The sequence below is a fragment of the Coregonus lavaretus genome (assembly GCF_964263955.1).
Source record: "Coregonus lavaretus genome assembly, contig: HAP1_SCAFFOLD_1382, whole genome shotgun sequence".
Taxonomy (NCBI): Eukaryota; Metazoa; Chordata; class Actinopteri; order Salmoniformes; family Salmonidae; genus Coregonus; species Coregonus lavaretus.
The window spans coordinates 66,211-127,909 of NW_028162732.1; the positions used below are offsets into that span (position 1 = coordinate 66,211).

Genomic DNA, 61,699 nt, shown 5'->3' on the forward strand with positions numbered 1-61,699 from the left:
GGGGACCTCTCGCTCTCCATATTACACAGGAAGACGCTCGTGTGCTCTCGCGCATTATTGGCAAGTCATTACGTTTCTCTGGAAACCAAACCGGGAGGGAGCGGGCTCCCGGACGGTGATGCAAGCCGCCAGCAGAGCGCGTGCAGAATATATCCATGCACAGTGCAGTTTCTCTGATTGATTCAACCAAGATTATGTCATTACAACGTTTAAAACAAAAGTGAAATGCAATCTTGTTTAAAGAAGTGTGCTTTTGCATTTCATGTGTGTAAAGGGGAAGTAATTTATTGAGTTGATTAATAAAAATACAAAATGTTGAAAAAAATCTTGATTTGATATGCCCAGTTGTGTAAAAAAAAACAGTTAATAGATTATTTGGTATTTATTTTAGCTCATAATTTGACTATTGAGTCTTCCAAGAGTTAAAGACAAAAACACATATGTAAAAATATTATTTCATGTTTTTCTCTAATTTAAGTATCAATCAGCAATGTTTGAGAGCAGATTTGACTGTATACAATTACCCCACTCATTCTAACCCAAGAGTAGTTCCACATACATTTCTCCCTCACTGTGCCTATTCCTTAATCCATTTTGCAACACACACACACACACACACACACACACACACACACACACACACACACACACACACACACACACACACACACACACACAGAGGATGACATATAGGCCTAATTGGCAAGGCAATGACAGTGACACAAACAAACACGTCTATGTTTTATTCAGGCCTAATGTAAAGGCAGCGGGCACACTGTCAGATGTGTATAGGCTAATAGTGTGTGCAACCAACAAAAAACTTGGACCACACATGCATCATGCAATGCACCATGACATTTTCATATGCAAATAGCATTTGATTTCTATACCTACAGTGTCTTAGTGCTCAATGAATGACATTATATTCTTTGAGAGCAAAATTATGTCTAGGTTTTCTAAACATGGTTTTAAACTATAGGCCTTAGCTACATCTTTAGGCTATTTACAAACTCTTCAATGACAACAATAGCCTACACAAACAATGGAGTAATAGTCATACGTGTTTTTTTTAATGATAAGGTAGGCATAATTCATATTTTTAAATACCTCATGTTGGTATTTGGTGGATACAATGTTGCCAATCACAATTCACCATTTGTAAAAACCACCCATGGCAGTAGCTAGCGTTACAAAAGTTTCCAAAGCAAACACATTCGTTTTAAAAGGCCATGTGGAGTCAAAATGGCGCCACGCACACTGGCAACACTCTCTGAGCCAATCACATCCATCCTTTCTGCCCTGTCACGGGCCATTAGTGATTACGCACTTCCACTTCCCGACGGGCCGCTTCTTCTCGCTCGCGCCGTGTGTAGCCTTCGCTGAAGTGGAAAAAATACGGTGTCGAAACGGAATGTAAACACGACTAAAACATGACCTTTCGGCCAAGTGGGACCTAAAGCGTTGTCACAGTGGGTAGATGAGGATCTTCTGCAAAGGTTTAGGCTCATCTTTGTTGTCTTCGCATGTACACTTTCTCCGTAGATGGTCTCCGGCGAGCTGTGCCTGGCAGCGGACAACGACTTTTTGGCGAATAATATGAAGGAGATGATTGGAGGTTGCTGCGTGTGCTCAGACGAGAGAGGTTGGGCAGAAAATCCTCTCGTCTACTGTGACGGTCACGGCTGCAATGTTGCAGTCCATCAAGGTAAACACCGAATAAAGTCAAATGCATGTAACATGAAATTTGCTTGACTAACATCCGAGAACTAACGTTAGCGAGCTAGCTAACAACTCACTAAGGCTAGCTTTCGCTGATCGTCTGCCATGAAGCTGGCTAGCTATCAACGTTAGCTGGGGTGTATTCATTACGTCGATTCTGTTGCAAAACGTTTATTAAATGGACGCAAACGGAACGAAACCTGGAGTGACCTACATGCATTTGTCCAATAGAAACGCTCGTTTTCAATGTTTGCTTCCGTTTGGTTTTTAAACGGTAAACGGTTTCCGTGATGCCCATACCCTAGTTAGTTTAGCTATTAGCTAGCTAGATAGCGAACTATTCAGGTAGCCAGTAGCCAAGGTTATATTGCTAGTTAGGTAACGTTAGTTCTATTCAATCCACAGTTGTGCGTTCGTATAGTGGTAATGTTTATCATTGGGTAAGATAAAGTAGCTAACATGTTAGCTGATTTCTACGAATTGTATAGCCAGGATAACATTACAGCCAATCTTGACAACTACAGACATTTATTACTTTAGCCAACTCCATACCTACGCTACCTAGCTAGCCTTCCTATCTAGTAGGTATGGAGTTTGCTAAAGTAACTACAATTTCTGCAGTTGTCAACATTGGCAGTAATATTATCCTGGCTATACAATTCGTAGAATGTAGCTAACATGTTAGCTATATTGTCTTACCCAATAATACACATTACCACATTATATCCGTAATGATAGCCAACTACTAAATCATATTTGCCTATGTATTGCTAGATACGTTTTGTAAACAATAGTGCCACGCTGTTAGGGAACTAGCTAAGTTGTTATACAGAACGAACCAGGCTATGTAGCTAGCTTAAGATTGTTTGCAACACACTACACCCAAACAAGACAGATGTTTTCATAGATCCAAACAACAATGTCAACGGCACTCAGATTCTGTTGACTTAAGTCACGATCAGAACTAGGCTGACCGACTGGTATCCAGTCAATACTGTGATTTTGGCTTTGTGAGAGAGAGAAACTAGTGATCATTGTCATGCTTCGTGTCTTAGTTGTCATAATTCTGGTGATTTGAATATCTGCCCTCATACCCATATAACTAAACACAGCTATTTGTACATGCTTTAGACCCTTGTCTCCTGAGTGGCGCAGTGGTCTAAGGCACTGCATCGCAGTGCTAACTGTGCCACTAGAGATCCTGGTTCGAATCCAGGCTCTGTCGCAGCCGGCCGCGACCGGGAGACTCATGGGCGGCGCACAATTGGCCCAGCGTCGTCCAGGGTAGGGGAGGGAATGGCCGGCAGGGATGTAGCTCAGTTGATAGAGCATGGCGTTTGCAACGCCAGGGTTGTGGGTTCGTTTCCCATGGGGGGCCAGTATAAAAAATATATATATATGTATTCACTAACTGTAAGTCGCTCTGGATAAGAGCGTCTGCTAAATGACTAAAATGTAAAAAAATGTTATTAAATACACACTCATTTTATATGTGAATTAATTAGGTCTAAATGTAATCAGTAGCTAACCAACACACTGTGACACTGTTATAACGATCGCTGACCCCTCTGTCCACAACAATAGACAACGTTACCCTTTTTATTATCAGTGGATTATTTCTGTTGATTAGGGCTGTCCCCCCCCCAAAAAAAAAAATATTGGTCGACCGAGAGTCGTCCTGTTCTTTCGACCAATCGAAATGTTAAAACTTATTTTTCCATAAATAGACACACAACCGATGTGTTTGAATAAGATAAACTACATGTGTACTGAGCTTGTCTGACGCTTTAAGCACACTGTTTGATTAAGTAATTAAGACATACAAATGGCTCGAAAGAGCCTGATGGTCACACTGTGCTGAAAAAAATTGATAGCCAGTGCCTGTGTGACTGGCCCACGTTGTCTCTCTCTCCTCCCTACTGTAGCAAAAAGGTAGCACTGCAAGTGTTTATTGCTCTGTCCTGTCCGTGCTAAAGCGGCAAAATCATTTCAGCCATTTCGTTTCTTACTTGTTTCTGAGTGAAAAGTTCTGTTACTGAAATCCCTAATTTGTTTAGGAAAAACATTCACTCTTCCCTCAACCCTTGCTCTCTCTACATGAAACATGTAAGCATAGCATGCATGTGACCAATAGGGCCTGACCTATAGTCTATCATAATCACATCAATAAATTGGTTATAACAAACTCTGAACACAGTAACACGTGACAGCAAAATGGATGCGGAGGACATGAAAAAGAAACTCGAAACAGGCGAATGTTTACTGGTTGCTCAGGAGGGAAAGGGGAGTCAGATCTATGGAAGACATTTGAAATAATTGTGGAAACTACTAGAGATCAAGAAAAAGGAAGGTATAGGAGCAAGCGTTGCGTGAGTATTATGTGTGCCAAACAGTTGCTGTTAGTTTACAATATTATTACCTTTTCTGACCATTTGGAACAGTGTAAACAACACTAAATAAATAAGTGTAACTGAGAGTCTGATCTAACAAAATATATATAAAGCCTTTATTACAGCAGATTAAAAACAATTGCATGCATTCGTTTGCGGTTTATTGTTTAGGCTAATTATTTAAAGCTCCCGTTGTTATTTAATTGTAAAACTAAAATGCTTGATTACATTTCAAAGCATGAATGTCTTGTATGCTGTGTGATGGCACGAACGAATGAATCATTGATTGATACAGTAGCCTATATATTGAAATATAGGCCTAAGTAAGTTACAGTATTAAGACTAAACAGGACGCGCTCTAAGGCCTACAGCTCGATGGTGGTTATACAAGGCTGCTATACTAAGCCTACTAATGATAATGACATTACTTATTATAATGATGATCATAATAATAATAGTAATAATAACAATAAGAAGGAGATCAAGAAAAAGGAGGGTATAGGAGCGAGAGCTGCGTGTATATTATGTATGACAAACAGGTGCTGTTAGATTACAATATTATTTTCTGTCTGTTTGGGACAGTGTAAACAACAGTAAATCAGTTATAAGTTATACCAGTCTGTTCTAACAAAAACAATTTGTGTAGCCTTTTATTACAGCATAGCAAAGATTAAAAACAGCCCAATCTGTGAAAATGCTTTATCCAACATTTTGCCGTTGCATGAGGCTTGGTGCTCACGGAATCAGTATGCTATTAAACAAACACTCAAACAGGCAACAGAAGCAAGGTCTGTCTTATTTCTGTAGATATATATTGATGATTTATAAAGCCAGGCACATTTAACAGTTTGGCTATTGATTATAGACCTAATTAAGTTGGGGTTTCCTCTCTCCTCAATTTTCTTAGACAATTAGGCTAAGGCATGGACTGTTTCCTTGTCTTTGCTGCTGCTGCCTCTGCCGCATTGTTCTCAATCAAAATATGCTGGTTAATTTAGCTATAATGCACATAGCAACATAGGAAAAGGCACCAATTCTACGGCGCACTGAAGATTATGTTTCAGAACCGCGGACAGCGACCGTATCCAACGCGGGAGAAAGCGCATTTGTTATAAAATAATATTAGATTTATTAGTGTTGCAACATTATTTTTACACAATATAACCATATACAATTTCAGTATAACATGTCTTGGAGTAATAGACTGTGCCATCCCCGTGGCCTCTGCAATGGATCAGTCCACTCAGACAGGTGCGAATCAGACCGGTGTCTTGTGCACCATGAACAAAAATAGCAATTGCGACTGCTTGACTAAAGAAGTCTTGGTTGACCAACAGCCTATCGACCAAACAGTCGACTAAATTGGGTCAGCCCTACTGTTGATTTAAAGTGGATTACGTGGACTGAGATGTGAGATAATCCGAGAGGACAGCAAAGGTATCTGGAGTGCAGCATGTTCAGACTCTCATAACCAGCCTCCATGACCCAGAACTGTAGGCCTGCCTGTGTACAGGGTTTGAACACTACCTGAGGTCACTGGGTCAGTACAGTCACTGTGTCTGCACCTGGTATTACAGAGTTACAGTGCCTTTGGAAAGTATTCAGACCCCTTGACTTTTTATACATTTTGTTACGTTACAGCCTTATTCTAAAAGGAATTTAAAAAAAAATCCTCAACAATCTACACACAATACCCCATAATGACAAAGCGTAAACAGGTTTGTAGAAATACCTTATTTATCATAAGTATTCAGACCCTTTGCTATGAGACTCGAAATTGAGCTCAGGTGCATCCTGTTTCCATTGATCATCCTTGAGATGTTTCTACAACTTGATTGGAGTCCACCTGTGGTCAATTCAATTGATTGGACATAATTTGGAAAGGCCTACACCTGTATATAAGGTCCCACAGTTGGGAGTGCATGTCAGAGCAAAAACCCATCCATGAGGTCGAAGGAATTGTGTCGAGGCTCAGATCTGGGGAAGGTTACCAAAACATTTCTGCAGCATTGAAGGTCCCCAGGAACACAGTGGCCTCCATCATTCTTAAATGGAAGAAGTTTGGAACCCCCAAGACCCTTCCTAGAGCTGGCCGCCCGGCCAAACCGAGCAATCGGGGGAGAAGGGCCTTGGTCAGGGAGGTCACCAAGAATCCGATGGTCACTCTGACAGAGCTTTAGAATTCCTCTGTGGAGATGGGAGAAGGACAACCATCTCTGCAGCAGTCCACCATTCAGGCCTTTATGGTAGAGTGGCCAGAAGGAAGCCACTCCTCATTAAAGGCACATGACAGCCCGCTTGGAGTTTGCCAAAAGGCACCTAAAAGACTCTCAGATCATGAGAAACAAGATTCTCTGGTCTGATGAAACCAACATTGAACTCTTTGGCCTGAATGCCAAGCGTCACGTCTGGAGGAATCCTGGCACCATCCCTACGGTGAAGCATGGTGGTGGCAGCATCATGCTATGGGGATGTTTTTCAGCTTCAGGGACTGGGAGACTAGTCAGGATCGAGGCAAAGATGAACGGAGGAAAGTACAAAGAGATCATTGATGAAAACCTGCTCCAGAGCGCTCAGGACCTCAGGCTGGGGCGAAGGTTCACCTTCCAACAGGACAACGACCCTAAGCACACAGCCAAGACAACGCCGGAGTGGCTTCTGGACAAGTCTCTGAATGTCCTTGAGTAGCCCAGCCAGAGCCTGGACTTGAACCCGATTGAACATCTCTGGAGAGACCTGAAAATAGTTGTGCAGCAACGCTCCCCATCCAACCTGACCAAGCTTGAGAGGATCTGCAGAGAAGGATGGGAGAAACTCCCCAAATACAGGTGTGCCAAGCTTGTAGCGTCATACCCAACAAGACTCGAGGCTGTAATCGCTGCCAAAGGTGCTTCAACAAAGTACTGAGTAAAGGGTCTGAATACTTATGTAAATGGGATATTTGTATTTTTTATTTGTATAATACAGTTTAGAATAAGGCTGTAACCTAACTAACTGTGGAAAAAGTCAAGGGGTCTGAATACTTTCCGAAGGCACTGTTATATTACAGAACATTAGCTACAAACGTTTCCAATCCAACCATGAATGGTCCAGATCAGGCAACAACAGTCTGACCATGAGCTTGGTGTATAGGCCTACACCTGCTGCTTCACACACACACACACACACACACACACACACACACACAAAGCCTCACCCCCTGTCACTCAAGCAGAGCAGTTCCTCCTCCCCGCTATTAGATTCTCTAAGTTTGCTTGCTGTTCTGTCAGGTCAAATGCACTCATCTGATTGTTCCAAACAAGAACGATGCTGCTTTACATTTAGCTTCTTAATATAAATTGTTCTATTTTTATGATTCCAACCGTTCACCCAATTGTTTTGAGATATATCGCAAGTCAAATCGCAATATAAGGTTAAAAAAAATCACGTCACATTTTTTGGCCCATATTGTGCAGCCCTAGTGTGAGATATGAGGGTATTGTGGTTAATAACTCAGTGTTGTCCTCTCTGCAGCGTGCTATGGCATCGTGCAGGTGCCCACTGGACCCTGGTTCTGCAGGAAATGTGAATCTCAGGAGAGAGCAGCCAGAGTGGTGAGTCTGACCAATAGAATATCAACAATGCATTCTCAGCACTGTATTTTATGATAGAGCTTCCACTAGTATTTAGCTGGTACTTTCTAGGAAATTATGTGGTATAAATAGGTACTCTCTGGTACTTACTTCAAATAATTCAACACAATTGGCAACTACATGGTAGAGCTGGGACAATAAACCAAAAATTGTCACCGATCACTTATCGCAGGCGTTTTGCATATGTTGTTCATTACGATAAGTAGCCTATACTAGAGAAATGTGAGGTTTGAAATGAAATAACTTTGCTAATGTGGGTGATTGTTAGTGGGACAATTGATGGCTACAACTATTAGTAGTAGTTTAAAGGATAAAAAAAAAGAATTTTTTGCACATTAATGTTATAAACTTAAACCTATGCTATTTAGCATTATCACATTAATTTATGGTGATATGGAGTTTTGTCCATATCACCCAGCTTTACTACCTGGTAGTAAAGAGTACCATGTGGTGCTTGTATTAAAGAATCCAAAACAAACAAGTAGTACATTGGTTAATATTACAGTGACAGAGCCGGTCATGTCCGTGGAAGCAACAGACATGCCTAAGAAACACCCCAGAGTATTTCTCATAGGGGGAAAAACGGCATGTTTGTCTGTCCTTTCCTCATCATGGTTGTAGAAATGGTTAAACAGTGCTGTCATAGTCTCCTTTGATATTGTGTGGACGGAAACTGGCGGGAAAAGGAAGAGGAAAAACTCTCTCACACAGACACAGACACATGGGAAAGGGAAGCAGTCTTGGGCAGTAGATAGTGTGTTTGTACTGTAGGAGAAGCTGAGGCTTGATTTCAACTAGGCCCTCACTTCCGCATAGTAGTATGACAGAACCGAATGTGAAAGCTATGGGGTGGAACCCCCTTACACCTATTTGTTGGATCAGTTATTACCCAAAAGTGTGTGTGTGAGAGAGAGAAAGAAAGTAGGTAGGGTACATGCTTGCGTGTGTATCAATAGTATACAGTGGGGAGAACAAGTATTTGATACACTGCCGATTTTGCAGGTTTTCCTACTTAAAAAGCATGTAGAGGTCTGTAATTTTTGTCATAGGTACACTTCAACTGTGAGAGATGGAATTAAGTAATTAATTTGCATTTTATTGCATGACATAAGTATTTGATACATCAGAAAAGCAGAACTTAATATTTGGTACAGAAACCTTTGTTTGCAATTACAGAGATCATACGTTTCCTGTAGGACTTGACCAGGTTTGCACACACTGCAGCAGGGATTTTGGCCCACTCCTCCATACAGACCTTCTCCAGATCCTTCAGGTTTCGGGGCTGTCGCTGGGCAATACGGACTTTCAGCTCCCTCCAAAGATTTTCTATTGGGTTCAGGTCTGGAGACTGGCTAGGCCACTCCAGGATCTTGAGATGCTTCTTACGGAGCCACTCCTTAGTTGCCCTGGCTGTGTGTTTCGGGTCGTTGTCATGCTGGAAGACCCAGCCACGACCCATCTTCAATGCTCTTACTGAGGGAAGGAGGTTGTTGGCCAAGATCTCACGATACATGGCCCCATCCATCCTCCCCTCAATACGGTGCAGTCGTCCTGTCCCCCTTGCAGAAAAGCATCCCCAAAGAATGATGTTTCCACCTCCATGCTTCACGGTTGGGATGGTGTTCTTGGGGTTGTACTCATCCTTCTTTTTCCTCCAAACACGGCGAGTGGAGTTTAGACCAAAAAGCTCTATTTTTGTCTCATCAGACCACATGACCTTCTCCCATTCCTCCTCTGGATCATCCAGATGGTCATTGGCAAACTTCAGACGGGCCTGGACATGCACTGGCTTGAGCAGGGGGACCTTGTGTGCGCTGCAGGATTTTAATCCATGACGGCGTAGTGTGTTACTAATGGTTTTCTTTGAGACTGTGGTCCCAGCTCTCTTCAGGTCATTGACCAGGTCCTGCCATGTAGTTCTGGGCTGATCCCTCACCTTCCTCATGATCATTGATGCCCCATGAGGTGAGATCTTGCATGGAGCCCCAGACCGAGGGTGATTGACCGTCATCTTGAACTTCTTCAATTTTCTAATAATAGCGCCAACAGTTGTTGCCTTCTCACCAAGCTGCTTGCCTATTGTCCTGTAGCCCATCCCAGCCTTGTGCAGGTCTACAATTTTATCCCTGATGTCCTTACACAGCTCTCTGGTCTTGGCCATTGTGGAGAGGTTGGAGTCTGTTTGATTGAGTGTGTGGACAGGTGTCTTTTATACAGGTAAAGAGTTCAAACAGGTGCAGTTAATACAGGTAATGAGTGGAGAACAGGAGGGCTTCTTAAAGAAAAACTAACAGGTCTGTGAGAGCCGGAATTCTTACTGGTTGGTAGGTGATCAAATACTTATGTCATGCAATAAAATGCAAATGAATTACTTAAAAATCATACAATGTGATTTTCTGGATTTTTGAAAATTACAGACCTCTACATGCTTTGTAAGTAGGAAAACCTGCAAAATCGGCAGTGTATCAAATGCTTGTTCTCCCCACTGTATATCTCCATGGTAAAGAGTTTTGCTAATTGCCCGTGTCTCCCTCCCTCCTGTTTCTCTCTCTGCAGAGGTGTGAGCTGTGCCCCCACAAAGACGGCGCCCTCAAGAGGACCGATAACGGAGGTAAGAATCATCTATCTATCTGGGATATAGGTATATTGTGAGTAGGGATGTGACAAATTGGAAAATGTTCTTAAGGTTTAAACTGCCATTTTTATCGGTTTTCCTTTCGAAAAAGTAATACAATTCCATGTGAATTCGCAATGGTCTGGGTCTCACTGTGTGTCCCTTGAAGGATTTTTAAATATAATTTTGCATTGTAATTTCAGTGATATTGGAACGATAGTCCTTCACAGTATTACTTACCCGCCAGTGTTGTGATTGGCTGTGATATTCGCCTATTGATTTCTGCTGCTGGGCCGGCATCTGACTTTGTGGCTGTGTTATCTAGTGGGAATCGGGTCAAGCGGCCAATGTAGAAATTGCTCTGTCATTTCCTGGTTGCTACACTGTTCGCTCAATTTCAGTTTATGTGAGAAAACAAGCACATAATATTGTAGGCAATCATTGTACCATCAAAATTGCTGAAAACATTTTCAATAACAACATATATTATTTTTACGGCTTTTTGAAGCTGGTGGACCAAAACCGAAAGTAAAAGGCTCAAGTGCGAGTCTCCGCCATGTGCGAGTTTCTGCCATCAGCACAGTTGAAATTGCGATGGAAACCTTTTAACTTGTATTTTGTATTCGGTACGTGGGAATTGAACCGCAAAAGGTATTTTTATGTGCACCTCGTCATCACGCACAGCCGTTTATCCGCAAACAAGTCAATTTTCTCTGGTGGGAAAATGAGCATATTGTTTTTATGCAGGTTTTAGAATATTTGCATGAAAATCTGTTGGCAATAGGATGGAAACCTAGCTAGTGATGTTCTTTTTTCCCACAGTTGGGTTTAGTGCATGGTCTTGTCCACTCTGTTCGAATGAGTCCTGCGTGGCTTGTGGGCCTTGTAGAGGGGAACAGACATACATGTTCCTGAGAGTCTTATCTTTCATTGATGGGGTCATAATATTTTGTAGCTTAAACCGTTCAAAAGATAGAGCCACATTTGTAGGAAGAAAACAGAAACTGGTCTGTTTATTACAACCACATCTAGTGGCTACAGGAGGTTCCTGACGTAACCCCGGTTCTGTGAGCCAAGCCCAATTTTATTTTTTCGTCCAGAGTTTATCTCGCAACCCCATTTTCAAATCAGGCAACCCCACATGGGGTCGCAACCCCTAGTTTGTGAAACGCTGATATGGAGCCTCCTTGATTTGAGTACTCCCATCAACTATTGACACACACAGGCTGTTGGCCTCTAACAAGGTTCTGTGGTTAGCACATGCTTGTTTTGTCTCATTAATGGGATGTGTGCTCCTGTTGTGTGTGTTTATTAGGGGGCGAGCCAGGCTTGGGTTAACAGGGCTGTGAGGCAGCTCCTCTCTGGGTTCACCAGGAGGTCACAGCGAAGACTGTAAACATAGATGGAATGTACACTATATATACAAAAGTATGTGGACACCCCTTCAAATTAGTGAATTCAGCTATTTCAGCCACACCCGTTGCTGACAGGTATATCAAATCGAGCACACAGCCATGCAATCTCCATAGTCAAACATTGGCAGGAGAATGGCCTTACTGAAGAGCTCAGTGACTTTCAACATGGCACCGTCATAGGATGCCACCTTTCCAACAAGTCAGTTCATCAAATTTCTGCCCAGCTAGAGCTGCCCTTGTCAACTGTACGTGCTGTTATTGTGAAGTGGAAATGTCTAGGAGAAACAATGGCTCAGCTGCGAAGTGGTAGGCCACACAAGCTCACAGAACGGGACCACTGAGTGCTGAAGCGCACAGTACGTAAAAATCGTCTGTCCTCGGTTGCAACACTCACTACCAAGTTCCAAACTGCCTCTGGAAGCAACGTCAGCACAAAAACTGCTTGTCGGGAGCTTCATGAAATGGGTTTCCATGGCCGAGCAGCTGTAGACAAGCCTAAGATCATGCGCAATGCCAAGCGTCGGCTGGAGTGGTGTAAAGCGCGCCGCCGTTGGACTCTGGAGCAGTGGAAACGCGTTTTCTGGAGAGATGAATCACGCTTCACCATCTGGCAGTCCGACGGATGAATCTTGTTTAGCGGATGCCAGGAGAACGCTACCTGCTCCAATGCATAGTGCCAACTGTAAAGGTTGGTGAAGGAGGAATAATGGTTTGGGGCTGTTTTTCATGGTTCGGGCTAGGCCCCTTAGTTCCAGTGAAGGGAAATCTTAACGCTATAGCATACAATGACATTCTAGACAATTTAGTGCTTCCAACTTTGTGGCAACAGTTTGGGGAAGGTCCTTTCCTGTTTCAGCATGACAATGCCCCCATGCACAAAGCGAGGTCCATACAGAAATGGTTGGTCGAGATCAGTGTGGAAGAACTTGACTGGCCTGCACAGAGCCCTGACCTCAACCCCATCGAACACCTTTAGGATGAATTGGAACGCCGACTGCGAGACAGGCCTAATCGCCCAACATCAGTGCCCGACCTCACTAATGCTGTTGTGGCTGAATGGAAGCAAGTCCCCACAGCAATGTTCCAACATGTAGTGGAAAGCCTTCCAAGAAGTGTGGATGCTGTTATAGCAGCAAAGGGTGACCAACTCCATATGAATGCCCATGATTTTGGAATGAGATGTTTGACAAGCAGGTGTCCACATTATTCCATGATAAACAATTGCACACATTTAGCTCTATCATCTTTACAGCAAGTAACTGCTTTTCATGATCAGTAAACATGTATAATCATGTAATTTCAGATACGTGAAGGTACCTATCCATTTTGCATGTAGCTAGCTAGGCAAACAACATAATTTGCTTGCTTCATCAGAGATGAGACTTTTAGAAAGAGCTTGACATCGGCAAGTCCTCGTCCTGTTAAAGTTGTCAGTCGTACTACTGTCATCGCCACTATAGATCAAATCAAAATCAAATTTTATTTGTCACATGCGCCGAATTCAACAGGTGTAGACCTTACCGTGAAATGCTTACTTACAAGCCCTTAACCAACAATGCAGTTTTAAGAAAATAGTGTTAAGAAAATATTTACTAAATAAACGAAAGTAAAAAATATATAAGTAACACAAAATAACAATAATGAGGCTATATACAGGGGGTACCGGTACCGAGTCAATGTGCGGATGGCAAGCAAATCAAACAATAGTTTGTCCCATGAAAGTTAGCTTGTTAACTAGCCACATTGACGGGATCTGTTATTAGCTAGCTAGCCAATTTGACATGGTCCATCAATCATTGTTGCCTATATCATGTCTGTCAGCAGGAATTATAATTAAACACTCGTAAAAACAATGTTGAAAAGGGGATAATGTTAGCTAACTTCGCTAGGTAGGCCTGTATTGGTTGGAGAAAAAAGTACATTAGGTCTACTTACCACTATGTTTAGCCAACTGTACAAAGTTTCTACCTGTAGCTTGCAAACTAACAAGTAGCTTGTGTGCGTCAATGCTCGTGTCCATGGAGACTGTATGGTTTTATGGCCCTGTTTTATAGTCCTCTGCCAGATTCTTGGAGGGACTTCAAAACAACAACATCCCCTTTCACACCCTCTTCCTCCTCCCCCTCTCATCCCCCCCTGTCCCCCCCACCCCCCGGCTAGGTCAAAGGCAGGTCAGAGGTTCAACTGTAAGTTGAAGCTTATTGTTGTTCCTGGAATAAAGGGAAAACGGAGAAAACAGAGGGGGGGATATAGGATTCACCACAATCTGACCTCTCATTCAACTGGCCCACTGCCCTTTCCTGCTCTAGTTAGTCAGCTACCTTTCCCATTCCCAGGAACACAATGATTGAAATGGAAAGGGATTTTGTTTGTTTCTTCCCTCTGTGTGCAGGTTGGGCCCAAGTGGTGTGTGTTTGAATAGGTAATAGTATGTGTGCTGATGTTTGTTCTCTGTGTGTGTATAGGTTGGGCCCATGTGGTGTGTGCCCTCTATATCCCAGAAGTGGAGTTTGCTAACGTCTCCACCATGGAACCCATCGTACTGCAGTCTGTACCCCACGATCGCTACAACAAGGTACACACACTTCACTCTGTCTGTTTGTATCCCTACATTTCTGTGTGTGACTGTTTTTTCCTCTGTGTGTGTAGAAGTGTTATATCTGTGAGGACCAGGGCAGAGAGAGTAAAGCTGCCACCGGAGCCTGCATGACCTGTAACAAACATGGCTGCCGACAAGCCTTCCATGTCACATGGTGAGCTTCATTCAAAAACCTACAATTTGTATGTAATATACACTGACTGTACATTAGGAACACCTTCCTAATATTGAGTTGCCCCCCTTTTCCCTCAGAACAGCCTGAATTCGTCAGGGCATGGACTCCTCTGGATAAGAGCGTCTGCTAAATGACTAAAATGTAAATGTGTCGAAAGCGCTCCACAGGGATGCTGGCCCATGTTGACTCCAATGCTTCCCACAGTTGTCAAGTTGGCTGGATGTCCTTTGGGTGGTGGACCGTTCTTGATACACACGGGGAACTGTTGAGCGTGAAAAACCCAACAGCGTTGCAGTTCTTGACACACTCGAACCGGTGCGCCTGGCACCTACTACCATACCCCGTTCTAAGGCACTTAAATCTTTTGTCTTGCCCATTCACCTTCTGAATGGCACACATACACAATCCATGTCTGAATTGTCTCCAGGCTTATAAATCCTTCTTTAAACTGTCTCCTCCACTTCATCTACACTGATTGAAGTGGATTTAACAAGGGACATCAATAAGGGACCATAGCTTTCACCTGGATTCACCTGGTTAGTCTATGTGATGGAAAGAGCAGGTGTTCCTAATTCTTTTTTATTTAACCTTTATTTATCCAGGTTAGTCTCATTGAGATCAAATATTTTTTTCAAGAGAGACCTGGTCCAACCAAGACAGCAGCAGGGGGAACAATGTTTGAGACAAATATCAGACATACTGTAACAACTTACAGACATACACACCATCAAATAAAACGTTTTGATGTAGACACACATGCATTTCAATTGCAGAAACATACAGGTGTCATAGGTTTAAATAAATAAATAATATGGACCACAGCATCAAGTCCTAATGACAATCCCATTCCTCCTAATGTTTTATACACTCAGTGTATATCATCTTGTCTCTTATGTCTTCTCCTTTCACTTTTTGTCACATCTCTCTATCCCCTTCTCTCTCTTGACACGTATTCTCTGTCCTCTCCTCAGTGCCCAGTTTGCTGGGTTGTTGTGTGAGGAGCAGGGGTCGGACGCAGACAACGTCAAGTACTGTGGCTACTGCAAGTACCACTACAGCAAACTGGTAAGATATATCTCTCTATCTCTCTCTGTGTGTATTCTGTCTCACTTTCCTAACGTTCTTACTGTGCTGGGGGAAGAAGAGTGGTCTTACCTAAAAAACCTGGAATCTAGTTTGCTTCCTAACCCTCTGTCTGTCAGAACAAAAACTGTAAGCTTTTTGAAGGCCCGCATTTCCCCTACACACACTGGCACTCCATGCCATGGACACACACACACTGGGGAATACCTTTCATTTCTTGAATGACTTGACATTCTTCTCTGCCAATTACACCTACTGAAAGGGGAGCCATCCGTTCATCTCTACCTCCTCTAGCCCCTCTCTCTCTCCCTCCCTCCCTTCTCTCTTTCTCTCCCTACCTTTTGCTCTCTCTATCCCTCCCTCCCTTCTCTCTCTCCCTCCAACCATCAACCCATTCCCTCTCTCCTCTTTCGCCCCTCCTCTCTTTCCCCCTCTCCAGCACCTCTCTCCCCCAGCCCCATCCCTCTCCCCCCTCCAGCCCCACTTCCTCCCTCTCCCATCAACCCCCATCTAATCAGCAGTGCCTCCCAGGCCCTTTGTCCCCTCCACCCCCCAGCTCCCTGTGTGCTATGCCCATGCCGGGTTAGAATTTGGGGGCTGGTAGAAGGTAGGGGGCTGTGGGTGAGGGGTACTGGGGTTAGGGTTACAAGTGGCCAAAGAGATGCTTTCCAATTAACATAAGTATACACCATTCCACACAGACACAGTATAAATGCTTCCACTCACATACACATGCTCTCTCCCTCTCATTCCTTCTTTCACTCCCTCAGAGCTCTTTGGAGCGAGAGCCCCTGCTGTGTTGCAGATTTTGTGCTCCACCCCTAACATCCGTCAAGGTGGAAAATACACACGCACACACACATTTCCCCCCCGGTTATTAAACAACTAATTGACCGACTTCGGTTCAATTACTTGAATTCCAAGAACTATGTGGGACGCTGGGCTACAGGGAGTTGTAGTTTTCATTAGGCAAATATTCTACCTAGTTCAGCTGAGAAATGTGGTAATTAACTACAATGACCATAATCCATTGCGCATGTTCTTTCCGGCTCGAACAGAGACGGATAGCCTACACACAGAGCGCATGGGAGAGGAATAAACACAACGACGAGGGATAGAGACAGTTCGTGAGGTACAGTGGGGGGGGAAATGTATTTAGTCAGCCAGCTATTGTGCAAGATGAGAGAGGCCTGTAACTTTCATCATAGGTACACATCAACTATGACAGACAAATTGAGAATTTTTTTCTCCAGAAAATCACATTGTAGGATTGTTAATGAATTTATTTGCAAATTATGGTGGAAAATAAGTATTTGGTCACCTGAAAACAAGCAAAATTTCTGGCTCTCACAGACCTGTAACTTCTTCTTTAAGAGGCTCCTCTGTCCTCCACCCGTTACCTGTATTAATGGCACCTGTTTGAACTTGTTATCAGTATAAAAGACACCTGTCCACAACCTCAAACAGTCACACTCCAAACTCCACTATGGCCAAGACCAAAGAGCTGTCAAAGGACACCAGAAACAAAATTGTAGACCTGCACCAGGCTGGGAAGACTGAATCTGCAATAGGTAAGCAGCTTGGTTTGAAGAAATCAACTGTGGGAGCAATTATTAGGAAATGGAAGACATACAAGACCACTGATAATCTCCCTCGATCTGGGGCTCCACGCAAGATCTCACCCCGTGGGGTCAAAATGATCACAAGAACGGTGAGCAAAAATCCCAGAACCACACGGGGGGACCTAGTGAATGACCTGCAGAGAGCTGGGACCAAAGTAACAAAGCCTACCATCAGTAACACACTACGCCGCCAGGGACTCAAATCCTGCAGTGCCAGACGTGTCCCCCTGCTTAAGCCAGTACATGTCCAGGCCTGTCTGAAGTTTGCTAGAGTGCATTTGGATGATCCAGAAGAGGATTGGGAGAATGTCATATGGTCAGATGAAACCAAAATAGAACTTTTTGGTAAAAACTCAACTCGTCGTGTTTGGAGGACAAAGAATGCTGAGTTGCATCCAAAGAACACCATACCTACTGTGAAGCATGGGGGTGGAAACATCATGCTTTGGGGCTGTTTTTCTGCAAAGGGACCAGGACGACTGATCCGTGTAAAGGAAAGAATGAATGGGGCCATGTATCGTGAGATTTTGAGTGAAAACCTCCTTCCATCAGCAAGGGCATTGAAGATGAAACGTGGCTGGGTCTTTCAGCATGACAATGATCCCAAACACACCGCCCGGGCAACGAAGGAGTGGCTTCGTAAGAAGCATTTCAAGTTCCTGGAGTGGCCTAGCCAGTCTCCAGATCTCAACCCCATAGAAAATCTTTGGAGGGAGTTGAAAGTCTGTGTTGCCCAGCGACAGCCCCAAAACATCACTGCTCTAGAGGAGATCTGCATGGAGGAATGGGCCAAAATACCAGCAACAGTGTGTGAAAACCTTGTGAAGACTTACAGAACACGTTTGACCTGTGTCATTGCCAACAAAGGGTATACAACAAAGTATTGAGAAACTTTTGTTATTGACCAAATACTTATTTTCCACCATAATTTGCAAAAAAATTCATTAAAAATCCTACAATGTGATTTTCTGGGAAAAAATTCTCATTTTGTCTGTCATAGTTGACGTGTACCTATGATGAAAATTACAGGCCTCTCTCCTCTTTTTAAGTGGGAGAACTTGCACAATTGGTGGCTGACTAAATACTTTTTTCCCCCACTGTAGCTCTGCTCGATTGAAAGTTGTAGTAGTTGGTAATAAGCAGTCTTAAAATTATGCCTTATTTACTTTAAAGAACTAGTCAAATGATTTCATCAGACAGCTCTGCAGCATACTTAGGCAGCTACTATTTATAGCCAGCTAGCTACTAGCTTAGCTAAATTGGTCCAAGACCGTACCTTATGGGGAGCACAGAGATAACGTTAAATTGTTGATTGTCTGGCTGGTACTGCCTGTGCAGAGATGAGATTAAGAATTTAAGGAATGAAAAATAATAGTAATCAAATAACTAATTTATATACAGAATTGAAATATTTTATTATTTCATAGTAATTTCCTAATTCTCTATTAATGTCTACCCAATGTGGACCAGACCGAGACAATTGAATGTTTTGGCAATTGAATGTTCACAATTTTTTGCTTTGGAAACCCATTAAAAAGCTCAAATCATTTTGTCATTATTTCATAATGCATTTAATAAAAAATTTAAAATAAAGTAATAGCTAAATCGAAAACGTGATTATTTGTTACTAACTGAACCGAAACTGAACCGACCTCAAAAAGCACTAATCGCTCAGCACTAACACACACACACACACACACACACACACACACACACACACACACACACACACACACACACACACACACACACACACACACACACACACACACACACACACACACACACACACACACACAATGTTAACAAATGCTTGTTAAGAAATGCTATTGAACCTGTGTAATGGCTTTGTATGGCCTGATGTAATTAGGCTGGTACAGCATAGAGGAGATGAGAAACGCACGAGGAATCAAGGACAGACAAACCAATGTTATTAGAATGGATTTCATAAGACGCCACATGGGTTGATGAGTGACATTTACTGGATTTGTCTTCTTGTTGGGACTAGTGACATTGTGATGTTTTGAAATTAATACTCCTCTTTATGCGGTCAATGGGGCCATAAATAATTATGGTGTTTTCTTACAGTAAACAAGAATGGGTCTAGCTCAATGTTTGTTTCCTTGAATAGATTGGTGGTAAATCTAATCAACTTGAAATAGTCTGCTGCTGGTATATTGCGCCTGAGAGAGGTAGAACAGGGGAAGGGTCCCTTCAGTGTGCGTGTGTGCATAATATAGAAGGAGATGCATTTGCCTGTGCTCCAAATCACCATTTCATGATAATGCCTCTTTTTTTTTTTTTTTTTTTGTACAACCATGTCTCTTTGTTGATATTTTGTTTTACTATATTAATAAACCTATATTTAGCTTTCCTTTATTTATTAATTTGGTCTTTATTTAACTTAGGTCTTCTGTCCGTCTACTTTCTAGTTATTTTTTATTATTTAGCTTTCATGTATTTATTTAGTCATTATTTAGCTTGGGTCTACTCTAGTAACGTGAAGTTCCTCTCTACCTTTTAGCGAAGGAGCAGGGCCCGAGGTAGTAGGGCTCAGAGCCTTAGTGACTCTTCCTCTCAGTGTTCGGATAAACCCCCTGACCACCAAGACAACAAGGTAAGGTAGCCCCAACATCTAGTAACTCTATTTCTACGTGACTGTGATGGACACAGCAACCATACGCCCTCTCTGAACATACACACACTCACCTACTGTAGACAGAGGGAACAACACACAGCACAGAGATACAGCTAAGGATATAAATGCCCTAGCTAAGTTAGTTGGCTTGAGTGAGTTTATGTCCTAGGTCGGGTTTCAAAATTTTTTTGGGGTTCACAGCGAAGATAAAATGCATTCTCAAAAACCATAGGACAAAATGACACCAGTATGTAGATACATGTCTTAACTTAGTTGGAGAAAAGCTAAGTGATTGGTCAAAAGATGGATGCGTTATTGTCAAATAAAAAATATGATTTCACGTGTCCATTTAAACCACTGTAAATCCACTCCACAGTGGCCTATCAACTTGAAACTTGTCATCGCTATCATGGACGTCCCTAAAATGAACCACACTGAATTTGGTGCTGATATCTAAAAAAAACAAGAAACTATTAACAACTCATTCTTTGCATATGTAACGATAATGCTCAAAATAATCTGCAATCATCTTCTCCTCATGAATCATACGTCAGATTCACTCCAGATTTTGTATTTAGACTCATTTCATTAGTCTTTAATGGCTTACATATTTTTTTTTATGCTGCATTCAAATATGGCCGCACTGTACCTAATCGATGCACGTTAGGACATATGCTAGCTAAAAATACTTTAAAGATCTTCTCATGAACCATAAATCAGATTGACTCCAAATTTGGTATATAGACTCAATTAATTAGCCTCTAATTAATTTGAGAATGAATAGTTGCTGCATTCAAACTCGGCCATGCTACACCACTAGATGGCACCATATCACACCAGGGCACTAATAACTGAACATATGCACATGGGGTCATGAAATTTGGTATGTAAACCTTTATGTTATATGTCCTTAGAAGCTGTGTGAATATAAAGTCACTACAACCTTTAGAAGGCTGCACCAGACCATTTGGTGGCACTATAGATGTCATTGGCACCATAGGATACGAGAGCAATAACTATTGATCAAGTGGGACTTTGTCTCATCCAAATGAGTGTTAGATTTTAATTATGCAGACGAACAATGTGAAATATTGTGATTAGTATATCTGTATAATCACATACGCTGAGTATACAAAACATTAAGAACACCTGTTCTTTCCTTGACATACTGTTCAACTGAATCCAGGTGAAAGTTATGGTCCCTTATTGATGTCACTTGTTAAATCCACTTCAATCAGTGAATATGAAGGGGAGGAGACTGGTTTAAAGAAGGATTTTTAAACCTTGAGACAGTAGAGACATGGATTGTGTATGTGTGCCATTCAGAAGGTGAATGGGCAAGACAAAATATTTAAGTGCCTTGGAACGGGGTATGGTAGTAGGTGCCAGGCGCACCGGTTTGAGTGTGTCAAGAACTGCAACGCTGCTGTGTTTTTCACGCTCAACAGTTTCCTGTATCAAGAATGGTCCACCACCCAAAGGACATCCAGCCATCTTGACAACTGTGGGAAGCATTGGAGTCAACATGGGCCAGCATCCCTGTGGGTCGCTTTTGACATCTTGTAGAGTCCATGCCCCGATTTTAATTGAGTCTGTTCTGAGAGCAAAGGAGGGGGGGGGGGTGGGGTGCAACTCAATATTAGGAAGGTGTTCCTAATGTTTGGTATACTCAGTGTATTGTTGCCCTATTATGTGGTCTGAACGTAATGAAAAGTGGATATTTTATTCTGGAAAATGAGAAACCAGAAGTTCTGCTGCTTGCGCAGTCAGTGTATATTTATAAATATTAATATATTTATATATGAACTCAATACGTTAAGTAATGACTTTAAGAATGATTACCTGCTATCTATCTATCTATCTATCTATCTATCTATCTATAGTACTCATTCTAGGGTTTTTCTTTATTTCTACATTGTAGAATAATAGTGAAGACATCAAAACTATGAAATAACACAAATGGAATCATGTAGTAACCAAAACCTCAACCAGCTTCATGAGGTAGTCACCTGGAATGCATTTCAATTAACAGGTGTGCCTTGTTAATTTGTGGAATTTCTTTCCTTCTTAATGCGTTTGAGCCAATCAGTTGTGTTGTGACAAGGTAGGGTTAGTATACAGAAGATAGCCCTATTTGTTAAAAGACCAAGTCCATATTATGGCAAGAGCAGCTCAAATAAGCAAAGAGAAATGACAGTCCATCATTACTTTAAGACATGAAAGTCAGTCAATATGGAACATTTCAAGAACTATGAAAGTTTCTTCAAGTGCAGTCGCAAAAACCATAAAGCGCTATGATAAAACTGGCTCTCATGAGGACCCCCACAGGAAAGGAAGACCCAGAGTTACCTCTGCTGCAGAGGATAAGTTCATTAGAGTTAATTGCACCTCAGATTGCAGCCCAAATAAATGCTTCACGGAGTTCAAGTAACAGACACATCTCAACATCAACTGTTCAGAGGAGACTGTGTGAATCAGGCCTTCATGGTCAAATTGCTGCAAAGAAACCACTACTAAAGGACACCAATAATAAGAAGAGGCTTGCTTGGGCCAAGAAACACGAGCAATGGACATTAGACCGGTGGAAATCTGTCTGATGAGTCCAAATGTGAGCTATTTGGTTCCAACTGCCTTTGTGAGACACAGAGTAGGTGAACAGATGATCTCCGCATGTGTGGTTCCCACCGTGAAGCATGGAGGAGGAGGTGTGATGGTGTGGGGGTGCTTTGCTGTTGACACTGTTAGTGATTTATTTAGAATTGAAGGCACACTTTACCAGCATGGCTACCGTAGCATTCTGAAACGATACGCTATCCCATCAGGTATGCGCTTAGTGGGGCTATCATTTGTTTTTCAACAGTGAAATGACCCAAAACACACCTCTAGGCTGTGTAAGGGCTATTTGACCAAGAAGGAGAGTGATGGAGTGCTGCATCAGATGACCTGGCCTCCACAATCACCCGATCTCAACTCAATTGAGATGGTTTGGGATGAGTTGGACCGCAGAGTGAAGGAAAAGCAGCCAACAAGTGCTCAGCATATGTGGGAACTCCTTCAAGACTGTTGGAAAAGCATTCCTCATGAAGCTGGTTGAGAGAATGCCAAGAGTGTGCAAAGCTGTCATCAAGGCAAAGGGTGGCTACTTTGAAGAATCTAAAGTATATTTTGATTAGTTTAACACGGTTTTGGTTACTACATGATTCCATATGTGTTATTTCATAGTTTTGATGTCTTCACTATTATTCTACAATTAGAAAATAGTACAAATAAAGAAAAACACTTGAATGTGTAGTAGGTGTGTCCAAACTTTTGACTGGTACTATATACACTACCGTTCAAAAGTTTGGGGTCACTTAGAAATGTCATTTTTTTTCGAAAGAAAATCAATTTATTTTGTCAATTTTTTAAATAACATCAAATTTATCATAAATACAGTGTAGACGTTGTTGATGTTGTAAATGGATATTGTAGCTGGAAGTGGGAGGCCCCGGTGCACAACTGATCAAGAGGACAAATAAAAGAGTGTCTAGTTTGAGAAACAGACGCCTCACAGGTCCTCAACTGGCAGCTTCATTAAATAGTACCCGCAAAACACCAGTCTCAACCTCAACAGTGAAGAGGCGACTCCGGGATGCTAACCTTCTAGGCAGAGTTGCAAAGAAAAAGCCATATCTCAGACTGGTCAATAAAAATAAAATAAGAAAGTTATTTGTTTCTGGCCATTTTGAGCCTGTAATCGAACCCACAATTGCTGATGCTCCAGATACTCAACTAGTCTCAAGAAGGCCAGTTTTATTGCTTCTTTAATCAGCACAACAGTTTTCAGCTGTGCTTACATAATTGCAAAAGGGTTTTCTAATGATCAATTAGCCTTTTAAAATGATCAACTTGGATTAGCAAACACAACGTGCCATTGGAACACAGGACTGATGGTTGCTGATAATGGGCCTCTGTACGCCTATGTAGATATTCCATGAAAAATCAGCCGTTTCCAGCTACCATAGCCATTTACAACATTAACAATGTCTACACTGTATTTCTGATCAATTTGATGTTATTTTAATGGACAAAAAAAATGATTGTCTTTCGAAAGCAAGGGAATTTCTAAGTGACCCCAAACTTTTGAACGGTAGTATGTATATGTGTATATATATATATATATATATATATATATATATATATATATATATATATATATATATATATATATATATATATACACATACATACATACATACATACATACATACATACATACATACATACATACAGTTGAAGTCGGAAGTTTACATACACTTTAGCCAAATACATTTAAACTCAGTTTTTCACAATTCCTGACATTTAATCCTAGTAATAATTCCTGTCGTAGGTCAGTTAGGATCACCACTTTATTTTAAGAATGTGAAATGTCAGAATAATAGTAGAGGGAATTATTTATTTCAGATTTTATTTATTTCATCACATTCCCAGTGGGTCAGAAGTTTACATATACTCAATTAGTATTTGGTAGCATTGCCTTTAAATTGTTTAACTTGGGTCAAACGTTTCGGGTAGCCTTCCACAAGCTTCCCACAATAAGTTGGGTGAATTTTGGCCCATTCTTCCTGACCGAGCTGGTGTAACTGAGTCAGGTTTGTAAGGCTGCTTGCTCGCACACGTTTTTTCAGTTCTGCCCACACATTTTTTATAGGATTGATGTCAGGGCTTTGTGATGGCCACTCCAATACCTTGACTTTGTTGTCCTTAAGCCATTTTGCCACAACTTTGGAAGTATGCTTGGGGTCACTGCCCATTTGGAAGACCCATTTGCGACGAAGATTTAACTTCCTGACTGATGTCTTGAGATGTTGCTTCAATATATCCACATAATTTCCCTTCCTCATGATGCCATCTATTTTGTGAAGTGCACCAGTCCCTCCTGCAGCAATGCACCCCCACAGCATGATAATGCCAACCCCGTGCTTCGCGGTTGGGATGGTGTTCTTCGGCTTGCAAGCGTCCCCCTTTTTCCTCCAAACATAACGATGGTCATAATGGCCAAACAGTTCTATTTTTGTTTCATCAGAGCAGAGGACATTTCTCCAAAAAGTACAATCTTTGTCCCCATGTGCAGTTGCAAACCGTAGTCTGGCTTTTTTATGGCGGTTTTGGAGCAGTGGCTTCCTCCTTGCTGAGCGGCCTTTCAGGTTATGTCGATATAGGACTTGTTTTACTGTGGATATAGATACTTTTGTACCTGTTTCGTCCAGCATCTTCACAAGGTCCTTTGCTGTTGTTCTGGGATTGATTTGCACTTTTCGCACCAAAGTACGTTCATCTCTAGGAGACAGAACGCGTCTCCTTCCTGAGCGGTATGACGGCTGTGTGGTCCCATGGTGTTTATACTTGCGTACTATTGTTTGTATAAATGAACGTAGTACCTTCAGGCATTTGGAAATTGCTCCCAATGATGAAGCAGACTTGTGGAGGTCTACGATTTTTTTTCTAAGGTCTTGGCTGATTTCTTTTGATTTTCCCATGATGTCAAGCAAAGAGGCACTGAGTTTGAAGGTAGGCCTTGAAATACATCCACAGGTACACCTCCAATTGACTCAAATGATGTCAATTAGCCTATCAGAAGCTTCTAAAGCCATGAAATCATTTTCTGGAATTTTCCAAGCTGTGTAAAGGCACAGTCAACTTAGTGTATGTAAACTTCTGACTCATTGGAATTGTGATACAGTGAATTATAAGTGAAATAATCTGTCTGTAAACAATTGTTGGAGTGTCTGTAAACAATTGTTGGAAAAATTACTTGTGTCATGCACAAAGTAGATGTCCTAACCGACTTGCCAAAACTATAGTATGTTAACAAGACATTTGTGGAGTGGTTGAAAAATAAGTTTTAATGACTCCAACCTAACTGTATGTAAACTTCCAACTTCAACTGTATGTATGTATGTGTTTGTATATATATGTATGTGTATATACACTGAGCAAAAATATAAACAGAACATCCAACAATTTCAAAGATTGTAATGAGTACAATTCATATAAGGATATCAGTTAATTGAAATAAATAAATTAGGCCCTGATCTATAGATTTCACATGACTGGGAATACAGATATGCATCTGTTGGTCACAGATACCAACAACAACAAAAGGTAGGGGTGTGGATCAGAAAACCAGTCAGTTTCTGGTGTGACCAGATAATTTCGGGGATCTTTTATTTCAGCTCATGAAACATGGGACCAACACTTTACATGTTGCGTTTTATATTTTTGTTCAGTGTATTTATTTTTTCCCCTGTGGAAAAATGATCTCGATCAACATTGAAATGACAAAATCCAAATCGAAACTGGGTAGAAATTATTATGGACCTACAATTATAGTCTCTTCTGTCCGACTTGCTAACAGTCATTGATGCGAAAGCTAGACAGTCAGTGAGCATCTAACATTTCAAAAGTGATGGATAGAGGACAAATATTTTTTTTTTTATGTTGACGGTGAAGAGTTAGAACACATTTTATGTGCGGCCCTCTGGGAAAAATTTGTTTGACACCCTTGTCCTAGGTCCTTTGAATTATCATGTGAGGCACCAGGGATCACGGTCTCTAACCAACACTTTATAAACCAGTCAGAGTTAATCAGTCACAGTCCTGTTAGTGGCATAGACTCTCAGCCGACTAAGCCACTACTGTGTGAGAGAGAGCGTATGGTTTTCTGTCCAGCGTCATCGATTCTCTATTCTGGCTGTGGGCCTGTTCTAATACCTTACACATGCATCCTTCCATCCATCCTTCCTCCCTTCCGTAGTTACCACTTATCTGACATGACAGTGTAGGTATAATCTATGTAGTGGAACCCTAGTTTTCACCTATCCATCCATATTAGATCAGTGATTACATATAGGATGGAAAAAAGGAAAGATGCATGGTTAAAGGTAGTCTTTGATGTCATGTTTCTGAGCTCATCTTTAAGGTGTATGAACAGGACCATGGTCTCTGGCCATGTATCCTCTTCCTTTATGACATCAGAGGAAGTCACCCGCTCCATCAATCTGTTTCCCTCACCCGATTGGCCCACTCCTTATCGCTCCACCTCATTCGATAAAACGTCTGAGTTTTTCCTGATTTGGATAATGTGCCTGTAGTCCATTGCCAGTTTTTTTGTGTGTTTCAGTTGTAGGTAGTTTTTTCACTGTATTCTTTTTGGACTGCGAAAGAAAGCCAATTGATTTTCTGAACTTGATGTTTTCGAGATCTTGAGTTTTTAGCTGACATTGTTCACAATACCATGTAATATGTGAGTGCATTGAGCATGCTCCTGTATTACATGGTCAGTCAACTAGAATATGACTCATGAGTGAGCCTGTTGCTCTGTTTTTTTGGGGTGATTCTTTTAATGGAGCAGTGGTGGTGTGTGTGCGTGTGAAATAAGCAGAGATGGCACATTTGTCCAGTCCCTAGTGTTCCCTTCCTTGCCCTGGCTTTTGTGACACAGCCTGATTTGCATTAGCAAGAGGACCCCTCCCTCCTACCCCCTCCACATTCCAGGGTCAGGGGTCAGAAGGCTCAGATGTGTGTGTGTGTGTGTGTGTGTGTGTGTGTGTGTGTGTGTGTGTGCGCCTATCTATTTCCAAACCCTGCAGCCAAATAACAAGGGGCTAAAAGCCTCTCCTTCCTCAGGCCACTCATACAGTCTGCAAGAAACACACACACACACACACCGGCTGGTCAGAGAGCCTGCAGGAAACTGCCCAAGGGAATTCCTGCCAGGCTAGGGTGGATTATTTCCCCCCTGTTTTCCTCTTTTCCCTCCCTCCCTTTTCTTCTCCATGTCTCCAGCTCTGATAAGGGGGGAGTCTCTCCAAGTGTGCAAAGTGAAAAAGTGGATGTGTTTGTGGACATTTGACCCTCTCAGCCTAACTCTGTCCATCAACACCTACCGCTGGAATGTTAATGAGAAACAACAAGGGAAATCCCCGGGAACCTACCCTGTTAAACACACACACACACAGACACATGTATAGTTAGCTACAATGAGCTACCAGCCCTGACACACCCACACACCCTGGGAGCTACAGTGAAAGAAATATTGGAAGCTACAGTGAAGGAAAAGACAGGAGGACAACAGAGGGATTGAGGTAGAGAGAGGGTTGGTGGAGAGAAAAGAGAGAGGGATGCTGGGGGCAGGGTCGATGGTTGTCATGGTGCTGTCTGTCAGTAGCATGTTAAGTCTCATGTTGTCTCACAGGATCACTGCATATTTTCACACCTGCAGGGGGTTTGGCCCTCTGGGGTGAGAGAAGTGAGGGTGTGTGTAACTAAGGGTGTAAATTGAGTTCTAAGGGGTTTAGGCCATGGATCTGGTTGGGTGGAGTCTCTCACTAAGAAGACAAAAAACCAAGTGTCTGCAGATTTTAATCTCTTTCTTCTGTTTTAAGCACTTTGTTTTTTTATTCTCTTTTCATTGCAGTAGAACCATCCTTTCACCTCAGACTGGGGCTGTGAATTAAAGATCAGTTTTCTCTATTTCGCTCTACCTTTCTCTCTCTTTCGCTCTAATTTTCTCTTTCAGAAGCAGTGCCATAGGTTTGGGACCAGAGAAACCCAGACACTCATCTGTCTCATCCTCCGCTTTCTTGTCCTTCCGTAACGCTCATCCCTCCCTTCTCTCTCCTCAGAAACACAAAGAGAGGGAGAGACACAAACCCAAATACAAGAAGACTCTAGAGCTCTCCCCTTCCCTTGCGCCAACTCTCATGGTTGCCTCAGACAAGGTGAGCTCTCTCCTCCTCTGCGCCCAGCTCCCTCCCTCCCTCTCTCTCTCTTTCTTTCTTTCTCTCTGTCTCTCCGTCTCACTGTCTCACTCTGTGGGTTTAATGTCAGATGAACATTGACTAGCTCTGTTAGGCATTATGCAGGACTGACCTCTCACATACTCCCCCTCCTCTCCTGTCTTTTCCTCCTGTCCTCTCCTATCCTCATCCCGCTCTCAGAGTTACAACAGCAGCAGCAGCAGCAGTGGTGGAGGAGGAGTCTCCTCTATGCCCGCCTCCTCTCAAAAGCGATTGGACGACAGTGCTGCCCGTTTCACCACCGCCAACTTCCAGGAAGTGCCGGTGCACTCCGGGGGTGCTAAGGACTGCCCCCCCACAGGGTCAGAAGGCAAACCGGGGTCGGAGGTCAAACAGGGCAAGAAGAGCATTAGCCAAGGGATTGGTGTTCAGCGCGGACGCAAGTCCCTCACACCTGGGAAGCCCCTCCCCTCTGCTGTGGTCACTACGGCAACCTCCTCCACTGCCGCCTCCTCCACTGGAACCTTTCATCAAGGTGAGATTGATGCACTGTTTACGTGTGCGGCGTGCCTGTGTCTGACAGTTGTTGGATGTTGGCCAGAGTTAGCATATGGCCAAGATAATAGCGTCGTCTCCTTGGCTAGACCCTGGCTCCTGTAATCTGGGAGCTCCGCCGTGCGCGCGCACACACACACACACACACACACACACACACACACACTAGAGCGCTCAGACGCCATGAGTCTCCCTTGACTCCGGCCCCCTGTGGCAGCTTGTGTGTGTGTGTGTGTCAGCCTCGAGGGGTCAAGTCTGGAGGGCTGACGTGTTTTAAGTGGCATCTAGTGGGGAAACAGTCTCACAGTCCAACAGGAGACTGAGGACCAAGGGGATGACTATTGGAGGGAAAGAAAGCGAGAGGAGTTAAAATAGCTATCTTATCAGTTACTGGTGCTTCTATGTGTCTGGCAGTGCCAGAGGGTGTGTGTGTGTGGAACCACCTTTCCATCCACAGTTTTTATGCGAGTAAAGACATACTGTATAAAAACAATAACGACAGCTGTGATGGATACAGGAATTTTCAGTGTAATTTTATAAATGGCGACAGATCATTTGTTTGTTCGACATGGTGGGATCTTTTTGTGGCGGTAAAATAAATTGTGTGAAATGATGGTGGAAACACCTATGTGTGCAAATATTGATATAATAACCGTCATATTGAAGTAAACTTGGAGTTACGCGATGATATGGTGTGTGGTCCTCCCACTACCACTCAGGAAACCATAAAGTTTATTATGCTACAGATTAAATAAATGATGTTGAACTTCACAGTGTGGTGAAAGTGCATGACATCGGTTGATGCTCCTTTCTAATAAATATCGAGGGTCTTATTCTGGTGACATGATGATCCATGCTTGACTGCTGTTTGACAAGTAAATCGTCATCATCATGTACGCTAGACTACCTGCACAGCCTACGCGCACTGTATCCGCGAGCTGTTGGCTAGATCGCACGTGCCAGAGTAGGCACATTTGCTCTTTAACAAAACAGTTTTTGTGACAAAACTATCGGTAGAGTTGAAAATGCGATGCAAACACATTGAACTTTTCTATGTTTATTCGGTACATGAAAACTTAAGCGAAAAAGTACTTTTGTGTGCACTATGTCATCACTTATTGATTGTAAGTCTGTTTGGTGGAAACACACCACTGGTGGGAAAATGCGCATATTTTCTTTATGCAGATTTGAGAATATTTGCATAAATCTGTCGCCAATCGGATGGAAACTTAGCTTGTGTGTGTTTTAAGTCTCCAAACAGCTTCTCCTCTCTCTCTCTCTCTCCCAGCCCTCCTGCTGTCCAATAAGACGTCCTCCACCTTGATTCCTCCCACCTCTGACTTCCTGGGCTTCTCTGATCCGTCGCTGCGCTCCGGAGGCGGGGACTCCTTCTCTTCGCCCTCTTTCAGCCGTTGCCTAGTGAAGCCCAGTGAGGTCACGGCCTCTGAGTGCATGGCGTCGCTCAGCACCTTCGGCTCAATGATGTCACTTCCTGGCTGCGTAGCCGGAGGTAAACTGTACGAGAACTCTCACAGCGAGCCGACGGGGAACATTGCTTCCACAGCCGGCTACAAACGGCCCTCATCATCCTCCTCTTCCTCTGCTGCCTCCTCCTCTGGGCCAGGGATTGGGGGAGGAGGAGAAGGAGGAGAAGAAGGGGTGAAGGAGAAGAAGAAGAGAGGAAACTGGAGGAACCGATACGGACCCTGCTTTAGTGTTCCGGACGGCAAGGCTACAGACGGACCTGAGCACCACACAGCACCGCTACCTCTCCCCTCCTCTTCTCTCTGCGCCACCTCATCCTCCTCTCCTTCCCCCTCCTCTACCAGCGCTCTGCCAGGCCGGCCCGGAGGAGGTGGAGGAGAGAGAGTAGGAGAGAGAGGTCTGCTGGGTGTTGGTATTAGCGGTGGGATCCAGAAGTCTCCTTCCCTACTGAGGAACGGCAGTCTGCCGTGTCACGGAGTCACCTCTACTCCCTCTGGCACCGGTAGGACACACGCACACACTTACCTCACTCTCTTTCATTGCTTATTTTATCAAAGCATGTTTTGTGTCAGCAGCCGTGTAATGTTGTGGTGAAGACTGATGACTGTGGGCTAAATAGGAGAGAGCTGCCTAAAGCAGCTGAGGAAAGGATGAGAGGAAACCACTGGAGAGTATTGAGCTTCAGTGCTGGAGAGAAGGTGGGGTTAAAGGGGAGGGTGGGAAGAGAAAAGCACAGGAGAGGATAGATGGAAGGAAGAGGGGGAGGGAAGAGGAGATGGGAGGAGGGTTGAACAGGCAATTAGTAGATCTTGTATTAGACTGTTAGAGAGCAGAGGAGGGTTAGAGTGCTGTGAACCCTGCTGGACTACACTGCTCGTGTGTCTGTGTGTCTGTCCGTCTGAAACAAACCAGCACACGCACACTGAAGTGCTCTCTGTCTCGTTTCATCTTGTGTTCTGTTGCTTGGCAACTGAGTCAATGCTTTGGAGTTCCCTTCTGCTGCAGGAAATGTCTCTCTGCATCCTTCTGGCTTTCTTCTCTCTATCCCTCATAATCACCATATTTGTTCCCCTTATTCTCTCTCTTGCCTTTATTCTCTATTTCTACCGTGTCCTCTTTCATTCCTCTTTGCCAGCTTATCTCTTTCTCTCTTCCCCCTCTCCTCTTCTATAGGCTGTCTCCTGTTCTATAGGCTGTCTCCTGTTCTATAGGCTGTCTCCTGTTCTATAGGCTGTCTCCTGTTCTATAGGCTGTCTCCTGTTCTATAGGCTGTCTCCTGTTCTATAGGCTGTCTCCTGTTCTATAGGCTGTCTCCTGTTCTATAGGCTGTCTCCTGTTGTATAGACTCTCTCCTGTTGTATAGCCTCTCTCCTGTTGTATAGCCTCTCTCCTGTTGTATAGGCTCTCTCCTGTTGTATAGGCTCTCTCCTGTTGTATAGGCTCTCTCCTGTTGTATAGGCTCTCTCCTGTTGTATAGGCTCTCTCCTGTTGTATAGGCTCTCTCCTGTTGTATAGGCTCTCTCCTGTTGTATAGGCTCTCTCCTGTTGTATAGGCTGTCTCCTGTTGTATAGGCTGTCTCCTGTTGTATAGGCTCTCTCCTGTTGTATAGGCTCTCTCCTGTTGTATAGGCTCTCTCCTGTTGTATAGGCTCTCTCCTGTTGTATAGGCTCTCTCCTGTTGTATAGGCTCTCTCCTGTTGTATAGGCTGTCTCCTGTTGTATAGGCTGTCTCCTGTTGTATAGGCTGTCTCCTGTTGTATAGGCTGTCTCCTGTTGTATAGGCTGTCTCCTGTTGTATAGGCTGTCTCCTGTTGTATAGGCTGTCTCCTGTTGTATAGGCTGTCTCCTGTTGTATAGGCTGTCTCCTGTTGTATAGGCTCTCTCCTGTTGTATAGGCTCTCTCCTGTTGTATAGGCTCTCTCCTGTTGTATAGGCTCTCTCCTGTTGTATAGGCTCTCTCCTGTTGTATAGGCTCTCTCCTGTTGTATAGGCTCTCTCCTGTTGTATAGGCTCTCTCCTGTTGTATAGGCTCTCTCCTGTTCTATAGGCTCTCTCCTGTTGTATAGGCTCTCTCCTGTTGTATAGGCTCTCTCCTGTTGTATAGGCTCTCTCCTGTTGTATAGGCTCTCTCCTGTTGTATAGGCTCTCTCCTGTTGTATAGGCTCTCTCCTGTTGTATAGGCTCTCTCCTGTTGTATAGGCTCTCTCCTGTTGTATAGGCTCTCTCCTGTTGTATAGGCTCTCTCCTGTTGTATAGGCTCTCTCCTGTTGTATAGGCTCTCTCCTGTTGTATAGGCTCTCTCCTGTTGTATAGGCTCTCTCCTGTTGTATAGGCTCTCTCCTGTTGTATAGGCTCTCTCCTGTTGTATAGGCTCTCTCCTGTTGTATAGGCTCTCTCCTGTTGTATAGGCTCTCTCCTGTTGTATAGGCTCTCTCCTGTTGTATAGGCTCTCTCCTGTTGTATAGGCTGTCTCCTGTTGTATAGGCTGTCTCCTGTTGTATAGGCTGTCTCCTGTTGTATAGGCTGTCTCCTGTTGTATAGGCTGTCTCCTGTTGTATAGGCTGTCTCCTGTTGTATAGGCTCTCTCCTGTTGTATAGGCTCTCTCCTGTTGTATAGGCTCTCTCCTGTTGTATAGGCTCTCTCCTGTTGTATAGGCTCTCTCCTGTTGTATAGGCTCTCTCCTGTTGTATAGGCTCTCTCCTGTTGTATAGGCTCTCTCCTGTTGTATAGGCTCTCTCCTGTTGTATAGGCTCTCTCCTGTTGTATAGGCTCTCTCCTGTTCTATAGGCTCTCTCCTGTTCTATAGGCTGTCTCCTGTTCTGTTCTATAGATGCGGTAAAGATCTCAATGGAACTCTAACCAAACAATGGAAACGCGTGGGGGAAAGATCCCAAATCTGCTCATTGACCCCAAGCAAAATTAGCCTACATTTACGCTGTTGTTTATATGTGTATTTCACAGTATGTTATGGTAAAAATCAGAGTATATTGCTTGTATGGATTTTAACCCCAATACATGTTCATGTCATTGTCACCAATCAACTTCATTACAGTTAAAAACTACTTTGACTACCACCACCGATTTCTGTATGCTAGCTATGCCACCAGCTTATACGAACGGGAGTTAGCATTTAGCAGTCACTTCTAAACTTGAAAAGGAACAACTTCTAAATGTTATGCAGCGAAAACGGCCAAATATATCAAAATCAGACTTTAGTAACCACATTGTGGGCCTGTTACAATACATCAGTCATGACGGAGTTGACAAATATCCACTTTGTTAGATCAGGTTTGTTGAATGTGCACCAATCCGGCAGCGTCCTATCCCCCACGGTCTGCGTTTCATTGACCTCTGCTGGATCTATAGGTGCTCCCCTGTTCTATAGGCTATCCATGTTTCTTCTCCCTTCCTTCCCCTCACCTGTAGCTATATGTGTGAATGTGTGTTTGTGAATGTGCGTGTGTGCGTGTGTGCGTGTGTGCGTGTGTGTGTGTGTGTGTGTGTGTGTGTGTCAGGGTTTCAGGCGCCAGACTAGTGACCGGGAAGATTTTAATTTATCGGACATTTGAGAAGTTTACTGGTCATCCATATGCATTGGGTGCGTAACCCATTAGGCCGTCCAGTGACCACCAACGCAGCCAGCGTCATGAATAAACGAGGGATATTGGCAAATGAGCCACATTTACGTGTCCTTAAAAACAGCTTAAAACTAATTACAAAAACACTATTCCTTGTGTTTCGATCTGTAGCAAATGCAAAAATGTGGCTTACTAAAACAGTAGTTGTCCTCTTCATGGTTCAGCTGCTGGAGATTTGAGCACTAAATGCATCAGGGCATTGCATGCATAGGCCTATTGGCTTAGGTGTCCTCTGTATTAATATTTTAAAAAATAAATATAAAGGAAGAGAAGCTTAGGCCTAGTCCCAGAGAGAGAGAGAGCGATAGCGAGAGAGATAGAGATATGCAGGTGGCATGCTACGACACCGACATGCATTTCTTTATACTTGTCAGATAGGCTACTGTGTCTGCTATACAGATATAGGCATACAGAAGGAGGCAAATTCGTTAATTTGCAATTAGAATATTTTTTATAAAGATAAGCATTATATTGTTATAGGAATAACTCTGGTAGGCCTAAACACATTCTTCCTCACCTCAAGTTCAACTGTCGAAGTCAGTTGGAGCACCTGTGCGCACCTCCTTTATATCATAGGCCTGCAGTATAATAGTCCAATAGCAACACCACACCAAACCTTCACAAACATTTCAAAACTTTATTAGGGTAATATCAAAAATACACTACATGACCAAAAGAATGTGGACACATGCTCGTCGAACATCTCATTCCAAAATCATGGGCATTCATATGGAGTTGGTCCCCCCTTTGCTGCTACAGTGCCTTGCAAAATTATTAATCCCCCTCGGCGTTTGTCCTATTTTGTTGCATTACAAACTGTAATTTAAATGGATTTTTATTTGGATTTCATGTAACGGACATACACAAAATAGTCAATTGGTTTAAAACATTTCTAAAAAATAAATAGCGGAAAAGTGGTGCGTGCATATATATTCACCCCCTTTGCTATGATGCCCCTAAATAAGATCTGGTGCAACCAATTACCTTCAGAAGTCACATACATACAGTGGGGGAAAAAAGTATTTAGTCAGCCACCAATTGTGCAAGTTCTCCCACTTAAAAAGATGAGAGAGGCCTGTAATTTTCATCATAGGTACACGTCAACTATGACAGACAAATTGAGATTTGTTTTCTCCAGAAAATCACATTGTAGGATTTTTCATGAATTTATTTGCAAATTATGGTGGAAAATAAGTATTTGGTCACCTACAAACAAGCAAGATTTCTGGCTCTCACAGACCTGTAACTTCTTCTTTAAGAGGCTCCTCTGTCCGCCACTTGTTACCTGTATTAATGGCACCTGTTTGAACTTGTTATCAGTATAAAAGACACCTGTCCACAACCTCAAACAGTCACAGTCCAAACTCCACTATGGCCAAGACCAAAGAGCTGTCAAAGGACACCAGAAACAAAATTGTAGACCTGCACCAGGCTGGGAAGACTGAATCTGCAATAGGTAAGCAGCTTGGTTTGAAGAAATCAACTGTGGGAGCAATTATTAGGAAATGGAAGACATCTCCCTCGATCTGGGGCTCCACGCAAGATCTCACCCCGTGGGGTCAAAATGATCACAAGAACGGTGAGCAAAAATCCCAGAACCACACGGGGGGACCTAGTGAATGACCTGCAGAGAGCTGGGACCAAAGTAACAAAGCCTACCATCAGTAACACACTACGCCGCCAGGTCTTACTGGTCTTAGTTCTTGTTTGTTTCACCAAAAAATGTATTTTGCATCTTCAAAGTGGTAGGCATGTATTGTAAATCAAATGATACAAACCTCCCCAAAATCCATTTTAATTCCAGGTTGTAAGGCAACAAAATAGGAAAAATACCAAGGGGGGTGAATACTTTCGCAAGCCACTGTATAACAGCCTCCACTCTTCTGGGAAGGCTTTCCACTAGATGTTGACACATTGCTGTGGGGACTTGCTTCCATTCAGCGACGAGCATTAGGGAGGTCAGGCACTGATGTTGGGCGATTAGGCCTGGCTCGCAGTCGGCATTCCTATTCATCCCACAGGTTTTCGATGAGGTTGAGGTCAGGGCTCTGTGCAGGCCAGTCAAGTTCTTCCACACCGATCTCAACAAACAATTTCTGTATGGACCTTCCTTTGTGCAATGGGGCATTGTCATGCTGAAACAGGAAAGGGCCTTCCCCAAACTGTTGCCACAGTTGGAAGCACAGAATCGTCTAGAATGTCATTGTATGCTGTAGCATTAAGATTTCCCTTCACTGGAACTAAGGGGCCCTAGCCCGAACAATGAAAAACAGCGCCAGACCATTATTCCTCCTCCACCAAACTTTACAGTTGGCACTATGCATTCGGGCAGTTAGCGTTCTCCTGGCATCCGCCAAACCCAGATTCGTCCATCGGACTGCCAGATGGTGAAGTGTGATTTATCACTCCAGAGAACGCATTTAAACTGCTCCAGAATCCAATGGCGGCGAGCTTTACACCACTCCAGCCGATGCTTGGCATTGCGCATGGTGATCTTAGGCTTGTGTGCAGCTGCTCGGCCATGGAAACCCATTTCATGAAGCTCCCGACGAACAAGCACTTTGCTACACCCGCAATAACATCTGCTAAATATGTGTATGTGACCAATCAAATTTGATTTGAACAGTTATTGTTCTGACGTTGCTTCCAGAGGCAATTTGGAACTCGGTAGTGAGTGTTGCAAGGACAGACGATTTTTACCCACTGCGCACTTCAGCACTTGGCGGTCCCATTCTGTGAGCTTGTGTGGCCTACCACTTTGCTACTGAGCCGTTGTTGCTCCAAGATGTTTCCACTTCACAATAACAGCACTTACAGTTGACCAGGTCAGAAATGTGACGAACTGACTTGTTGGAAAGGTGGCATCCTATGACGGTGCCACGTTGAAAGTCACTGAACTCTTCAGTAAGGCCATTCTACTGCCAATGTTTGTCTATGGAGATTGCATGGCTGTGTGCTCGAATTTATACAACTGTCAGCAACATACTTTTGTATCTAAAGTGCATTCGGAAAGTATTCAGAGCCCCCTTTTTCCACATTTTGTTACTTTACAGCCTTATTCTAAAATGGATTAAATAAAAAATGTCCTCATCAATCTACATGCAATACCCCATAATGACAAAGCGAAACAGGTTTTTAGAAATGTTTACACATTTATTAAAAATAAAAAAACAGAAATACCTTATTGACATTATTATTCAGACCCTTTGCTATGAGACCCGAAATTGAGCTCAGTTGCATCCTGTTTCTACAACTTAATTGGAGTCCACCTGTGGTAAATTCCATTGATTGGACATGATTTGGAAAGGCACACACCTGTCTATATAAGGTCCCACAGTTGACAGTGCATGTCAGAACAAAAACCAAGCCATGAGGTTAAATGAAATTGTCCGTATAGCTCTGAGACAGGATTGTGTCGAGGCACAGATCTAGGGAAGGGTACCCAAACATTTCTGCTGCATTGAAGGTCCCCAAGAACACAGTGGCCTCCATCATTGTTAAATGGAAGATGTTTGGAACCACCAAGACTCTTCCTAGAGCTGGCCGCCCCGCCAAACAGCAATTTGGGGAGAAGGGCAAGGGCCTTGGTCAGGGAGGTGACCAAGAACCTGATGGTCACGCTCCAGAGTTCCTTGGAGTTTGCCAAAAGGCACTTAAAGGACTCAGACCATTAGAAACAAGATTCTCTGGTCTGATGAAACGAAGATTGAACTCTTTGACCTGAATGCCAAGCGTCATGTCTGGAGGAAACCTGGCACCATCCCTACGGTGAGGCATGGTTGTGGCAGCATCATGCTTTGTGGATGTTTTTCAGTGGCAGGGACTGGGAGACTAGTCAGGATCGAGGGAAAGATGAACAGACCAAGGTACAGAGAGATCCTTGATGAAAACCTGCTCCAGGGCGCTCAGGACCTCAGACTGGGGCGAAGCTTCACCTTACAACAGGACAGTGCCTAAACAATGCAGGAGTGGCTTCGGAACAAGTCTCTGCGTGTCCTTGAGTGGCCAAGCCAGAGCCCAGACTTTAACCCGACAAACATCTCAGGAGAGACCTGAAAATAGCTGTGCAACGATGCTCTCCATCCAACCTGACAGAGCTTGAGAGGATCTGCAGAGGAGAATGGGAGAATTACAATTTGGAATTTTTAAATAAAGCACTGTGAATGGCTTTATAACATGATAGGCCTAGTAATTATTTTTTGGCTGGTGAGAATTATTTTTTGGCTGGTGCCACCATCAGAAAAACTGTGACACCAGACCATTTTTTGGTCGCACTTATTTATTTCCGCGGCATCCACGCAATATAAACAATTTGTAGGCCTATCATGTTATAAAGTCATTCACAGTGCTTTATTAAAAAAGTGTAATAGTCTACAATGATGGTATTGAAGAAATAAGTTGTTTTATCTAATGATGTTGTGATTCAAAGTATTTTAATGTGCAACCTAATCCAGTGATTGTAATGCATTTTGGGTAGACAATTATACTGTTGTTGTTATGTTTTACTGTTAAAATAGGGCTTCAGATAAAAAGATAATACCCAGTCATAGTAGCCATGTATTAATCTAGCAGTACATTTTAATGTCCAAAATAACGTTGCAGTTGTAGCCTACCGTCCAATGAGGCCTATGCGCATTTTGCGCGCTCCGTATCTCAAAGCCATGTCAAATATCTTTGTAAAATATATGGCATTGAGGAGTTTACCACATCAGTCACCAGTTTCATTGATAAGTGCATCGACGACGTCGTCCCCACAGTGACCGTGCATACATATCCCAACCAGAAGCCATGGATTACAGGCAACATCCGTGCTGAGCTAAAGGCTAGAGCTGCCGCTTTCAAGGAGCGGGACAGTAATCCGGATGTTTATAAGAAATCCCGCTACGCCCTCCGGCAAACCATCAAACAGGCAAAGCGTCAATACAGGACCAAGATCGAATCCTACTACACCAGCTCTGACGCTCGTTGGATGTGGCAGGGCTTGCAAACTATCACAGATTTCAAAGGGAATCCCAGCCGTGAGCTGTCCAGTGACACGAGCCTACCAGACGAGGTAAATATGCTCGCTTGGAGGCTAGCAACACTCAATCATGCATGAGAGCACCAGCTGTTCTGGACGACTGTGTGATCACGCTCTCCGTAGCCGATGTGAGTAAGATCTTTAAACAGGTCAACATTCACAAGGCCGCAGGACCAGACGGATTACCAGGACGCATACTCTGAGTATGCGCTGACTAGCTGGCAAGTGTCTTCACTGACATTTTCAACCTCTCCCTGACCCAGTCTGTAATACCCACGTTTCAAGCAGACCACCGTAGTCCCTGTGGTCAGGAACGCCAAGGTAACCTGGCTAAATGACTATCGCCCCGTAGCACTCACATCTGTTGCTATGAAAGGCTGGTCATGGCTCACATCAACACCATCATCCCAGACACACAGGACCAACTCCAATTCACATACCGCCCCAACAGATCCACAGACGACGTAATCTCTATTGCACTCCACACTGCCCTTTCCCACCTGGACAAAAGGAACACCTACGTGAGAATGCTGTTCATTGACTACAGATCAGCGTTCAACACCATAGTGCCCTCCAAGCTCATCACTAAGCTAAGGACCCTGGGATTAAACACCTTCCTCTGCAACTGGATCCTGGACCTGCTGACGGGCCGCCTCCAGGTGGTGATGGTAGGCAACAACACATCCGCCACGCTGATCCTCAACACAGGGGAACCTCAGGGGTGCGTGCTTAGTACCCTCCTGTACTCCCTGTTCACTCACGACTGCGTGGTCGCACACGACTCCCAACACCATCATTAAGTTTGCAGACGACGCAACAGTGGTAGGCTTGATCATCAACAACGATGAGACGACCTACAGGGTGGAGGTCAGAGACCTGGCAGTGTGGTGCCAGGACAACAACCTCTCCCACAATGTCAGCAAGAAAAAGGAACTGATTGTGGACTACAGGAAACTGTAGTCCTGTGGACTACAGGAAACACATCGACGGGGCGGTAGTGGAGCAGGTCGAAAGCTTCAAGTTCCTCGGTGTCACCATCACTAAGTAATTATCATGGTCCACACACACCAACACAGTCGTGAAGAGGGCACAACAACGCCTTTTCCCCCTCAGGAGGCTGAAAAGATTTGGCATGGGCCCTCAGATCCTCAAAAAGTTAAACAGCTGCACCATTGAGAGCATCTTGACTGGCTGCATCACCACTTGGTATGGCAACTGCTTGGCATCCGACCACAAGGCTACGGCCCAGTACATCACTGGGGCCAAGCTCCCTGCCATCCAGGACCTCTATACCAGGCGTTGTCAGAGAAAGGCCCTGAAAATTGTCAAAGACTCCAGCCACCCAAGTCATGGACTGTTCTCTCTGCTACCGCACGGCAAGCAGTACCAATGCACCAAATCTGGAACCAACAGTACCCTGAACAGTTTCTACCCCCAAGCCATAAGACTGCTAAATAGTTAGTCCGGGTAGCTATTGATTGACTATTTAACTATCTGCATATGACCCTTTTAGCACTAACTCTTTTAACTCATCACATACGCTGCTGTTACTGTTTATTATCTGTCCTGTTACCTAGTCACTTTATCCCTACCAATATTATTTATTTCTCTGCATTGTTGGGAAGGGCCCGCAAGTAAGCATTTCACTGTTAGTCTACATCTGTTGTTTAAGAATCATGTGACACATTTGATTTGATTTGATTACTTGCTATTGAGCTCATAGAGAGTTGGGAAATAAAAAGTATACCTACAGAAGGCTTAGAACATCCTCTCTCCATCTGTGACAACAGGACAGCAATTGGATTGAAAAATTTTATTCAATAAGAACACTTTTCTTCCTCCCGGGAAAGGAGAGACAGTGGCTCACTTGACACAGCAGCAGGCCCCAGCAAAACAGGGACGGACAGGCAGACAATTTCATTACAGGAATCATGAGGGTAATGTACTTTACTGTTTGACCAAATCATGGTTTTAGCCTCCTAAAAAATAGGAAGTTTTGAGTGAGGTGAATGAATGTGCAGCCCGCACCGATGCGACCAATACATTTTTTTAATTGCACAGCCAAGTCACAAGGTCTCAAAATGTGGCTTAATGGTCACAGTCTAGAGTCTGCCTTGCAGGCTTCTCACTATAGGCATACTCTCTTTTGTTTTAGTTCAATGAATGTGTGTGTGTGTACGTGTGTGTGTGTTTGATGGATGGAGGTGAAAGGGGGATAGATTTGGGCTGAGTTAATGTTTCATAGTACGGAGGGTCTGTGTGCGTGGAGGTTAATCAGTGCTGGTTAATGTCTTCAGGAGGGTTGCTTGGGTTAAAGTGGTCTTCATGTTTTGCAGTACAGGCAGGACTCCAGCCGTCTGATCTGATGTTGGCTGCTGTTCCGTGTGGTAGTATTCTCCTCTGCTTAACCCTCTCTAAACCTGCATACATCTCTCCTGGAGAAACCTGATGATTGGAGACAACCACACACACCAGGGTTTCCGTTAGCTGGCAATTGCCGGCTTTTGGACAATTTTTTTTTTTAAAGCCGAAAAGTAGAACTGTTGCTGGTCAAAATGACCTGGAGAAAATAAATAATGCTTTTTATTAATTGATGGAAATACCAGTCGATGCTAACACATTTCACCATCATGCTTATCGGTCTATAGGTTAATTTGTATAATTTTGTGGAATTAAATTGGCATGTGTATTTTCGTTAGTCATCATGTATCTTATTTATCCAACACAACTATCACACGCACAGCATACAGAGCCTATTTTGAGCAGGATTTATCCTGCAGCTCCTCAGATGATTGTTGCTGGAGTAAAACATGCTTTTATAAGGCCATTCATTGCTCAACAATCCTAAATGCAATCGCGCAAAAAAATTGTTTTGGGTCACAATTAAATAGAGGTACTATTTTTATTTCTCAACTGGTAATTGAAACTGCGAGCTCTGACACAACTTTTCTATTTAGTGATTATTTTTGTGTTTTTTGTACTTTATTTTCACAATGTATCCACTATAATTTCTTATAACCGACAGGAACTTTTGAACATAAGATCAGCATTTACCCCAATTACGACTTCGACTCATTTGCCCTGGGCTCTTTCTGTAATTCCGACCCAATTTTCAGGGTATCCAAGAGGCAAGAGAGGGGGAATCCTGGCAGGATTAAGGCGAAGGGAAAACCGGCCACCTCTTCCCTATTCTATTGGCCAGTCACTTGATAATAAGATGGATGACCTTTGAACGCGGATTTGCTACCAACGGGACTTTCGTAACTGCAATATTCTCTGCTTTTCTGAAGCATGGCTTTTGGACAAGATACCCCCCATGGCTATCCAACTGGATGGATTCTCCATTCACCGAGCGGACAGGACAGTAGAGTCAGGACAATCGAGAGGGGGAGTTGTGTGCCTCTTCATCAACAACAACAATTGTTTTTTCTGTCTTGAGCGCAGTGGTAGTCTTGATGATTTTAATTCCTCATCATTAAGACACATGATGCCAAACTTCCATCAACATGTCTCCTTCGCCTCTAGGGGCGATAGTCCTAGACCAATGTTATTCTACCCACAAGCAAGCATACAAGGTGCTCCCTCGTCCACTATTCTGCAAATCAGATCATGACTCCGTACTCCTGCTTCCTGTTTACAAGCAGAAGCTCAAATAGGAAGTACCTGTGACTCGTGCCGTTATGAAATGGTGATCAGAATCAGAGATTATGCTACAGGGGTCAGTTTGCTAGCGCTGATTGGAATATGTTCAGAGACTCCCCCGATAACATCAATGAGCTAACCACCTTCACCGGCTTCATAAGGAAATGTATCGGTGACGTTGTCCCCACCGTGAAGGTTCGCTGCCTCCCCAATCAAAAGCCCTGGATTAAGACCGAGGTTGCTGCTACGCTAAAGGACCGGGCTACCGCACACTGGGCCATCGCAGACAACCCTGATACTACTGCTGAGAATTGGAACAAGTCCAGGAAGTCGCGCTACGAGCTCCGCAGCGTCATCAAACAAGCAAAAGGACAATATAGAAATAAAGTGGAATCATATTACACAGGCTCCATCGCATGTGGCAGGGGCTACAGTCCATTACGGATTACAAAAGAAGACCCAGCCATGATCTGCCCAACGGTGCCTCTCTACCAGACAAACTCAACACATTTTATGCACGCTTCGACAATAACAACACCATACTATGCGTGAGGGTCTCCACCAAACCAGAAGACTGGGTGATCTGGCAGACATATTCAGTCATTTTAAACTGCTCATTGTCCAACGGGTGTGCATGCTTTGTCCCCCCCCTATACTCCCTGTTCACCCACGACTGCGTGGCTATGCAACACCATCAAGTTTGCTGACGACACGATGGTGGTAGGCCTGATCACCGTCAACGATGAGACAGCCTACAGGGAGGAGGCCAGTGACCTGGCAGTGTGGTGCTGGGACAACAACCTCTCCCTCAACGACAGTAAGACCAAGGAGCTGATCGTGGACTACGGGGCTGCAGTGGAGTGGAGTGGGTCGAGAGCTTCAAGTTCCTCGGGGTCCAAATCACTAAGGACTTAAAATGGTCCATACATGCATAGTCGTGAAGAAGGCGCGACAGCGCCTCTTCCCCCTCAGGAGGTCGAAAAAGTTTGGCATGGGGCCTCAAATCCTCAAAAAGTTCTGCAGCTTCACCATTGAGAGCATCTCGACTAGCTGCATCACTGCTTGGTATGGCAACTGCACCGCCCTCGATCGCATGGCGCTACAGAGGGTGATGCAGACAGTCCAGTACAGCACTGGGCCGAGCTCCCTGCAATGCAGGAACTCTATATCAGGCGGTGTGAAAGGAAGGCCCGAAAAATCGTTAAGGACTCAAGCCACCCAAGCCATAGACTATTCTCTCTGCTTCCGGACGGAATGCGGTACCAGTGCACCAACAGGCTCCTGAACAGTTTATATTCCCAATCCATAAGACTGCTAAATAGCTAACAAAATGGCTACACAGACTATCTGAGTTGACCCTTGTATTTATCTCTATGCACACTCTCCGGACTCTACACACTCACGCACAGTGACACTCCAACACACACATAACATGCACACACATTTATACTGACTACACACACACACACACACACAATTGCATACAGTCTTCATTTACGCTGCTGCTACTCTGTTTATCATACATCCTGATGCCTAGTCACCTTAGCCCTATACATATCTACCTCTTATCACTCCAGTATCCCTGCACATTGAAAATATGGTATTGGAACTGACCCTGTATATAGCTTCTGACCCTGGAACTGACCCTGTATATAGCTTCTGACCCTGGAACTGACCCTGTATATAGCTACTGACCCTGAATATAGCTTCTGACCCTGGAACTGACCCTGTATATAGCTTCTGACCCTGGAACTGACCCTGTATATAGCTTCTGACCCTGGAACTGACCCTGTATATAGCTTCTGACCCTGGAACTGACCCTGTATATAGCTTCTTACTTTCTCCCGTTGTCCTTATTTCTATTTCTTGTGTTTTTTGTGTGTTTTTTTTTTATATTATGAGGCATGTCTTACCTTGCTTCAAAGTAGCCTATAGGCAAAATCCGACCATGGAAACGTGGGGGCAATTATTTAATAAAGACTTCATAGGCGGCGCGTGAGTTTTCATGTTGGGGAAGCTTGAAATTGTTCCTACCATGCTTTGGATAAAAGCGTCTGCTAAATGGCATATTATTATTATTATTATTTCTACCATTCTGCGTGCCAGTTATGATTTTCATATGCGCATTTTTTTGTGGAACAGATTCATTTCAATAATAACGTTTTCGTTTCTCAAAATCATTGTCACGTGGTTAATTATAAAATTCTGAATTAAAATGATAAAAATCTCAAAGTTAAAAGTCAACTAATGCGAGATCACCAGCCTCCACCATATGGACGCGTTGATACACCGTGATTCATTGATGGCTAAAGTAATTAGTGCATGGAACTCTTAGCCTATAGGCCAATGTAACACTGAGGATTTGTGATTATTGAGGGGGAGATTGTTGGAAAGATTTTTCAAATAGCTTACTGTGAGGAACTATAGTTAATATATAATTTACATTTAAATTATCATTCGCAATGGATATTAAAATAAAAACAGTTTCCTACATTTCTGCGCAGCAGGCCAGGTAATTCTATGCGTGCTCAGGTGTGCGCGCTCGTTCAACATTATCAGGACAGAGAAAACAGACACATGCTCATTGCTCACATGGAGCACTCCTAACAATGAAAAAATGTACAAATCTCGTAAATGATGGTTATGAAATAAACCAAAACTTGTTTCTCACAAGTATAGCGGGTTGTGAACTCCGCAAACAGCGTTTCCAGTCCGAGAATGAGAACGGTAAATGACTGTAATTAATACTTGCATTAACAGAAAATAATGTATCCTAATGACGGGAATTAACGTTACATTTACTACTGGTGACGTAATGGGGAATTGATGTAAAAAAAAAAAAAAAAAAATGTATGAAAGGGCAAACAATTCACACAATGAAACAATGAATGCGCAAGAATTGGCGGGAGACAGCTGAGCCATTCTGGAGAGAGACTCGCCTATATCTTCACCACACACCCCTCCCCTTCTTGTCTCAAGATTTTAACTTATGCTCAAGACACATTATCTTCACATTTGTTATCCTTTTCACTGACAGCCGAAACTCAATAATTTAAAATAAACTAATGATCATCAATTCCTCTGTAGCTGTCATGCTTTCTGGTGAAGTATTTTGAAGTATTTTATTTCTGTATAGACAGGAGTAATTATATAATTTTGGCAAATGTATTTCCATTTACTTCCCTATTGGACTCACTGCTATGCCATTTCTCTCCTGTTCTATTGGTTTTCATATGAACCAGGGCCTAACATTTTATTTTGGGTCCACCAGCCACTGTGGAAGGTAGATGAAAATAATTACATTTTTTTTCTAAAACAAGAAATGTATTAGGAAGAAGTGATGTGGTATATTGCTGAATTTCATTAAATTTTTTGTGACCTCAAGTCTTTTTAATCAAAATATCAGGGCCTGTAACGGGGCTACTTGAGTCATGTCTGTGTACTCTTTGCTATCAGTTGAAGCAGCAGACTCAAACTAACATTTGAAAAACAACCGAGCTTGTGAACAAAACAATGTAAATAGCCAAGAAACATGAGGACAAAGTCAAATTAGACCAACTTTTGCCTGTGTGCAACGCCTCCAAATGAATCTCTCAGCACTTCGCACTTCACTCAGTGAGCTCAGCTCCCCTGCCAGGCAGTGTTGCTGCGAGAGGTGGGACATAGGATTATAATTTATTTGTGCAATTAGTAGCTGTGAAACAAAACAGCAGAAATACTTTGAAAACAGCTATTGCAGCATTTTTGTAACTCTAACTCTAATTTGCTTATGCTTGATTTTTGACCATTTTTATTCGCGAATTGAATGCTCGCACTGTAGAGCCCTGCAAATTGACCACCCGCCAAAGTGGGTGCTGAAATAGACATTCTTACTCGCCAATACCTAAATCTACCCGATTTTGGCGGGTGTTTATTTTATGCCCTGATCAACTTTCTTTCGTTGTCCAAAAGCCAAAGGCTGAATCCTACTCATATTAGCAACCCATCCTAGTTGTTGCATCTTTAGATTCCCCCTCTTTCTAAGTTTCTAACAGAAATATTAATCTCTGTCAAATATGGAACTTCTATCAGGTGCGCTGTTTAGAATGGTGTGTTTTCCCACAAATTGCATTTTGGCAAACGTTTGAAAATGACGTTTTATTGGCTGCTTCATTACATGAGTTGCATGTTCTGTTAAGATGCATTTCCGTAATCAAAATGTGATTTCTGTCATTCTGAGCACCGTGGGTGGATGCCCTAATGGGTTATGCACCCAATGCATATGGGTCCGGTAAATATCTCAAATGGCCGGTAAATGAAAATCTTCCCGGTCACATTGTAAGGCGTTACATTTTCCTAACAGAAACCCTGACACACACACACACACACACACACACACACACACACGTTATTGGAGGCTGAGACGTGGTGGTCCCGGGCCTGAGGAGGATGGGTGAGGGGCTGAGGGGGGGTTAGTAGGGGTGAGGGGTTTCCGGGGAGGGGGGGGATATATAGAGGGGTGAGGAATGGTGATGTTGTTAAGTCCTTATTGATCACTTTGATTGATTACCGATTGGACAGTCCTACGCCAATGGGGCTGGTCCACACACACACGCACAGAGCTATGTCTTACTATACTTGTGAGGACTATTCTCCTTAACCCTAACTCCTAAACCTAACCCCTAAGCCTAAAATTGCTTTTTTACAAGTGAGGACCGGCAAAATGTCCTCACTTCTTCTCTGAATTTTAGTTGGTTTACTATTCTTGTGAGGAGTTCTGGTACTCACAAGTATAGTAAAACGTGAACACACACACACACACCCACCCACCCATCCATCCTTTATTCTGTGTTGTTGATGATTAACTAGAGGCCATAAAAGCATATGTATTCCTGTGTAGACATGATAAATGTAACCCCACCATTAATTTATTGGCTCAGTAGTAAATGGAGGATAGCTTTGGGATATGGATAGCAATAGGGTAAGGGTAGCAATGTCTACCCCATTTTTTGAATTTTCAATTACAAGACTGGCTTGTAATAATGTTAGATTTGTATATAATTTAAGATGGCATCAGATGAAGTAGTGTAATTTAGTCAGTGTAGTCTGATTTTAACATTAATATCTGGTAATTGTGGATAGTTTTTTCAACAATATTGCATAGGTTATGAGCTGTGTTCTATTGTGTTTGAATGACCTGAGGAGTAGTCTTGGAGTTTCTGCAGTACATGATCTCTCGTTTTCCTTCGTTCTCCCTCTCGCTCTCTCTCTCTCTCTCAGGCACAAAGCACTCTTGTTCCTCTAGTGAATGTGTGCTGCCCACAGCCATTCAGCCTTTTGTGGGGTGAGGGGGGCCTCTCACCCCTCCTCCCTAGAGGTCACTAAGGGGCAGGGGCAGAGTTTATACCGGTTATGGGGTGTGTGTGTGTGTGTGTGTGTGTGTGTGTGTGTGTGTGTGTGTGTGTGTGTGTGTGTGTGTGTGAAATCAATAAAACAGCAGCAGCAACAACTTAACAGATAGAGGGCATGTGATGGGGGAGTAACATGAATATGAATGGAGCCTTCCCCTTTCCCCCCAGTATGAAAAGCTGTGTGTGTTAGAACAACGTGTGAGTCATCAGATTTCTGCTTGTTATTCTGGGTCAGTGGCAGGACAGGCCACCTACTGTGTGTGTGTGTGTGTATGCCTGTGTGTGTGCCGGTGTGTTTTTAATATGTGGTTGTGTGTTTGTGTACAGCAGGGGTCGGCAACAGGCAGCCATGGGCCAAAACCGGCCCGTAGTTTTTTGTTTTCAGCTATAAAAAAAATATTTAAAAAATATTTTAGGAAATCTGTTCCCAAGTATTCCCACGCTTAAAAAAAGAGACATATGATTGTGTCTTAATGTATTTAAGGTATGCAATTATTGTTATTTTCAAAGGCAGTCTCTTTTTGGGCCTAGGTGTGGTCAATTTGCGGTGTACAAATTCTAATTTTTATATTCCGGCCCCCTAACCATCCACTCCAACAAGAATCAGCCCGCGGTTGAATCTAGTTGCCTACCCCTGGCATGTGTGAGAATGTGTTGTTGATTTGGTCCAGCCCACTCGTTAATGGTACCATACACACACTCACTACTGTACTGCATACAACTCATATAAACACGAGACAATGATGAGTTTATTTTACGATTATGAAAAAGGATTTATAGTGATGATGATGATGATGATGATGATGATGATGATGATGATGATGATGATGATAATAAAAGGTATGATGATGACGGTGATGTCAATCCTTGTAGGTGCGTTCTCCAGTGGTGACGTGTCGTCAGGGGCGGGACCTGCTTCTATGAGTGGAGCTAACTCTGAGTTGCCACAGCAACAGCCGACGCCCTCCCTAGCTCCTCCCACCCCCTTCACTGCCACAGCCCCCATGACCAACACAGCATCCCCCCATGTGAGTACATACACACACCACACACACAGACTAGGCCTGTACTGAACAGAGTCAGATCAACGTTACTGTCAGAGACATACTAGTTAAATTAGGTTTAAATAGGTTTAGAAAAGGATGACAGAGGAGTTTTTAGGGCTGTGACAGTCTTGGAATTTTGGATGATGGTTATTGGGCAGCCAAATGCCCGCGGTCACTGTAAAAAAAAAATATATATATATATATATAAAAATAAAAGAGACCACTGCACATTTTTCTTAAATCAGCATCTCTACATGTATGACAGCCATTCCATTCCAGTGTCTGTTGAATTCCAACACAGGCACACCTCATTCTACTGAATTAGGTACTGATTAGGTGTTCACCTGAACCAAATCTTATTTAATGAGGAAAAGTATAAAAACCACTGCTGTGGTCATCACTATTCTCTTGCAATAGGATCAGCTGGATGGTAAAAACAGTGCTAATAGTACCTCAAAAGTAATATTAATCAAAAAATAAATATTGACCATGCCAAAAGAGTTGAAAAGGAAAGTTTTGAGTGAGGAAAAGAAGGGTTCAATTCTGGCTTTACTGGCAGAGGGATACAGTGAGCGTCAGGTTGCTTTCATCCTTAAAATTTCAAAGACGGCGGTTCATAAGAACAAGGTCAAGCAGCAGACATTGGGGACAACAAAGCTACAGACCGGCAGAGGGCGAAAACGACTCTACTGACCGCCAACTCATTCAAATGTCACTCAACAACTGTAGGATGACATCAAGTGACCTACAAAAATAATGGCAAACGGCAGCTGGGGTGAAGTGCACGGCGAGGACAGTTCGAAACAGGCTCCTAGGGGCAGGGCTGAAGTCGTGCAAAGCTAGAAAAAAGCCCTTCATCAATGAGAAGCAAAGAAGAGCCAGGCTGAGGTTTGCAAAAGACCATAATGATTGGACCGTAGAGGACTGGAGTAAGGTCATCTTCTCTGATGAGTCCAATTTTCAGCTTTGCCCAACACCTGGTCGTCTAATGGTTAGACAGAGACCTGGAGAGGCCTACAAGCCACAGCGTCTCACACCCACTGTGAAATGTGGTGGAGGATCGGTGATGATCTGGGGGTGCTTCAGCAAGGCTGGAATCGGGCAGATTTGTCTTTGTGAAGGACGCATGAATCAAGCCAGTACAAGGTTGTCCTGGAAGAAAACGTGCTTCCTTTTGCTCTGACATTGTTCCCCAACTCTGAGGATTGGTTTTTCCAGCAGGACAATGCGTCATGCCACACAGCCAGGTCAATCAAGGTGTGGATGGAGGACCACCAGATCAAGACCCTGTCATGGCCAGCCCAATCTCCAGACCTAAACCCCATTGAAAACTTCTGGAATGTGATCAAGAGGAAGATGGATGGTCACAAGCCATCAAACAAAGCCGAGCTGCTTGAATTTATGCGCCAGGAGTGGCATAAAGTCACCCAACATCAATGTGAAAGACTGGTGGAGAGCATGCCAAGACGCATGAAAGCAGTGATTGAAAATCAGGGTTATTCCACCAAATATTGATTTCTGAACTCTTCCTAAGTTAAAACATTAGTATTGTGTTGTTTAAAAATGAACATGAACTTATTTTCTTTGCATTATTCGAGGTCTGACAACACTGCATCTTTTTTGTTATTTTGACCAGTTGTCATTTTCTGCAAATAAATGCTCTAAATGACAATATTTTTATTTGGAATTTGGGAGAAATGTTGTCAGTAGTTTATAGAATAAAACAAAAATGTTATTTTTACCCAAACACATACCTATAAATAGTAAAACCAGAGAAACTGATAATTTTGCAGTGGTCTCTTAGTTTTTTCCAGAGCTGTGTATATACTACCGTTCAAAAGTTTGGGGTCACTTAGAAATGTCCTTGCTTTCGAAAGAAAAGCAATTTTTTTGTTCATTAAAATAACATCAAATTGATCAGAAATACAGTGTAGACATTGTTAATGTTGTAAATGGCTATTGTAGCTGGAAACGGCTGATTTTTTAAATGGTATATCTACATAGGCGTACAGAGGCCCATTATCAGCAACCATCAGTCCTGTGTTCCAATGGCACGTTGTGTTTGCTAATCCAAGTTTATAATTTTAAAAGGCTAATTGATCATTAGAAAACCCTTTTGCAATTATGTTAGCACAGCTGAAAACTGTTGTGCTGATTTAAAGAAGCAATAAAACTGGCCTTCTTGAGACTAGTTGAGTATATGGAGCATCAGCAATTGTGGGTTCGATTACAGGCTCAAAATGGCCAGAAACAACTTTCTTCTGAAACTCGTCAGTCTATTCTTGTTCTGAGAAATGAAGGCTATTCCATGCGAGAAATTGACAAGAAACTGAAGATCTCGTACAACGCTGTGTACAGTCATGGTCAAACATTTTGAGAATTACACAAGTATGGGTCTTCACAAAGTTTGCTGCTTCAGTGTTTTTAGGTATTTTTGTCAGATGTTACTATGGTATACTGAAGTATAATTACAAGCATTCCATGTGTCAAAGGCTTTTATTGACAATTACATGAAGTTTATGCAAAGGGTCAATATTTGCAGTGTTGACCCTTCTTTTTCAAGACCTCTGCAATCCGCCCTGGCATGCTGTCAATTAACTTCTGGGCCACATCCTGGAAGCCCGTTCTTGCATAATCAATGCTTGGACTTTGTCAGAATTTATGGGTTTTTGTTTGTCCACCCGCCTCTTGAGGATTGACCACAAGTTCTCAATGGGATTAAGCCCGAGCCACTTAGTTATCACTTTTGCCTTATGGCAAGGTGCTCCATCATGCTGGAAAAGGCATTGTTCGTCACCAAACTGTTATTGGATGGTTGGGAGAAGTTGCTCTCGGAGGATGTGTTGGTACCATTCTTTATTCATGGCTGTGTTCTTAGGCAAGATTGTGAGTGAGCCCACTCCCTTGGCTGAGAAGCAACCCCACACATGAATGGTCTTAGGATGCTTTACTGTTGGCATGACACAGGACTGATGGTAGCGCTCACCTTGTCTTCTCCGGACAAGCTTTTTTCCAGATGCCCCAAACAATCGGAAAGGGGATTCATCAGAGAAAATGACTTTACCCCAGTCCTCAGCAGTCCAATCCCTGTACCTTTTGCAGAATATCAGTCTGTCCCTGATGTTTTTCCTGGAGAGAAGTGGCTTCCTCGCTGCCCTTCTTGACACCAGGCCATCCACCAAAAGTCTTTGCCTCACTGTGCATACAGATGCACTCACACCTGCCTGCTGCCATTCCTGAGAAAGCTGTGCACTGGCGGTGCCCCGATCCCGCAGCTGAATCAACTTTAGGAGACGGTCCTGGCGCTTGCTGGACAATCTTGGGCGCCCTGAAGCCTTCTTCACAACAATTGAACCTCTCTCCTTGAATATCTTGATGATCCGATAAATGGTTGATTTAGGTGCAATCTTACTAGCAGCAATATCCTTGCCTGTGAAGCCCTTTTTGTGCAAAGCAATGATGACTGCACGTGTTTCCTTGCAGGTAACCATGGATAACAGAGGAAGAACAATGATATCAAGCACCACCCTCCTTTTAAAGCTTCCATTCTGTTATTCTAACTCAATCAGGATGACAGAGTGATCTCCAGCCTTGTCCTCGTCAACACTCTCACCTGTGTTAACGAGAGAACCACTGACATGATGTCAGCTGGTCCTTTTGTGGCAAGGCTGAAATGCAGTGGAAATGTTTTTTGGGGATTAAGTTTATTTTCATGGCAAAGAGGGACTTTGCAATTAATTGCAATTCATCTGATCACTCTTCATAACATTCTGGAATATATGCAAATTGCCATCATAAAAACTGAGGCAGCAGACTGTGAAAATTTATATTTGTGTCATTCTCAAAACTTTTGACCATGACTGTACTCTACTCCCTTCACAGAACAGCGCAAACTGGCTCTAACCAGAATAGAAAGAGGAGTGGGAGGCCCCGGTGCACAACTGAGCAAGAGGACAAATACATTAGTGTCTAGTTTGAAAAACAGACGCCTCACAGGTCCTCAACTGGTAGCTTCATTAAATAGTACCCACAAAACACCAGTCTCAACGTCAACAGTGAAGAGGCGACTCCAGGATGCTGACCTTCTAGGCAGGGTTGCAAAGAAAAAGCCATATCTCAGACTGCCCATCTTAATCTTTTCTTTTTATTGGCCAGTCTGAGATATGTATTTTTCTTTGCAACTCTGCCTAGAAGGTCAGCATCCCGGAGTCGCCTCTTCACTGTTGACGTTGAGACTGGTGTTTTGTGGGTACTATTTAATGAAGCTGCCAGTTGAGGACCTGTGAGGTAGCTGTTTCTCAAACTAGACACTCTAATGTATTTGTCCTCTTGCTCAGTTGTGCACCGGGCCTCCCACTCCTCTTTCTATTCTGGTTAGAGCCAGTTTGCGCTGTTCTTTGAAGGGAGTAGTACACAGCGTTGTACGAGATCTTCAGTTTCTTGGCAATTTCTCGCTTCATTTCTCAGAACAAGAATAGACTGACGAGTTTCAGAAGAAAGTTATTTGTTTCTGGCCATTTTGAGCCTGTAATCGAACCCACAATTGCTGATGCTCCATATACTCAACTAGTCTCAAGAAGGCCAGTTGTATTGCTTCTTTAATCAGCACAACAGTTTTCAGCTGTGCTAACATAATTGCAAACGGGTTTTCTAATAATCAATTAGCCTTTTAAAATGATAAACTTGGATTAGCAAACACAACGTGCCATTGGAACACAGGACTGATGGTTGCTGATAATGGGCCTCTGTACGCCTATGTAGATATTCCTTAAAAAATCAGCCATTTACAACATTAACAATGTCTACACTGTATTTCTGATCAATTTGATGTTATTTTAATGGACAAAAAAAATTGCTTTTCTTTCGAAAACAAGGACATTTCTAAGTGACCCCAAACTTTTGAACGGTAGTGTGTGAGTGTGTGTGTGTATATACATACAGTGGGTAGAACAAGTATTTGATACACTGCCGATTTTGCAGGTTTTCCTACTTACAAAGCATGTAGAGGTCTGTAATTTTTATCATAGGTACACTTCAACTGTGAGAGACGGAATCTAAAACAAAAATCCAGAAAATCACATTGTATGATTTTTAAGTAATTAATTTGCATTTTATTGCATGACATAAGTATTTGATACATCAGAAAAGCAGAACTTAATATTTGGTACAGAAACCTTTGTTTGCAATGACAGAGATCATACGTTTCCTGTAGGTCTTGACCAGGTTTGCACACACTGCAGCAGAGATTTTGGCCCACTCCTCCATACAGACCTTCTCCAGATCCTTCAGGTTTTGGGGCTGTCGTTGGGCAATACGGACTTTCAGCTCCCTCCAAAGATTTTCTATTGGGTTCAGGTCTGGAGACTGGCTAGGCCACTCCAGGACCTTGAGATGCTTCTTACGGAGCCACTCCTTAGTTGCCCTGGCTGTGTGTTTCGGGTCGTTGTCATGCTGGAAGACCCAGCCACGACCCATCTTCAATGCTCTTACTGAGGGAAGGAGGTTGTTGGCCAAGATCTTGCGATACATGGCCCCATCCATCCTCCCCTCAATACGGTGCAGTCGTCCTGTCCCCTTTGCAGAAAAGCATCCCCAAAGAATGATGTTTCTACCTCCATGCTTCACGGTTGGGATGGTGTTCTTGGGGTTGTACTCATCCTTCTTCTTCCTCCAAACACGGCGAGTGGAGTTTAGACCAAAAAGCTCAATTTTTGTCTCATCAGACCACATGACCTTCTCCCATTCCTCCTCTGGATCATCCAGATGGTCATTGGCAAACTTCAGACGGGCCTGGACATGCGCTGGCTTGAGCAGGGGGACCTTGCGTGCGCTGCAGGATTTTAATCCATGACGGCGTAGTGTGTTACTAATGGTTTTCTTTGAGACTGTGGACCCAGCTCTCTTCAGGTCATTGACCAGGTCCTGCCGTGTAGTTCTGGGCTGATCCCTCACCTTCCTCATGATCATTGATGCCCCACGAGGTGAGATCTTGCATGGAGCCCCAGACCGAGGGTGATTGACCGTCATCTTGAACTTCTTCCATTTTCTAATAATTGCGCCAACAGTTGTTGCCTTCTCACCAAGCTGCTTGCCTATTGTCCTGTAGCCCATCCCAGCCTTGTGCAGGTCTACAATTTTATCCCTGATGTCCTTACACAGCTCTCTGGTCTTGGCCATTGTGGAGAGGTTGGAGTCTGTTTGATTGAGTGTGTGGACAGGTGTCTTTTATACAGGTAACGAGTTCAAACAGGTGCAGTTAATACAGGTAATGAGTGGAGAACAGGAGGGCTTCTTAAAGAAAAACTAACAGGTCTGTGAGAGCCGGAATTCTTACTGGTTGGTAAGTGATCAAATACTTATGTCATGCAATAAAATGCAAAGTAATTACTTAAAAATCATACAATGTGATTTTCTGGATTTTTGTTTTAGATTATGTCTCTCACAGTTGAAGTGTACCTATGATAAAAATTACAGACCTCTACATGCTTTGTAAGTAGGAAAACCTGCAAAATCGGCAGTGTATCAAATACTTGTTCTCCCCACTGTATGCTATGTGCATAATAGCAAAGTTACCCAGCATATTGGTGTTGAGAACAATGCGGCGGAGTTAGGAGACGAGAAAACAGCCCTTGCCTTAATTGTCTAAGAAAAGTGAGGAGAGGAAACCCCAACTTAATTAGGTCTATAATCAACAGCCTAACTGTTACATGTGCCTGGCTTTATAAATTGAAATGTGATTAAAACACATAGGATGTGTCTATATATGGAACAACACACGTTTTTCCACCAATCGATTGGTCGAAAGAACAGATGGCTCTCGGTCGACCAAGATTTTGTTTAGTTGGACAGCCCTCGTTTTTTTCTAAACACATTTTCTCCACTCCTGACTGCTGCTGCAGGGAGGGGAGGCATTTCCTTGGCAACCAAAGACTTGTTTGCTACAACACCTTGCTTGTTTCAGCAAGGAGCAACAAAGTTTCATCAAGTTATACAGTCCATGTTACTGTAGAGTCCATGTTAAGGCAGAAACGGACTCAACCGCACGATTGCCTTCAGTCAGCTGTTCTTTCCACACACACCTAAAAACTAAATATACAGGTAAAAGTCAGTAAATTAGAATATTTTGAAAAACTTGATTTATTTCAGTAATTGCATTCAAAAGGTGTAACTTGTACATTATATTTATTCATTGCACACAGACTGATGCATTCAAATGTTTATTTCATTTAATTTTGATGATTTGAAGTGGCAACAAATGAAAATCCAAAATTCCGTGTGTCACAAAATTAGAATATTGTGTAAGGGTTACATTTTGAAGACACCTGGTGCCACAAAATAATCAGCTGATTAACTCAAAACACCTGCAAAGGGCTTTAAATGGTCTCTCAGTCCAGTTCTGAAGCCTACACAAACATGGGGAAGACTTCAGATTTGACAGCTGTCCAAAAGGCGACCATCGACACATTGCACAAGGAGGGAAAGACACAAAAGGTTATTGCAGAAGAGGCTGGCTGTTCTCAGAGCTCTGTGTCCAAACACATTAATAGAGAGGCAAAGGGAAGGAAAAACTGTGGTCAGAAAAAGTGTACAAGCGATAGGGATCACCGCGCCCTAGTCAAGATTGTGAAAAAAAAAACATTCAAAAATGTGGGGGAGATTCACAAGGAGTGGACAGCTGCTGGAGTCAGGGCTTCAAGATCCACCACCAAGAGACGCTTGAAAGACATGGGTTTCAACTGCCGCATACCTCGTGTCAAGCCACTGTTGACCAAGAAACAGCGCGAAAAGCGTCTCACCTGGGCTAAGGAAAAAAAGAGCTGGACTGCTGCTGAGTGGTCTAAAGTCATGTTTTCTGACGAAAGCAAATTTTGCATTTCCTTTGGAAATCGAGGTCCCAGAGTCTGGAGGAAGACAGGAGAGGCACAGGATCCACGTTGCCTGAAGTCTAGTGTAAAGTTTCCACCATCAGTGATGGTTTGGGGTGCCATGTCATCTGCTGGTGTCGGTCCACTCTGTTTCCTGAGATCAAGGGTCAACGCAGCCGTCTACCAGCAAGTTTTAGAGCACTTCATGCTTCCTGCTGCTGACCTGCTCTATGGAGATGGAGATTTCAGGTTCCAACAGGACTTGGCGCCTGCACACAGCGCAAAATCTACCCGTGCCTGGTTTACGGACCATGGTATTTCTGTTCTAAATTGGCCAGCCAACTCCCCTGACCTTAGCCCCATAGAAAATCTGTGGGGTATTGTGAAAAGGAAGATGCAGAATGCCAGACCCAACAACGCAGAAGAGTTGAAGGCCACTATCAGAGCAACCTGGGCTCTCATAACACCTGAGCAGTGCCAGAAACTCATCGACTCCATGCCACGCCGCATTAATGCAGTAATTGAGGAGCTCCAACCAAGTATTGAGTATTGTACATGCTCATATTTTTCATTTTCATACTTTTCAGTTGGCCAACATTTCTAAAAAATCCCTTTTTTGTATTAGCCTTAAGTAATATTCTAATTTTGTGACACACGGAATTTTGGATTTTCATTTGTTGCCACTTCAAATCATCAAAATTAAATGAAATAAACATTTGAATGCATCAGTCTGTGTGCAATGAATAAATATAATGTACAAGTTACACCTTTTGAATGCAATTACTGAAATAAATCAAGTTTTTCAAAATATTCTAATTTACTGACTTTTACCTGTATACTTGATTATTTTTACGGTTATGAAGGCGATTCTATTTTCATGACGGTCTTCATCCATAATTGTCGTTTACACAGTTATACTGTAATTGTGCCAGCCCTAAGTTTTTTATGGGCTCATGTTTCATATCGTTCCATAGAACATCATGAACCACTCCAGCTACGCCCCCCATCTCTGACCCCTGAACTCTTAGCCCGTCCACCTTCCAAATGAGCAGGGGCTTCTATTTTCCGCCTCTCTTCTTTTTCTCTTTCTATTTGCCCAGTTGTCCCCCTCTCTGCCCCTTCCCCCCCTCCCTTCTCTGTCTCCTCTACTGTGATGTGATCTGACAGGCACCATGGAGGAGAAGGGGGGTGGGGGGCGGTCATACTCTAATTCCACCAATCACCCTCCAACTCCAACTCCCCACATACACACTCCCTGACCCCCACCTCCCATACATAGTTGAGCGGAGAGGGGGCCCAGGGAAGCAGGATATCACGCCTATTTACTACATATAGAGGACTTGGAGCTACTCCAAGCACAGTGTGTGTGCGTGCGTTGCAAATTGAAATAAGGAAGTGGGTGTGTGTGCGTCTCCCCTTATGTTACCAACTCCATCCAGTCATCCTACATGTATTGTAACTGAGTCTCTCTTTCTCCCCTGTAGGTGAGTGGGTTACCAGGTCCAGTGTTCAACATGGCTCCCTCCCACATGTTTGGAAACCGACTCAACCCCAACTCTGCCATGGCTGCTCTCATCGCACAGTCTCAGGCTTCCCCCGCAGGTTGGCACCAACGTGTGTGTGTGTGTGTGTGTGTGCGTGTGTGTGTGTGTTTTGATCATGGATAGATCACGCTCCATGGTCTACAGAGGGTTCAGAGATCACAACACCCACTGACCCACTGCTCAGGTTACATCACACACTCACATGCATACACACATACAGCACTTAGTGAGTGGGTGGTGAAGGTGGTGTGCTTGTGGAGGTCGTGAGGAAAAAGGGGTGAGGAGAGGGAGAAAAGGGGGAGGAGCGGGATGAAGGCAGAGGAGCGGGAGGAACGGGGAGGAGCGGGAGGAACGGGGAGGAGCGGGAGAAAAGGGAGAGGAGCGGGAGGAAGGGGGAGGAGCGGGAGAAAAGGGGGAGGAGTGGGAGAAAGGGGGGAGGAAGGGGGAGGAGTGGGAGAAAGGGGGAGGGGCGGGCGGGATGAAGGGGGAGGAGTGGGTGAAAAGGGGGAGGAGCTGGCTGAAGGGGGGGGGGGGGGGGGGGGGGGCGGAATGAAGGGGGAGGGGCGGGATGAAGGGAGAGGAGTGGGAGAAAAGGGGGAGGGGTGGGATGATGAAGGGAGAGGAGTGGGAGAAAAGGGGGAGGGCGGGAATAAGGGAGAGGAGTGGGAGGAAAGGGGGGGGAGCGGGCTGAAGGGGGAGGAGCAGGAGAAAAGTGGGGAATAAAGTGTTTCCTGGTGTTTCAGTACCACCTGCAGCCATTGGTCCTCCCTTATCTCTAGGGGTTAACCATATTGCAACTGACCGTGGGCGTGTTTGTGCTTTTGAATGACGGGCTGCTGGTAGAAGTATGGAAAGGGTTCAAAATAAAGGAAAAGAAAAGAGGGGAAGGGGGTAAAATCGGAGTTAAGATTGACTTTCTTAAGTGGAGGCGAGTGCATGCTGGTGTGTGTGTGTGCATGCTGGTGTGTGTGTGTGCATGCTGGTGTGTGTGTGTGCATGCTGGTGTGTGTGTGTGCATGCTGGCTGGTGTGTGTGCGTGCATGCTGGTGTGTGTGTGTGTGCATGCTGGTGTGTGTGTGTGTGTGTGCATGCTGGTGTGTGTGTGTGATTTATTACTCTGGCAGAGGAAAATGAAAAGAGACGTCTGGCCTGGAGGGAGAAGAGAGAGATGGCGAGAGAAAGTGTGTGTGAGAGAGAGAGAGAGAGAGAGACGCAATCACAGTGTGGTAAGTGTGTTGTTTACTGTTTGTGTGTGTGTATAGATCAGGAGGTAGGAGATGGAAACAGCATTGGAGCTCCGGGCTTCTCCAGACGAGTCTCTCCCAAGACCACCCTCTGTCCGCGGTAAGTACACACACACATTTTTCCCTTTTACCCAGTGAGCACACACACACTCCCCCTATTACCAGTGAGCCCTTATTTACATTCCACACAAAAAAATCTCTGCCCATCCCCCTCTCCTCTCCTCTCCTCTCTTCTCTTCCCCTCTGCTGGCCTCTTATGTGTGTGGGTTTCTCTCTCTCCCTCCCACAAACACTCTTTCTGGTCTCTTTCCCTCTCTCTCCCCCCCCCCCCCACCACCCCCCCCATAAAGGCGTTTCTATCTCTCCCTCCACCTAAATGCGTTTCTATCTCTCCCCTCCAAAGACGTTTCTATCCCCCCCCCCCCCCGAAAGGCGTTTCCATCTCTCCTCCCCCTGCAGGCGTTTCCATCTCTCCTCCCCCTGCAGGCGTTTCCATCTCTCCTCCCCCTGCAGGCGTTTCCATCTCTCCTCTCCCTGCAGGTGTTTCCATCTCTCCTCTCCCTGCAGGTGTTTCCATCTCTCCTCCCCCTGCAGGCGTTTCCATCTCTCCTCCCCCTGCAGGTGTTTCCATCTCTCCTCTCCCTGCAGGTGTTTCCATCTCTCCTCCCCCTACAGGTGTTTCCATCTCTCCTCCCCCTGCAGGCGTTTCCATCTCTCCTCTCCCTGCAGGTGTTTCCATCTCTCCTCCCCCTACAGGTGTTTCCATCTCTCCTCCCCCTGCAGGCGTTTCCATCTCTCCTCCCCCTACAGGTGTTTCCATCTCTCCTCCCCCTGCAGGCGTTTCCATCTCTCCTCCCCCTACAGGTGTTTCCATCTCTCCTCCCCCTGCAGGTGTTTCCATCTCTCCTCTCCCTGCAGGTGTTTCCATCTCTCCTCCCCCTGCAGGCGTTTCCATCTCTCCTCTCCCTGCAGGTGTTTCCATCTCTCCTCTGTGATGGTGGGAAAGGTCCTTCAGCTCTGGGCTTGCGTTTCTTTTTGCTCGTTTATCTTTTTACAAAGATAGTTTGCCTTTTTCTCTGTTTTTATGGTGAATAGCGTGTGTTTAAAGGGGTGTCCACATACCCTGTGTATATATAGTGTAAGTTGGCTTTATTCAGTGCCAAAAATATATTTCTAAAACAATAGGACTCTGTATGATGTGGGTCTTTACCGTCTTATGTGGACAGTGGCTTCACTCCTGCTGTGTATTCACTTGTGTGTTCTTCTCTTGACATCACTTTTCCGAACGCTTTACTTCTTAGGTCAAATTCAGATTAAATATACATTTCTTCCACAATGCAAATGAAAAGTGAAATGTCATATTGGGATTTTTTGTTGGAAGGATGAAACAAATCAGAATGTTATCAGCAACCTAATTCTGCTATCTTCCCTTTAAGAAGAAAAATGTTTCCTTCAGTTTGCGAACACCTTTGTAGAAGGATTTTAAGACTAGATCATTTTTATTCTGATTGATGATTTGAAATCCCGGATTGGAGGGCTGCTGACCACAGATTGCACATGTCTTTAAACCTGCTCCTTTAAGCTCACTCATGCACTTTGCAC

General features: G+C 43.7%; 1 protein-coding gene across 2 annotated transcripts; it reads left to right on the plus strand.

The window, feature by feature from the left end:
• The first annotated feature begins 1,337 nt into the window (after positions 1–1,337).
• LOC311118947 (protein AF-10-like) lies at positions 1,338–60,215 on the plus strand. 2 transcript variants are annotated; one of them, XM_084193696.1, is made up of 13 exons: positions 1,338–1,705; positions 7,623–7,702; positions 10,298–10,352; positions 14,236–14,345; positions 14,420–14,523; positions 15,516–15,609; positions 19,774–19,866; positions 28,554–28,649; positions 28,869–29,202; positions 30,511–31,209; positions 49,272–49,426; positions 58,794–58,911; positions 60,116–60,215. In XM_084193696.1, the coding sequence occupies exons 1-13, from the start codon at positions 1,543–1,545 to the stop codon at positions 60,199–60,201; spliced, it is 2,187 nt and encodes a 728-aa protein (XP_084049822.1). In that variant the 5' UTR covers positions 1,338–1,542; the 3' UTR covers positions 60,202–60,215. The 2 variants fall into 2 exon arrangements, with proteins under 2 accessions (XP_084049822.1, XP_084049823.1); XM_084193697.1 differs by lacking the exon at positions 19,774–19,866.
• Positions 60,216–61,699: the final 1,484 nt, after the last annotated feature.

Bases quoted from the DNA above. Each gene is read 5' to 3' on its own strand.
- LOC311118947 (XM_084193696.1), top strand. From the start codon at position 1,543: ATGGTCTCCGGCGAGCTGTGCCTGGCAGCGGACAACGACTTTTTGGCG. The intron at 15,610-19,773 runs GTAAGATATATC...TCTACCTTTTAG, and splicing joins AGTACCACTACAGCAAACTG to CGAAGGAGCAGGGCCCGAGG. The intron at 58,912-60,115 runs GTTGGCACCAAC...GTGTGTGTATAG, and splicing joins GTCTCAGGCTTCCCCCGCAG to ATCAGGAGGTAGGAGATGGA.